Here is a 72,089-nt window from a genome sequence, read left to right as displayed (position 1 = left end):
TGATTGGAGTCCACCGGTGGTAAATTCAATTGATTGGACAATATTTGGAAAGGCATGCAATCTTGGTTTCAATAGACCAGAGAATCTTGTATCTCATAGTTTGAGAATCCTTTAGGTGCATTTTGGCAAAATCTAAGCGGGCTGTTATGTGCCTTATATTGAGGAGTGGCTTCCGTCTGGCCACTCTATCATAAAGGCCTGATTGGTGGAGTGCTGCAGAGATGGTTGTCCTTCTGGAAGGTTCTCCCATCTCCACCCTTCCCCAGATCTGTGCCGCGACACAGTCCTGTCTCGGAGCTCTACGGGCAATTCCTGTTCGACCCGCCTTTTCATGTTGTTCACGATCAGCTCTTTTGTCTTCCTCACATTGAGGGAGAGGTTGTTGTCCTGGCACCACACTGCCAGGTCTCTGACCTCCTCCCTATAGGCTGTCTCATCATTGTTGGTGACCTGTTGTGTTGTCAACAAACTTAATGATGGTGTTGGAGTCGTGTTCTGCCACACAGTCGTGGGTGAACAGGGAATACTGGAGGGGACTAAGCACACACCCCTGAGGGCCCCCAGTGTTGAGGATCAGCGTAGCAGACGTGTTGTTGCCTACCCTTACCACCTGTGGGCGGCCCGTCAGGAAGTCCAGGATCCAGTTGCAGAGGGAGGTGTTTAGTCCCAGGGTGCTGAGATTATGTAATCTGTGGATCTGTTGGGGCGGTATGCGAATTGGAGTGGGTCTAAGGTATCCGGGAGGATGCTGTTGATGTACGCCATGACCAGACTTTCAAAACACTTCATGGCTACTGATGTGTGTGCTACGGGGCGGTAATAATTTAGGCAGGTTACCTTCGCTTCCTTGGGCACAGGGACTATGATGGTCTGCTTGAAACATGTAGGTATTACAGATTTGGTCAGGGAGAGGTTGAAAATGTCAGTGAAGACACTTGCCAGTTGGTCTGTGCATTCTTTGAGTCCACGTCCTGGTAATCCGCCTGGCCCCGCGGCTTTATGAATGTTGACCTGTTTAAAGGTCTTGCTCACAACAGCTACCGAGAGCGGTATCACACAGTCGTCCATAACAGCTGATGCTCTCATGCATGCATCAGTGTTGTTTGCCTCTTAGCGAGCATAAAACAACATTTAGCTCATCTGGTAGGCTCGCGTCAATGGACTGCTCGCGGCTGGGTTTCTCTTTGTAGTCCATAATAGTTTTCAAGCCCTTCCACATCCGACGAGCGTCAGAGCCGGTGTAGTAGGATTCAATCTTAATCCTGTAGATGCTTTGCTTGTTTGATGGTTCGTCTGAGGGCATAGCGGATTTCTTATAAGCATCCGGATTAGTGTCCCGCTCCTTGAAAGCGGCAGCACTTATTGATGAAGCCGATGACCGAGGTGGTATACTCCTCAATGCCATTTGATGAATCCCGGAACATATTCCAGTCTGTGCTAGCAAAACAGTCATGTAGCGTAGCATCCGCGTCATCTGACCTCTTCCATATTGAGCGAGTCACTGGTACTTCCTGCTTTAGTTTTTAATTATAAGCAGGAATCAGGAGGATATAATTATGGTCAGATTTTCCAAATGGAGGGCGGGGGAGAGCTTTGTATGCATCTCTGTGTGTGGAGTAAAGGTGGTCTATAGTTTTATTTCTTCTGGGTTGTACATGTGACATGCTGGTAGAAATGAGGTAAAATGGATTTAAGTTTGCCTGCATTAAAGTCCCCGGCCACTAGGAGTGCCGCTTCTGGACGAGCATTTTCTTGTTTGCTTATGGCCTTATACAGCTGGTTGATTGCGGTCTTAGTGCCTGTATCGGTTTGTGGTGGTAAATAGACGGCTGCGAATAATGTAGATGAGAACCCTCTTGGTAGATAGTGTGGTCTACAGCTTATCATAAGGTACTCTACCTCAGGCAAACAATACTTTGGGACTTCTTTAATATTAGACATCGCGCACCAGCTGTTATTGACAAATAGACACACACCCCCGCCCCTCGTCTTACCAGACATAGCTTCTCTGTCCTGCCGGTGCATGGAAAATCCCGCAAGATCTATATTATCCGTGTCGTCGCCACGACTCGGTGAAACATAAGATATTACAGTTGTAATGTGTCGTTGGTAGTATAATCTTGATCGTAGGTCATCCATTTTATTTTCCAATGATTGCACGTTGGCCAATAGAACGGATGGCAGTGTGAGTTTACTCACTCGCCTACGAATTCTCAGATGGCAGCCCGACCTGCACTCCCTTTTCGTCCATCTTTTCTTCACGCAAATTTGGGCCCATTCCCAAGACAGCAGTATATCCTTCGCGTTGGGCTCTTCCAGTTTGAGTTGAGTAATCGCTGTTCTGATGTCCAGAAGTTATTTTCGGTCCTAAGAGACGGTAGCAGCAACATTATGTACAAAATAAGTTACAAACAACGGGGAAAAACTAACAAAATAGCACAGTTGGTTAGGAGGGTTAGGGTTAAAACGTCAGTCATCCCCTCCGGCGCCATTCTACACGCCATATCTTTGATATGCCATGTATGAGTGTGTTTAGAGGGTGATCTGATCCGTGTGTGTGAACTCATCGGCAGTCCTCTACCTGTGGACTCATCGGCAGCAAGGATTCCTTTGCCGGGAGCGACGATCTTCTGAGCAATATCACTGAGCTCCTTCTTCTGCTCCGTAGAGAGGAATGGGAATGAGTGAGGCATTGTGTTACTGAGAGAGAGAGTGCAAAAGCGAGAGGGGAGTTGGGATTGAGGGGGAAGTGAAGGAGAGAGGGGGATGAATGAGGGAGACATGGAGGGAGAGAAATCATTGTTATAAATCATTCTGTTGAAAGGATTATAGATGCAGTGTTTGTAGCATGGACGGTTTATTGCCACTGACTCAATCAACTGTCATAGCAGCATCATAAGGTATAGGCCTGGGCCTATGCTACTAAATTACCTATGTGTATTATGTTAAATAATAGATTAACATTGGTAATCATAACCATACTGACATTCTTGACAACCCTCGCTAGCTTAGTGTCTATTCCAAGCGGTTATCATGTAGCATGGCAGCCACTAGTGCGCTTTATAGATCTCCACTATCTTCTGAGCTTGACGTGCATAGCCGGTAATCACATGCGGAGCCAGAGGGGTGTCCGGGGTGGCACTGGACACCCCTGACATCTGATTGGCCACCCCGGGTGCCACCCCAAAATTGAATTCGCTACTGGCAGTTTGATGCTGATTGACATCTCATTTCACCTCTTGTTGAAAGAAGCATTTATTTTGACTTTTTCAAATCGAGGACGAGGAAGAGTGAATATTAACGTTGGTTGCGAGATACAGAAGAATAAGAATAAGAAGAACATACAGAAGAAGAGAGAATATATCCACAGCTCCACAAGATTTTTTCGCGATTGGCGAAAGCATCATATTTGAAGTAAGTTTTAAGGTTTAGCATCAGGTTTAGGTTTCCTGAACAACCTTTACGAACGTTGAGTCGCTGTGTAAGTTAATGTTAGACCTTTGGCTCCATTAACAGACAGTTAATCAGATAAGAGAGATCGGTTCCCAATTTAGCCAAACATTATGTTTACATCTGTGCTAGTAATACACGCATATACAGTGCAGTGTCGTAAGTTACAGTATATGAATGTTTAGCTCATGTGGGATAACTAGTAGGCTACATCTGTCAGTGTTCAGCAAGTTAACATTCAGCAAATTTGAAATCCATTATCTCAGATTTTCGTACTTGAACTCAAAATGAACAATTGTTATTATAAATCGGTTAACGTTACTTAAAAGATCACCACCATTTGCAGATAGCCTGATTGCTATCGTAAAGGTATACGAAATGATAGCTAGCTAAGTTACTTACTGCAGAGCAGGGCTAGCCCTGATCTGACTGGTAACTTATGCTGGTAGTTGATTTGTAAGGTACAGTTATGATAATGGGGATTTGTAATTAAGATTGAGATTGGACTAAAATGTGGGTAATTGGATGCTGTAGACCGTCTTATTTTTGCATTGGGTCAATTAAACATGGGAAGAAAGGGAGAGATATCAGACTTATTTTCAAAGAAGCACAAATGGGCAGATCAGGTGCAAACAGACCCCAGGCCTTGCATCACCACCGGACTCCAGAGCAGCTCCCTACCTGAGGCTAGTCAGAGTCTGTGTGGTCAGACATCACAAGGACCCAGTCTACCACCACCGGACCCCAGAGCACCTCCCTACCTGAGGCTAGCCAGAATCAGTGTGGTCAGACTTCACAAGGATCCAGTCTACCACCACCAGGTCAGAGCATCTACCAGGCAGTCAGTCAAATGCCCAGTTCAGAATTTAAGTTAAGCTTCAGCTTGTAATAGATGATTTTGTCAGATTAAGCCTCACTTTAAAATGTTGATTGATGTGTGTTCTTATTTTGATGGCTGTGGCATTTTTATTTTGATTATACACTAATGGTTCTGGTGTTATGTTAATGTATTAGATGTATCAAGTAGAGGTCGACCTCTACTTGATACAGGTCTTCCATGAGCTATTTAGACTTTGTAAGATGTGTGTTGTTACACCAGTCAGTAGTGCTTCTTGCGAGAGAAGTTTCTCAGCTTTAAAACTGATTAAAACCCACCTTAGGACAACGATGGTTGGTGACGGGTTAAGTCACCTCGGAATCCTCAGTGTTGAGTCAAGGTGAGTACGCTCCCTCAAAATGGATGAGTTTGTGAAACATTTTGCCAGTTCTCACCAGAACTGCAGTATTATGCTGTTTTAAATCTACCTAGGATAATTTGGTACTTAGGCGGTCCCTCTGGTCATGATTAAAACCTGCACCCAAATTATTTGTATTTTTCAAGTCCATTTCTGCTTGATACCTGGTACGTCAAATTGCAGTGTTTTTTTTGTCAATTAAATGTTTTGTAAATAAACTGCAATGTATGTAACACACAAATGCTATCTTATCTCTTTGGTGCTTGAGCTTTATTTTCTGAAAATATTTTGGATGTTCAGACCCAGATTGTATATTCATGAAAACAGAGTGACCCAAGTCTCTCCAGTATGTGAGTATAGTGTGTGTGCGTGTGTGTGAGACAGAGAAATAAATTGAGCTGCCAAGGTAGAGACACCGACTGACTATTCATAGTAAGTTAAAGAATTCTAGTGAAGTAACCTTTTTGGACCACACTATCTGCCACATTGAAGAACTCCGGGTCAAGTGAATTATCACTTCTACCTCTAATCAGCAATCATAGGATTCATTCATGCTCCTTGGATGCCAGGTTAGGGTTACACACACGTTTTCTGTCATGGTCTATGGACCCCCTGAAGTAGCCGTGGCCACCCCCTGTATAAAGCCACTTCCGGTGATACACACCCCTGCGACCGGTTAGTACATGGCTGAAAAGGCTTCAATTTCGTTCTTAACTAAATTTAATGGCGAGAAGGCGAAAAAAAGGTGAAATAGGCCTACTACGAACTTGTCGCCGAGGGACACGAGAGTATTACCTACCCCAGACGATAGAGTAGATATAACCCACTAGCAGCTGTCCAGGCTAGTTATCACGATGAGACTCCGATATAACCTTGGTCTGCCTATGTGCGCCATCGGAGGAGAGCGTATGATTTCTCAAACAAAAGCCTCTCAAATATGCTGGTGAGCATTTCAACCGTGAAAACCGACATGACACTCGTTTGAAATCTCATTATACATCCAAATCTTCCCTTATAGCCAGTGCGTTGCGCTCTATAGATTTTTCACATGCCGTGCGTACGTGAGCGATTCGCTTTTGGCATCCGTTGATGTAGGCGTGTACACGATGTTCTGATCGTCTTTTGGCGAGCGCTTGTGTGATATTTCTGGATTTATTTGCGCGCTATGAACAGTTTACATAATATGCGCGTTATTACATCCCCTGTGAATTCGTAGGAAGCGTTACTTCCGCGTCTGTCCTTGCCATTGCATCCGTATGACCTTGTAATACATTGGGAGTTGCCGATAGGAAGTCACACGTTATTGTAATACTTAAACAACTACAGACATAAAATACGACATCATTCATACATCATATTTATACATACATACGTAAGTACGTATGTATTACATATTCAGCTTGAGGCTTATAAATACAATAATACAGTAATGTCTGCTGAAAATGACATCATCTATCATAACTAAGGATTAGTTGATGGAAAAAAACTTACCAGTTTATCTGCGCGATAGATAATAGAGCAAAAGCTGTACGGGTATGAGGAGGAAGCGATGCGTTCTGTTGCAATATCAGGCAATGAAGGAGGATGTCTAGTATTGTTAAACGTCTAGTGACAGGGGAAGGCCAGTGACGAAAAGAGAGCCTTGCCTCAGACCACGTACAGAGACTGTCCAATCAAAATGCACTATGAAAGATTGACATATCATTCTATCCATAGTCCGGAGAAAACGCTTTTTTTCTGGGACAGTGGTTGGCTCACATAATTTTGAGTACCGGAAAAGAAAGAAGGCGTGTTTTGGGAATAACCGGGTGGAAGGGTTTGTGATAATGTACGTGACGGATCTCACGTGCATAATGCATGCTCTATACGTGCCCCTTATATACAGCAGAAAGGCATTGCAGTGGTGCCGCAGTGAGTCACGACTGCACCATAGATGCGGAATCATCCTCAATCTAGACCTGCTATGAATGAATAAACCTATTCAATTGAAACCTCAGAGACTTTATCAACATCAACTGTTGCTGCAGATTTGGCGTGAGACTGTTCATGACGATGATAGTTTACATGGCATAAGAATAAACCTTGGTCATAATAATCAATTAAATTGAATTACTAGAACCACTATATACAATAAATACAATATGATGATGACAAGATGTACAGAAGATTACTGGCAGCAAAGCTATTCAAAATGTGTCCTATTATAGATTTACTGTAGCCTGTTCTAAACTCTCTGAATGCACAATGTTGCATCATCATCTTCACCATTCATTACTCCATGGTCTCCCTCTTTCGAATTTCGTTTCTAACTCTGCTCTCCTTCGCTCCCTTCACCCATGTCACCATCCCTCCCTCCATGTTACTGGTGTGGAATATGATGTGCTGGTTTGGTTTGGCCATGTTGATGTCAGCCTAACATGCTGACCAGACCAGACGTGCGCGAGTGTCGCAAAATAAATGTAGAAATCCATGTTATTCAATTATTGCACCCACACTGCTCGCGCCCGCCAACGAGCGTCTGCGTTGCCAAGGGCTAAAATAGAAGTCATTCCTATTTCTGACACAGATCACGCTGCAAGTCCTGCCTCTCCCATCTCCTCATTGGTTTATAGAAGCAGGTACCCATGTGTCATCTCCTCATTGGTTATACCCACGTGGGTGATTAAAAGATTAATTGTTTTGCCGGTCGTCGTGGTAATACTATAAAAGTGTAGATGCCAATCACCATATAAGTTCAAAGATGAAAAGGCCTGGAAGGAGGAAAGATGACTAGAAACGATTCAGTTGGCCGTTTTATGTGTGGATTAGTTGTCGGAGTTGAGGACCTTATGCATTTCAGGTAAAATAACAACTCGATGTTTACATCCCAGAACAAATTAGCTAGCAACAGCAAGCTAACTAGCTAAATTGCCATACACGTTTAATGCTTTTTGACCTGTCCCCAAATTAACGTCATTGGTTCAGAGTTTGTTTTGATATTTTAACCTGTGTGTCGTGATCGCGTTTGGTGTAGGGGGACAAAATAAATATATGCACGTGTAACCGATGTGAAATGGCTAGCTAGTTAGCGGTGGTGCGCGCTAATAGCGTTTCAATCGGTGACATCACTCGCTCTGAGGGCTTCCGTGGCTTTTGTGGCGCGATGGCTAACAATGCTTCGTGGGTGTCAGTTGTCGATGTGTGCAGAGGGTCCCTGGTTCGAGCCCAGGTAGGGGCGAGGAGAGGGACGGAAGCTATACTGTTACATTGATGCTGTTGACCCGGATCACTGGTTGCTGCGGAAAAGGAGGAGGTCAAAAGGGGGGTGAGTGTAACCGATGTGAAATGGTTAGCGGTGGTGCGCGCTAATAGCGTTTCAATCGGTGACGTCACTCGCTCTGAGGCTTTGAAGTCGTTGTTCCCCTTTTGTGGAACGATGGGTAACGATGCTTCGTGGGTGTCAGTTGTTGATGTGTGCAGAGGGTCCCTGGTTCGAGCCTGGGTCGGGCCGAGGAAGTTATACTGTTACACACGATAGCACACGATGGTGCACGCGCGCAGCCGGTTTGGATTCCGTATTAGCCTCCATTGGTGCAACGACTTGGAACACAGCGAAGGGATCACATTCAGCACCATCATTACACATTGGAACAATGTTTCCTTAAATGTTCAGAAACTTTGGTAATATAACATTGGTAATATTGAATTCAGTCTGTGTGTGATGTGACCTTTGGCACAGTCAGACCACCATCTTACATAATACACCCTGGCTCTCTGTGCAACCCAGGGGACCACAGATGGACTGATTCTGGTTCCACAAGGGGACACATTCTTTTCAAGGCATTTCGATTAAGTTATTTTTGTAGCAGGTTAGGAGAGCATTTCCGCTAACCCTAACTCTTCACCGTACCTTATCCTCAGTCTCCTACGTTAATTCTTCTAACCCTGTTGTGTAAATTCTCCTAACCTGATACTAAAAAGTCACTTCGGAATCGAAGTGCTATGAAAATAGTATTTCCTGTTTCCACAGAGGACGAAAGGTGGAGTGTGTCAAACACCAGAGGCCAGAATATAGCAGACTTAATGGGAGCATGGGAATCCTTGAAGTATCGCTGTTCCTCATTGTACATTCTGTGTTCTACTAGTACATTCTACTGTTCCAATCGAAGGTCATGTGGTTTGTCAAATATCTGCTAGGTCTATAGGATAACACCATAAGCCTTATTAAACAACAGTACATTTTATTCCAAGCGGCGTATGAAAGTTTTCCTGTTCCACATCAGGATGACTTTGTAACAGCAGGAACTTAATCTCATATCTATTAAATGTAGTTGCCTCATATTATTTGAAGTTGACCTAAATGCTGCATAGTAACAAGGGATTTTAACCCGTTTGGGAGAAATATCTTAATTACATGTAACAGCTAAAAGTTAATTTAATGCTACCAAAGTACTTATAACATATTTAGTTAATAGTAACTACCGGTACATGTTTTTTTGCACAATTAAATGCAAAGAGTTGGTAAATATTGGAAAACAACATCCGGATAAGCAATATGGCAAATCAAATCAAATTAGTCAGATGCGCCGAACCTTACAGTGAAATGCTTTCTTACAAGCCCCTAACCAACAATGCAGTTTAAAAAATATGAATAAGAAATAAAAGTAACAAGTAGTTAAAGAACAGCAGTAAAACAAATGACGAGACTATATACAGGGGGTACCGGATACAGAGTCAATGTGCGGGGCACCAGTTAGTCAAGGTAATATGTACATATGTGTATGTGGAGTTATTAAAGTGACTCTGCATAGATAACAGAGAGTAGCAGCGGCGTAAAAGAGGGGTGGGGGGCAATGCAAATAGTCTGGGTAGCCATTTGATTCGATGGCTTGGGGGTCGAAGCTCTAAAGAAGCCACTTGCACCTAGACTTGGCGCTCCGGTCCCACTTACTGTGTGGTAGCAGAGAGAACAGTCTATGACTAGGGTGGCTGGAATATTTGACACATTTTAGGGCCTTCCTCTGACAACGCCTGGTTTAAAGGTCCTGGATTGCAGGAAGCTTGGCCCCGGTGATGTACTGGGCCGTACGCACTACCCTCTGTAGTGCCTTGCGGTCAGAGGTCGAGCAGTTGCCATACCAGGCAGTGATGCAACCATGATCTCGAGGGTGCAGCTGTAGAACCTTTTGAGGATCTGAGGATCCATGCCAAATCTTTTCAGTCTCCTGAGGGGGAATAGGTTTTGTCGCGCCCTCTTCACAACTGTCTTGGTGTGCTTGGACCATGTTAGTTTGTCGGTGATGTGGACACCAAGGAACTTGAAGCTCTCAACCTGCTCCACTACAGCCCCATCGATGAGAATGGGGGCGTGCTCGGTCCTCTTTTTCTTGTAGTTCACAATCATCTCATTTGTCTTGATCACGTGGAGGGAGAGGTTGTTGTCCTGGCACCACACGGCTAGGTCTCGGACCTCCTCACAATATGGTGTTGAACGCTGAGCTGTAGCCAATGAATAGCATTCTCACATAGCTGTTCCTTTTGTCCAGGTGGGAAAGGGCAGTGTGGAGTGCAACAGAGATGGGTCTAGGGATTCTGGTATAATGGTGTTGATGTGAGCCATATGACCAGCCTTTCAAAGCACTTTATGGCTACAGACGTGAGTGCTACGGGTCGGTAGTTGTTTAGGCAGGTTACCTTAGTGTTCTTGGGCACAGGCACTATGGTGGTCTGCTTAAAACATGTTTGTATTACAGACTCGGACAGAGAGAGGTTGAAAATGTCAGTGAAGACACTTGACAGTTGGTCAGCGCATGCTCGCAGTACACGTCCTGGTAATACGTCTGTTGACCTGTTTAAAGGTCTTACTCACATCGGCTGCGGAGAGCGTGATCACACAGTCGTCCGGAACAGCTGGTGCTCTCATGCATGTTTCAGTATTTTTTGCCTCGAAGCGAGCATTGAAGTTTAGCTCATTTTGTAGGCTCGTGTCACTGGGCCGCTCTCGGTTGTGCTTCCCATTGTAGTCTGTAATAGTTTGCAAGCCCTGCCACATCCAACGAGCATCAGAGCGAGTGTAGTATGATTCGATCTTAGTCCTGTACTGACGCTTTGCCTGTTTGATGTTTTGTCGGAGGGCATAGCAGGATTTCTTATAAGCTTTCGGGTTAGAGTCCCGCTCCTTGAAAGCAGCAGCTCTTGCCTTTAGCTCAGTGCAGATATTGCCTGTAATCCATGGCTTCTGGTTGGGGTATGTACATACGTACGGTCACTGTGGGGACGACGTCATCGATGCACTTATTGATGAAACCAATGGCTGATGTGGTGTACTCCTCAATGCCAATGATATTTTGGAGATTATTGCAATTATTTCGTTTTTAAAAAAAAAAACGAAAGTAAGTGATTGTAATCTGAATCAAGAACAAATAATATTTGTAAAGGCCAAAACATTTATTTATGTTTTTAGAGGGAGAGAAACGCTGGGCCAATTGTGTGCCGCCCTATGGGACTCCCAATCACGGTCGGATGTGATACATAATAATAATAATAATAATACATTGTCCCCTACCACATGTTAAAAGTTACAATTGATAAATGTTTTTATCAATTAGGATATTTGAGTTTAACCACAATATTTGTTGTATTATTTATTCTGTCTTTTCTGCTGGATTAAACCAAAATTGCTTACAATAGGCCATAAGTATACAGCAGATCGCCGATTGTCCTGACTTTGATTATGCTGTAACAACATACTGTAGCACCATGACCAGGATCTTTATTTATTTAAATGATCCGATTAAGGGCTTTCAGGAGGAACAGAAAATCTACTGGAGACAATTCAAAAATACTGGTAGACTTGCGGATTTTGGTCATGGACAGTGCTATTCGCAAACACTATCATCAGATGCCTGTGTTACGCTGAACGCGAAAGCCCAGGAAAATGAAGAGGTACAGTAGGCGACAATACTGTAAAGTAGGCCTAATAATGCTAAAAATAATGCTTAAGTAAATCACTGTTGCCTCCTTTTTCAGGTATTATGGCTCGAGATTTCTTTGAGGAAGAAATCATCAAGAGCTATGCTGGACCCTATGTGAGAGAGGTGTTTCTGTTTTCTTCTTTTCTTTATTTCTGTTTTTAGAGAGAGAGAAATCAAAAGCCTACCATCACCTCATGGGTCTCTCGATCAGCACAGGTATTGAACCAGCATCTCTAGCAACACAGTTTGCACTTCAATGCAGTGTTTTAGACCACTGCGCCTCTCAGGCACTGTACAACGTGATTGCCTTGAGATAACACGCAACATAGCACCACCACCTTCGAAGGGTTTCGTCAACCTCTGCTCAGACTTAAATAGTAGTGTTCCATGAACCTCCACCAGGGGTGACTGTAGTATCCTCAAACGGACAAAAAGGAGACGCAAAAGGGCACCCCACACTCATTTTAGATCCCAAGGAGTCTTTATTTTCATACTGTATGCTCTCACTCTCATCACTATCTCCTTTGCCATCTTCTCATGTCTTTTCTTGGAACTCCATCCATACACATACACAATACTGTAGCATCTTGTTTACATTTCTCACATTTTAGGTGTCCAGCTTTAGCCATGGATGGATCTTGTTGCAATGAGATGGGCACAGAGGTATGTATGTACAGTCCTTTTCAGTGTGGCGGCAAATTAGTTGAACAGGAGAAGAGGATGTGGTTGCTTGTGGAGAGAGAGCAGTGTGGGTGGTGGGTAGAACAGCTACAGTGACACTGATTGGTTGCTCTGGCTCATCACTTCTTATCAAGATATATTTAGAAATAAGTTAGACCTTGTCATAGTTCAACAGCTGAAAAGCCTTCATTAACATACTTCCAGAGATAGCAAGACATACAGTATTCTCTGAATGAAGTAGCCTACCCATCCCCATTTACAATTTCATTCATCAATTAAATCAATTATACTATAGCACATTCAATTACTTTATTATTGTAGGCTATAGGCTACTCCTGTATCTACCTTCTACAATACCATAATCATTAAATTAAGTAGCTTACCCATCCACATTTCCAATGATCAATTAGATGAATAATACAAGCACATACAGTTACATTATTGTAGAATAGGCTACTCCTGTATCCACACTATATTAGGACACCGTTATGATTTTGTTGGTCTTGTCAGGCATGATTTTAAGGTCTGTGATCGAAGTTGTATGTTGTACCTCGTTTCCCTTCTTCAGTGAAAAGTAGTTTTGCGTCCCCCATTACAATTCAGTTCGAGTGTGAATGTGTAGGCCTAGTGACAGTGGAAAAATAAACCGATAGCTCCAGCACACAATAATGGCATGTAGGGATAGTGTATTACAATGTAAAATATGTATATATCCTACGTGTGTATATTTTAATTTACAATTTAATTCACCCATCAAATAAATAATACTAGCACATCAAGTTACGTTATTATTGTACACTAGCCTACTCTCCTATCGACACAGTAAATAATATTGCCTGTGTTTTTGACCATTTCTTATCAACTCGTTATCAACAAAAAGTAATTATTTTTAAATAAATCACATTGCCTTATCAACACAGTAGGCCTAAAGATTTCCTAACAATATCACAACATAAATATAGCCTACTTACTACTCAATTGGATCAAGGACATACTGGTAATTCTTTTCATAGTCTCTACGGAAACTATCTCTCGAAAATTGCGTCTGCCGCTAGTAAAAAAACGAACAACTGAATGTCCGTGTTTCCGCCGAGCTCTCAAATACCGTGCCCGTCTCTCACTCTATGAACGGTCATTGCTATCCGGATTTCTTGGGACGTCCCTACCCTGGGACTACCTATAGTCTTTTCTAGGCAATTAGCGATAGCAGGAAATACACTATACCTCAAGGTTGCTACTTGAGAATGTCGGCTTGCATGGGAAAACTGTACATTTCTAACACGTATGGTTGAGATTTAATGAATATAAATATAAACTATGCACCTTATGACTTTCATTAACATGTAGGAGTTGGTATGATGACATGTTGGTACACGCAGGCGTCACGTAGACGTTAGTAAGGCGTTGGTATCATGTCATGTCAGTTAGACGTTCAATGGTAGGCTACAGCCACATGGTGGTACGGTTGCCTAGGCTTAATTCTGGCTCAAATCATTCCCCATAGTTTTATGCATTCTCCACACTAATCCTCACAAGAACTTACTCAAGAGAAGGATGCACTCGGAGCATGAGAGTGTGGAGCATGGTAGTATGCACATTGAGTAACACCCATGGTTTAACTACAACACCTTTCTTTTAGGATAGTATGTTCTTTTTCAGATATTTGCATGGTAGTGTTTATATTGTATCAGTGTCAGCAGTTATTTCTTTATACCCTTACAAAAAATATTGCCTTTTTGAAAATGCAGTAAAAGTGCACTAACTGCAGTTGACTGTGGAATTTTGGACGCAGTGAACTGCAGTTATACGGCACTGTAACTCCAGTTACACTGCACTGTAACTGCAGTTACACTGCAATGTTACTGCAGTAAAACAAAACGGTGCTATTTTGGACGCAGTATTTGCTGCAGCATACTCTAGTTATATTACACCCTAACTACAGTAATACTGCAGTTATACTGCACACTTACTGCAATCTTTTTTCATAAGGGTATTTAGTCAACGGAAGTAGTATGTTTTGTTTGGTTTGTTAAAGATTTGTTGTAATAGAGTACCACAGTATGAGTCATAATACCCATAAACCTAGCAGTCTAGCAGGGAAATGGTTCTGGAAGAGCACAAGGTTACAATCTAGGTGCTCTGGAAGCACACTAGGACTAGGAGGCGGAAAGGAGCGGAAGTCTATGGTGGTGCGTTTGTAGCTAAGAACAGCTGACACAAGCATAGTCAAGTTTCAATTATCTATCAAGATATAATTTTGCAGGTCTTGTCAGAGGAGAGTAGTGATGAGGGATGTTCCGTTCGCAGTGTTGTACTGAGAGAAGTGTAGTTCAAGGTGTTGGTGAAAATTAAGGAACAATGTGGAGTCACGGCGGTGAATCCGAATGCGTATTTGTAGAGTAAAGTAGGAGAGGTTGTGTCTGCTAAGATTCTTTGGGATGTAAGTTTGGTGGTGGTGTGTATCAATGCTAAACACTATGAGAAGGTGCTCAAACTCAAGCAGGAATGTAAAGGTGTGGTTGATAGTAGCCTGCCGGATCAAACTGGACTGCAGTGGGTGAAGGGAGTTATTACAGGAGTTCCAGAAATTGTTAACATAAAATAAATGAAGGACCACTTGAAATGAGGCTCTCTGATTGAGGCAAAGTGTCTCCAGATGACACGAGAAGGAAAGAAGGTGGATAGCTTGTCAGTGCTACTAAACTTTGATGATCTGGTACTGCCATAAAAGTTAGTATTGGGTATATGAGTTACTATGTGTGAGCATAAGTTCCGAAGTCATTGCGTTGCTATAACTGTCGAAGGTTTGGGCCTGTGGTGGCAGTGTGTAAAGGCAAAAGTAGATGTGCAAAGATGTGGGGGAGCACATGGGGAATGTGGAGAAGGGGTACAGTTAAAGTGTTGTAACTGTAGGGGGCGTATGGGGGTTGTTCAGTGATGAAAAGACAGGTGGAAGTGCAGCAGGTGAGGAGTGAGCGAAAAAATCTCTTCAGGGCACCTAGAAGAACAGGTATTCCAGGGCAGATCAGTATGCAGGTTGGGCATGATATAGGGAGCTTAATGGGGGAGAACACAAAGAATGGTAGTAGACATGAGGAAGGTTGTTACATTTGGAACAGCAGCAATCAAATACACAGAAAAATTACAATCAAAGACTAAGAAGATACTGATCATAGTGGATCAGGCAGTGAAGTGTATTGGGATCACAGGACTGACAGGGAAAAATGTACAGGATGACCTCAATAAGATTGAGAATCAGTCCAGCCAGGAATCATATATTGGTTCATTTTCATTATGGTGTTAATCCTTCAATGAAATGCCAGAAGTTTGATGGTTTACGGGAAACAGTTCAAACAGTTTCTTGAGGAGTTACCAGCCAAACCTGATTTGATATGTCTCCTGGAGAAATAGCTTAAACTTACTCAACATTTTGTATTACAAGGTTATGTTGCAGTCTGTAGAGATAGGGTGGGGGGGAAGGAGGAGGAGGGTGTGCTACCTCCATAATCCCATATAGGTGTGTGGGAGAGGGAGTTGAACAGGAATATGTAGTGGTAGAGGTGTGTTTTGGGGGGTATGGTAATAGGGAACTCTTGAAACCCATGTAAGAGAACAGAGTTGATGGCCCTTGGGAATGTAGAAGGTCAAGATAGGAGACAGGTAATGTTGTTGATTTTAATGCTCATAGTACGCTCTGGGAAGGGTTACAGACTGATGTAAATGGACAAGTGTTGGAGGAACTCCTGAATGAGAAAGGGCTTGTGAGTCTTAATGATGGCCAGGGAACCAGGATTGACCAGTAACTGGTAATGAATCTGCTCTGGATCTTACATTGATCTCATGTTCAATGGCAGGCACATATAGTTGGTATGTTTTGGAGGAATCACTATTCAGTAGGAAAATGGATTGAGAAGATGGATATTTGGGAAAGAGGAGTGGGGTCCGTTTCAGGAGTTGAGTGAACAGGAACTGTCTCAGGTTGATCTCAATTCAGATATAGAAACAGTGAATTAAGAATTAAGAGGAGCAATAGTAGGGGCCGCAAGGAAGGTGATTCCTATGGATACAGGGGAGAGAAAGAGTTACACAGTTCTCTGGTGGACTATAATATTTATTAAATGTCTATTTTAAGATTCATATGTAATGCTTTGGAGGGATCAATACTTATTAACTAGGTTGACATTGTCTTAGTCCCCAGTAGATGGCACGCTCCGTCCATAATAAGACTGGCACCTGACACAGCATAAACAGGGAAATAGATGCAGTCTCCATTTTGCCTACTCACAAATTGATTTAGAACGTCATAATTTGGGATGTCAACAAAAACTCCACTGGGAATACATTAAATTCTCGCCTTTTAAGCTTAGTTAACAGAAAATCATGTTCAACATTCATTAGTTCAGGGTATGAGGTTTATTTAAAAATGCATTACCAGGGTGGAGGAAATCTTCTAAGTGTTTATAGTTTTATTGGTTAGGGGTAAGTCAAGTCCTGTACAATGCTCTAACCTTAACATACCTCAAATGATCTATGAAGGAACCACTCTGAACATTTCTCAGAATACTTTTTACACCACTTACGTACGTCTACATGTGGGTGTGCAAGTTGTATATCATTATAATTTTTCTATTCTTACTTCATCAGATCATCATAATAACTCATTATACTCAATATTATGTTACTTTATCTCTAGTAACCCATTATACATCTGTGTTACATCACAAATTCCTCCTTTAGACTAGTGTTTTATTCATACAGGGGTTTAGATATTTACACTAGTTCTATTTGACAGCATATTCGGAAATAGTTCTCTTCTTTGATATATCTATACATAATAGCGTTATACATCAAACTCCACTGATGAGACATGTTATTGTCATATAATCATCCTCCCCAGAGTGACTACGTACATACCCCAAACAGAAGCCATGGATTACAGACAACATCCGCACTGAGCTAAAGGTTAGAGCTGCCGCTTTCAAGGAGCAGGACTTAAGCTTATACCCTTAACCATTAAGCTTATAAGAAATCCCGCTATGCCCTCCGACGAACCATCAAACAGGCAAAGCATCAATACACGACTAAGATTGAATCATACTACACTGGCTCAGACGCTCATCGGATGTGGCAGGGCTTGCAAACTATTAGACTGCAAAGGGAAGCACAGCCGCAAGCTGCACAGTGACACAAGCCTACCAGACAGGCTAAATTACTTCTATGCTCACTTCGAGGCAAGTAACACTGAAACATGCATGATGAGAGCATCAGCTGTTCCGGATGACCGTGTGATCACGCTCTCCGTAGCCGATGTGAGTAAAACCTTTAAACCGGTCAACATTCACAAGGCCGCAGGGCCAGACGGATTACCAGGACGTGTACTCAGAGCATGCGCTGACCAACTGGCAAGTGTCTTCACTGACATTTTCAACCTGTCCCTGACTGAGTCTGTAATACCAACATGTTTCAAGGAGACCACCATAGTCCCTGTGCCCAAGAACACTAAGATGTTCAACGATGAGACAGCCTATAAGGGAGGAGGAGACCTGGCCGTGTGGTGCCAGGACAACAACCTCTCCCTCAACGTGATCAAGACAAAGGAGATGATTGTGGACTACAGGAAAAGGCGGACAGAGTACGCCCCCATTCTCATTGTCAGAGCTGTAGTGGAGCAGGTTGAGAGCTTCAGGTTCCTTGGTGTCCACATCAACAACAAACTAACATGGTCCAAACACACCAAGACAGTCGTGAAGAGGGCACGACAAAGCCTATTCCCCCTCAGGAGACTAAAAAGATTTGGCATGGGTCCTCAGATCCTCAAAAAGTTCTACAGCTGCACCATTGAGAGCATCCTGACTGGTTGCATCACTGCCTGGTATGGCAACGGCTCGGCCTCCGAACGCAAGGCACTACAGAGGGTAGTGCGTACGGCCCAGTACATCATGGGGGCCAAGCTTCCTGCCATCCAGGACCTCTATACCAGATGGTGTCAGAGGAAGGCCCAAAAAATGGTGAAAGACTCCAGCCACCCTAGTCATAGACTGTTCTCTCTGCTAGCGCACGGAAAGAGGTACCGGAGCGCCAAGTCTAGGTCCAAAATACTTCTTAACAGCTTCTACTCCCAAGCCATAAGACTCTTGAACAACCATTCAAATGGCTACTCAGACTATTAGCATATCGCCCTGTAGCGGGAGAATCAGCATTAGCTTGGTAATGTAGATAATTAAGATGTCTTATCTGTTTAATATGCTTATATGATTAAAACTGTTGAACTCTTGTTATTAGAATATATCCCTTCGGACTGTGGTGGTGACAGTTGCACTTCCTCCCTCATATGGCCTCAGTCACCTGGGGCCCTGAGAGGGGAGAAGTCAGACTTGTCTATTACATGTCCCTGTTGCTATCCAGAATGTCAGAAAGAGAAGAGGACAGGAGGGAACATTGTCTTCATATGTGGATATGTATCTTTACCTATTACAAACCATGTAAAGTGATGGCATGATTCATAGGGAACCAATTACTTGTCTCCACAATGTCTGTGCCCAGTCACTCCCTCCTTCGGCTTTGGGGGAGATAAGTTCTGAGACAGGATGTGTGAGGTAGTGTCTGGAAACATTGTATGTCATCTCTGATGTTGTACCTATCCTGGGAAAGTGTATGACTTAGAGGCTCACTCCCCTCAGTGAGCTTGTCTAGGCGAGTGGTCAAGGACATAGGTTTTACTTGGGAAAGGGGTATCTGGAGTTGACAATTGATTTATGCCATAGAATGAGTTGGGGTTTCTATACTATGAAGTACCAGAGACGAGATTGGAGCCTTGTTTTAGGTGCCAAACTATGTACAATAAGAACAGTCTTCATAGCAAATGCTATCTGGCTGGGTGATACTCCTTTCTCATTTATCAAGTCTCACCTTGTTACCCAATCCACAGATCTGTTGTTTGTCATGTAGACTAAGGGGGTGTATCGCTATAGTGTTATAAAAGATCTTTGTACCCTTTGTGTCGAGGCTCTCAACTATTCATCTGAGGGTGGTTCGTTGACCAGCCATCGCTATTGCAGAGCTCTCACTAATAAATATTCAGTTTAAGTATAACTCTGACTTGTTTGTCTCTCCTCATGTACCTACATGTACATATTACCTCAATTACCTCGACTAACCGGTGCCCCCGTACATTGACTCTGTACCGGTACCCCCTGTTTATAGCCTCGCTATTGTTCTATTACTGCTGCTCTTTAATTATTTGTTACTTATCTATTTTTTTACTTAACACTATTTTTTTTTAACTGCACTGTTGGTTAAGGGCTTGTAAGTAATCATTTCACTGTAAGGTCTATCTGTTGTATTCGGCGCATGTGACAAATAAAATTTGATTTGACATGTTATTTCTTATAAGATTTCTGACACATGTTGTCCTCTGCTGTAGATAACGTAGATAATGTTATAGATCAGCTCACACAGAACTGGGGGAAAACACAGCTCAAATTCACTCCATATTCACACTGGAGCTAGTCCCCTGACAGCTCTCATTCACACAATACTAATAGCTTGATTTCAATCCTCTAATTATCCAAATTTCAATCAGTTTATTATCCATATTTCAATCAATCATCTTATTATCCAGATTTCAATCTTAATAGTAATAATGTAAATCCATTTATTATCCACATTTCAACTAGCTCTTGTGATCCAAATATCAATAAATCAGCTTAACATCCCATATCTCACAATTACACAACTTTTACATCCACATTCACTTAGTACTATTCCCAAATACACTCAGTAATCTCCTCATTGCCCCATGTGCATTGTCAATGATTCTCTTGACGCTACTTGCTATACATAACACACCGTATTCAAAAATACCTTGTGTTATTTTGTAGTGGCTGCAGACCACATAGATATTTATTCTAAATGCCTACAGACAGTTGTCAGTGGGGCTTTCCATGGTACCATTATGATCCCGCTCTACTCTTCTCATAAAACTAGTGAATAGTCTTCTCTCTATAAGACTATGGGTACCGTTTTATGTGTTACTCGCCTTGATTTTCTTTTTTATCCTTTTTTTTATATTTCAGTCACTTGCATGAACACAAATTGTTTTATAGAGCAACACTTTAATAAATCACCTGACCTCAACCCAATTGAGATGGTTCGGGAGGAGTTGGACCGCAGAGTGAAGGAAATGCAGCCAACAAGTGCTCAGCTTATGTGGGAACTCCTTCAAGACTGTTGGGAAAGCATTCCCGGTGACTACCTCATGAAACTGTCATCAATGTAAAGAATTCAAAGCTGGTGGAGTGACAATATTTACCAAGGAGCACCATCAGTCTGTCCCCAAACAATTTGATTTGCTGGTTTAAGCATTAAACTTTGAAATAGCGCTTTGTTGACTGTTGCTAGGTGTTATCATCCTCCATCAGCCTTAACCCTACTTGCCCTAAGCTCACTCCTAGCCCCTTACACTAAGTCTCAATTGTCCTGCTAGGTGACCTAAACTGGGACATACTTTAACCACCTGACCAAGTCCTAAAGCAATGTGACTCCCTAAATCTTTATCAGATTATTACCAATCCCGCAAGGTATGACTCCAAACACCCAGAAAAGGCTACTCTAGTTGATGTTATCCTCACAAATAATCCTGATAGGTATCAGTCTGGTGTTTTCTGTAATGACCTTAGTGATCACTGTTTTACAGCCTGTGCTCGTAATGCCTGCTCAGTGAAACGATCTGTCCTGATTTGTCATAGACACTTGCTAAAAAACTTGAATGAACTTGAATTTAATATCTTCAGTGGTATTGTTAACAAACACCCCCCATAAAGAAAATGAGAATTATAAACAGGTTCAGCCCCTGGTTCGATTGTGATCTTGCAGATTTACTTCACCTAAAGAATATAATTTGGCAAAAGGCTCCGCACCGCATACTCAGGCTTACTGGCTCTCGTTAAGGCAAATAAAAAATAAGTGCACTATCCAGAAGGCCAAAGTTAGTTACTTCAAGGAGCAGTTCTCTCTCTGTGTGTCTAACCCCAAAAAGTTATGGAAAACGGTTAAAGACCTGCAGAATAAACCCTCCTCCTCACAACTACCCATGTCCCTTAATGTTGATAATGTGGTTGTTACTGACAAGAAGCACATGGCTGAGATCTTTAATTAATCACCACTTCATTAAGTCAGGATTCCTATTTGACTCAGCCATGCCTCCTTGCCCGTCCAACATTTCCTCATCTCCCACCACTTCTAATGCGACGGACTATCCCTGATGCTTCTTTTTCCCCTGCCCCGCTACAAAGTTTCTCGCTGCAGGCAGTCACTGAATCCGAGGTGCTAAGTGTCTTCACTCCTCCCCTTTATCTATCTTTCTCCCTCACACTGAAACAAACCCACACCCTGATACACCTGTTCTCTCTCCTCCCTCTTTCCATGTCAAACACTCTAGACCCGCTGAGGAATGTCTTGGTTGCCACAAGGGCAAGGCCATTGGTTTTCCATTGCTGTAATCTGTGATAATTTCTCCGGTATATCTATAGATATATATCTACACCTATCTAATCTGTAATTTATCCTGTGTATAAGAGAGTCAAAGGCAATAAGTTGCACTGTTATGTTCAAAGGGCTGTGTGTGAGTTTAGTGTGTAGGATGAGAAGAATACTGTACAGTAACCTGTTCAATAATAGAAATGTATTTGTTTTCAAATCTATCACTTGATGGTTTCATTTCAGAGAGACAAATTAACAGGTAAAAAAAAACATTTGTAAAAAGTATTCAATACAGTAATATGAGATCTGTTTGTAAAACATTTACATCTGAAATTGTCATTTGATCAGATGCTCTTATCCAGACTGATTTACAGTGAGAGCATTCATCTTAAGATAGCTAGGTTTTGCAACAACAACAAAAAACATACATCTAAAATGTATGAATTGAAAATCTGAGAAGTAATATATTACACACAAAGTACACAGCCAATGATTTCTGATGAAAAAACACAATGTTCATTTTTTGGGAGATATAGCATTTTGGAAAAACGCACAAAGTATGTGGACAACCCTTAAAATTAGTGTGTTTGGCTATTTCAGCCACACCCATTGCTGAAAGATGTATACAATCGAAGACACAGCCATGCAAACTCCACAGACAAACATTGGCAGTAGAATGGCTTTCCTGAGGAGCTCAGTAACTTTCAACGTGGTACTGTCATAGGAGGCCACCTTTCTAACAAGTCAGTTTGTCAAATATCTGCCCTACTAGAAGTGCCCGGGTGAACTGTAAGTGCTGTTATTGTGAAGTGGAAAGTCTAAGAGCTACAACGGCTCAGCCACAAAGTGGTAGGCCACAATCTCACAGAACAGGAGTGCTGAACCACTCCTAGGTTGCAACACTCACTACCGAGTTCCAAACTACCTCCGGAAGCAACATCAGCACAAGAACTGTTAGTTGGGAGCTTCATGAAATGGGTTTCCAGGACCGAGCAGCCTCACCCAAGCCTAAGATCACCCTGTGCAATGCCAAGCATCGGATGAAGTGGTGTAAAGCTCGCCGCCATTGGACTCTGGGGCAGTGGAAATGTGTTCTCTTGAGTGATGAATCACGTATCACCATCTGGAAGTAAGACAGACGAATCTGGGTTTGGCGAGTTCCAGGAGAACGCTACCTGCCCCAATGCATAGTGCCAACAGTAAAGTTTGGTGGAGGAATAATGATGGTCTGGGGATGTTTTTCATGGTTCGGGCATTCCGGTGAATGGAAATCTTAACGCTCAGCATGTAATGACATTCTAGATTATTCTGTGCTTCCAACTTTGTTTGGGGAAGGCCTTTCCTGTTTTATCATGACAATGCCCCCATGCACAAAGCGAGGTCCATACAGAAATGGTTTGTCAAACACCTTTTGGATGAATTGGAGCGCCGACTGCAAGCCAGTGCCTGACCTCACTAATGCTCGTGGCTGAATGGAAGCAAGTCAGCGCAGCAATGTTCCAACATCTAGTCAAAAGCCTTCCTTGAAGAGTGGAGGCTGTTATAGCAACAAAGGGGGACAAACAAAACAATGACCAATCTTTCCTTGTTGGTTAACTTTGTGTGATACTTCCCATATTGGTTGCTCTTCCGACATAAATTCCCTCATCCCACGATCAAAAAACATCAGTTCCCTTTTTGGGCCCAATGATCTAAACCTTTTATATCTTGTTTTTCCCCCTCCCTTTAAGCCTGACTCTTTTAACCCACCAAATCTCAAAGAGTTTTGTCATTTACCACCAAACTTATTGAATCCTCCATGATCGCCCATTCTGATGAGGCGAGAAAGGCGACCCTCATTGAAGGCTGGTGTGGACAGAGCCAAATCTCTCTCTAGGGGGGTTTCCACCCCCTTTTAACCACATCCACCCCTTACCTTCACTTCCCTCTTACTTTGTTCACCCCCTCTCTTCTTTGGGACTACCCTAGGATTTGTCCCTTCTCCTTGACAACTGAGGAGTCGGAGGACAATTTTGATGACCTTGTCTGTTTGGTACGCTAGTCCTCAGACCTTCGCATCTTGTTTGCAAGTGGGTTTTAACCCAAAGATCAACATTGTCCAGTCACTTCTCCTTGCATTGTACAAGAGATCAACAACAGACCAACTCAGACCAAATGTTCTTGTTTCCTAGAACTGCCGTGTCATGTTGTACACTGTTTTATAAACACTTCAAGAACAGCTGTAGAATCCAAGTAAACATAAATTAAGCGACTAGAGTATTTTCTACAAAAGGAGACCATCTTGAGACTTTGACGTCGTCTTAAGAGCACACTTACTAGGTAGGTCTATGACACCATTTCTAACTGATCAGTCAGTGTGTCCATGTTGCACTTGCAACTCTTATTCTTTAACCCATGCCTATAGTCTTCTCAGTGAATTTCTCCTGCCTTATTTCTACCATTCCCCCTTTCCTCAAGAGAAAAAAACTAAATGAAAAACAGAAGCCCAACCTCGAGAGGTGGGAGCTTGGGACCAGATTCAGATATTTATTAAAGCATCATATCACACAGTAAAGGGTGGGTGGGAAAGTGGTGTTATAGAGGTGAAGAGGGTGGAGTGGGGGGGGTGGCAAGGTCATGTGGTTTGTTTGTGCGTGGACAGTGCCTGTGAGCATATAAAGGTTCGCCAGTAAGACTCTTCAACTAGTTCACCAACATAAATAAATCGTCACACGGCTGCCAATGTGTGGGGTGGCAGGTAACCTAGTGGTTAGAGCGTTGGGCCAGTAACCGAAAGGTTGCTAGATCGCAGACTAGGTAAAAATGTCGTTCTGCCCCTGAACAAGGCAGTTAACCCACTGTTCCTAGCCAGTCATTGTAACTAAGAATGTGTTCTTAACGGACTTGTCTAGTTAAATAAAACAAAAAAAATGTAGGCAGAGGATAAATCATGATGAAATAATGATAATGACTACAATGCTTTAGGCTAAGCAAAACAGGGGTGGATGAGTGCCAGAAACATGTGCTACCTTTGGAGTCTGGATCTTTCAAAGTCACTCAAGGCACCTCAGGGATTTCATTTCCGCCATGGCAAGATGAGCATAAAACAAAAAAAGCCTGCTATATGGCATAATACATTTAGTAGATGGGAAGCAAACAAACCATCCTGTGGTGGACTGCAACAGCATCGAATAGTCCCCGCGATATGAAACTTTTCAGGGAAGTCAGGAACCAATACACGCAGTCAGTCAGGGAAGCAAAGGCTAGCTTTTTCAAGCAGAAATTCACATCCTGTAGCTCTAACTCCAAAAAGTTTTGGGACACTGTAAAGCCCATGGAGAACAAGAGCACCTCCTCCCAGCTGCCCACTGCACTGACGCTAGGTAACACGGTCACCGCTGATAAATCCATGATAATCGAACATTTCAATAAGCATTTCTCAACGGCTGGCCATGCCTTACTCCTGGCTACTCCAACCCCGGCCAACACCCAAATACAGACAGCAGATGTTCTGAAAGAGCTGCAAAACCTGGACCTGTACAAATCAGCTGGGCTAGACAATCTGGACCCTCTCTTTCTAAAACCATCCGCCGCAATTGTTGCAAACCCCTATTACCAGCCTGTTCAACCTCTCCTATCGTCGAGACCCCTAAAGATTGGAAAGCTGCCGTGGTCATCCCCCTCTTCAAAGGGGGTGTCACCTTTAGACCCAAACTGTTACAGACCTATATCCATCCTGCCCTGCCTATCTAAAGTCTTCGAAAGCCAAGTCAATACACAGATCACTGACCATTTCGAATCCCACCGTACCTTCTCCGCTGTGCAATCCGGCTTCTGAGTCGGTCACGGGTGCACCTCAGCCACGCTCAAGGTACTAAACGATATCATAACCGCCGTTATTGACTTGTTAATTGTTTACTCCATGTGTAACTCTGTGTTGTTGTCTGTTCACACTGCTATGCGTTATCTTGGCCAGGTCACAGTTGTAAATGAGAACTTGTTCTCAACTAGCCTACCTGATTAAATAAAGGTGAAAAAAACAAAACAAATCAATAACATTTTTTTTTTTAAATCGATAAAAGACAGTACTGTGCAGCAGTCTTCATCGACCTGGCCAAGGCTTTCGACTCTTGGTCAATCACCGTATTCTTATCGGCAGACTCAATAGCCTTGGTTTTTCTAATGACTGCCTCGCCTGGTTGACCAAGTACTTTGCAGATGGAGTTCAGTGTGTCCAATCGGACACACTGGCAGTAGAATAACAAAATGGTAACATCCATTTTGTTACAAAATCACCTTATACCACCCACCACTGCGACCTGTATGCTCTAGTCAGCTGGCCCTCGCTACATATTCGTCGCCAGACCCACTGGCTCCAGGTCATCTATAAGTCTATGCTAGGTAAAGCTCCGCCTTATCTCAGTTCTCTGGTCACGATAACAACACCCACCCGTAGCACATGTTCCAGCAGGTATATCTCACTGATCATCCCCAAAGCCAACACCTTATTTGGCCGCCTTTCCTTCCAGTTCTCTGCTGCCAGTGACTGGAACAAATTTCAAAAATCACTGAAGTTGGAGATTTTTATTTCCCTCACCAACTATCTGAGCAGCTAACTGATCGCTGCAGCTGTACATAGTCCATCTGTAAATAGCCCACCCAATCGACCTACCTCATCCCCATACTGTTTTTATTTTATTTACTTTTCTGCTCTTTTGCACACCATAGCTCTACGTGCACATCATCATCTGCTCATTTATCACTTGTGTTAATCTGCTAAATTGTAATTATTCGCTCTATGGCCTATTTATCTCCTCATGCCTTTTGCACACACTGTATAGACTCTTTTTTCTACTGTGTCATTGACTTGTTTTATTTTTTACTCCATGTGTAACTCTGTGTTGTTGTCTGTGTCACACTGCTTTGCTTTATCTTGGCCAGGTCACAGTTGCAAATGAGAACTTGTTCTCAACTAGCCTACCTGGTTAAATAAAGGTGAAATAAAAATAAAAAGTTCAAGGCTACCAGGTCTGATTAGTGAGCGATAGACAAGGCAGTTTGAATAGACACAACAGAGACCTGTAAGGATTTGGTTTCACATCGTCACAACCACTCTAATCTGAATCTCTTGCTTATTGGTAAAATTTCAGCAACGTAGCATGTTTAAAAGTTAAGATGGATGACGTTTAGCTTTTAAAGAACCACACAACTGTTACTAGGAGTCAGTTGCACAGCTAGGTAGTCAATGCTAGGATTCGGCTCATCACAGTTGCTTTGGTGATACTGTATTTGCACACAAGCAACCACAAACACAAATGTGCACTTTACATAGAATTTGTCCTATAGCCATGGGTTGCGTTAACTTGGTGTGAGTGAGCATGGGCAGTTTTGTCAGTGTGAACATGCACAGCGCTAATATGACACTTAATTCAGGTCACATAGATAAGGCAGTGAGATGAACATGGAGACTGAAGTAATTATTTAACAACTAAATAATTGGGAGAACCTAAGGCTAATGTCTTTATCAGATTCACAAACAACCCCTATAACCAGCCAGAACGCTGTTACTTTGTCATGTCTCAAAAGGTTTTAGAACACCTACTCATTCAAGGGTTTTTCTTTATTTTTACTATTTGCTACATTGTAGAATAATAGTGAAGACATCAACACTGTGAAATAACACATATGAAATCATGTAACCAAAAAAAGTGTTAAACAAATCAAAATATATTTTATATTTGAGGTTCTTCAAATAGCCACCCTTTGCCTTGATGACAGCTTTGCACACTCTTGGTATTTTGATTTCAATCAATTCTTCGCATTAACTAGTACAGTCAAGATCAAATTAAAACCAAATATAACTACACTATAATATATACACACACACACAAAAGTATGTAGACACCCCTTCGAAATAGTGGATTCGGCTTACTAAAGTAAAGCTGCAAAAAAATGAGGCAAAGAAATTAACTTCATGTTCTGAATACAAAGCGCTGTTTGGGGCAAATCCAACACAACACCACTTGGTACCACTCTTCATATTTTCAAGGATGGTGGCGGTTGCATCATGTGGTTTGCTGGTCATCAGCGAGGACTACAGAGGTTTTTTTAGGGATAAAAAGAAACGGAAGAGCTAAGCGCAGGCAAAATCCTAGAGGAAAACCTAGTGTAGTCTGCTTTCCAATAGACACTGGGAGACAAATTCACCTTTCAGCAAGACAATAACCTAAAACACGAAGCCAAAAATACCCTGGAGATGCTAACCAAGATGACATTGAATGTTCGAGTGGTCTAGTTACAGTTCGACTTAAATCAGCGTGAATATATGGCAAGACTTGAAAATAGCTGTCTAGCAATGATCAACAGCCAACATGACAGAGCTTGAAGAATAAAACATCATAATAAAATGTGCAAATATTGTACGGTCCTGAAACAGTGCAGCTCAGCTGACGAGTAAGTGTTGAACTGACGACTCAACCGGACTTTAATTCTGATGCCCTATAGATCGCTACATACATTGTCAATCTGAAACGGACTTCGAAATGGAGGGGCGGTGTAGAAGATATCCCTCTAGTGGTGTGGGGGCTGTGCTTTGGCAAAGTGGGTGGGGTTATATCCTTCCTGTTTGGCCCTGTCTGGGGGTATCATCGGATGGGGCCACAGTGTCTCCTGACCCCTCCTGTCTCAGCCTCCAGTATTTATGCTGCAGTAGTTTGTGTGTTGGGGGGCTAGGGTCAGTTTGTTATATCTGGAGTACTTCTCCGGTGTCCTGTGTGAATTGAATCTCTCTCTCAGGACTCCTTGCTGTCCCCAGTCCACCTGGCCGTGCTGCTGCTCAAGTTTCAACTGTTCTGCCTGCGGCTACCTGTCCCAGACCTGCTGTTTTCAACTCTGTAGAGACAGCAGGAGTGGTAGAGATACTCTTAATGATCGGCTATGAAAAGCCAACTGATATTTACTCCTGAGGTGCTGACTTGCTGCACCCTCGACAACTACTGTGATTATTATTATTTGACCATGCTGGTCATTGCTGAACATCTTGGCCATGTTCTGTTATAATCTCCACCCAGCACAGCCTGATGAGGACTGGCCACCCCTCATAGCCTTGTTCCTCGCTAGGTTTTGGCCTTTCTAGGGGTTTTTCCTAGCCACCGTGCTTCTACACCTGCATTGCTTGCTGTTTGGGGTTTTAGGCTGCGTTTCTGTACAGCACTTTGAGATATCACCTGATGTACGAAGGGCTATATAAATACATTTGATTTTAACAAAACAAATTCATCAGCTATTGGATCGTCTAACAAATCTAACCAATAAGAGTATCAAAGTTAAAAACATCATCGCGTAGGCCGGCTTTGGCCAAACCCATCGGTTTCTGGGACAGAATGGGAATCAGAATCAGAATGTGTTCGCATTGTAGAAATCGTCGAGGAGGTAAATCCAGACTCATCATGGAGAAGAAGTGTCAGTTGGCCGGAGCGATGTGGATGAGTAGCCAGACAAAGTAAGTCTACCGGTATTCTGGAAGGTTTGCAGGCTTTTGCTCTAACACAACACTCCAGGAGGAGTACACCCCTGCCTTCCCATTCAATTCCTTTAAAACGTCTTATTATCACCATGACAATATAGACAAAGTCGTCAAGGCAAGAGCCTTATGGAAATTTGTTGAGAAAATACCTAAAGCCGCATGTGAAATCTAATACCAACTGCCTTCTCTCACTTCATGTCATATCACTTTACACAATTGAGTAACAACTGTGCGCCACATAATACCATTGTCATTTAAAAAAGAAATCAATAACAATACTAACCTTTTTTTTTATTGCATCGCTGATTGTTATTACCAGTATTTTCAAAGCATATTAGAGTAGTATTCACTCAGTCTTCATAGTAGTTGCTTCAGGTGCCTTTGCACCCCACCAAGGGAAAAATATATATAGGAGAAACACTGCTATTGAGTCAAGTAGAAATTATTAGTACAAATCACAAAGTTAAAGGAAAGAAAAAAGACCACCCAAGTGAATATCACTATTCTTGTTTATTTAAAAAACAGAAAAAAAAGACACTAGTAATGTACATATTGGTTCCTCTTCACAACAAATAGTTTAAACTGGGGACAAAGAACAAGTGGAGGGAAGAAGGGAATTGGAGAACAAATACCATGCGTGGGTGGGTTGGTTGGGTGGTCTGGCATGATGTCACGAGCACCTTCCCTCACTTCTTGGAAAACTTGGCTTGCTTATGTTTGGGTGGGGCCCACTTCAGACACACAGTGTCAACTGAGGAGATAGAAACATTCTGGTGAGGGTCTCTCACTCACACACACAAAAGAAAACATACATGTGACGCACATGGACGAGCCCCTCATACACACACATATTAGTAACACTATTACATCCTCAAGAGACAACTGTATACTAGTGCTGAGCGATTACTGCTTTGAGGTCGGTTTGGTTTCAGTACTAGTACAACAAAAAAATACCATTATTTTTTTAAAACTTTAAATGCATTATGTGGGTGGACAGAATGCTGTAACAGAATAAAACAATTAATAAAAAGTCCCATGATGGTAGTGATGGCCCATTACTGCTTATCAAACACATCATTTATTCACATTACTTCACTTCAATAAAATATTTCAGCTGTGTATATTACATTTGTTTTACGACTTTATCATTTGATTCCAAGTCAACCTATATCTAAAGAGCTGCTGCCTATGTGGTCTGACAAAAAAACAACAAAAAAAACTATTTTAGCTGTTCTTCAAAGTACAGCGCATTCAGAAAATGTTCAGACCCCTTGACTTTTTCCCCATTTTGTTACGTTACATTCTTCTCTGCAGATCCTCTCAAGCTCTGTCAGGTTGGATGGGGAGTGTCGCTGCACAACTATTTTCAGGTTTCTCCAGAGATGTTCGATCGGGTTCAAGTTCAGGCTCTGGCTGGGCCATTCAATATTCAGAGACTTGCCCCAAAGCCAGTCCTGTGTTGTCTTGGCTGTGTGCTTAGTGTTGTTATCCTGTTGGAAGGTGAACTTTCACCCCCAGTCTGAGGTTCTGAGGTCCTGAGCAGGTTTTCATCAAGTATCTGTCTGTACTTTTCTCCGTTCATCTTTACTTCGATCCTACTAGTCTCCCAGTCCCTGCTGCTGAAAATGCTGCCACAACCATGCTTCACCATAGGGATGGTGCCAGGCTCCTCCAGGCGTGACGCTTGGCATTCAGGCCAGAGTTCAATCTTGGTTCCGTCAGACCAGAGAATCTTGTTTCTCATGGTCAGAGTCTTTAGGTGCATTTTTAGCAAAACCCAAGCGGGATGTCGTTCCTTTTACTGAGGAGTGGCTTCCGTCTGGCCACTCTACCATAAAGTTCTGATTGTCAGAGTGCTGCAGAGATAGAACCTTCCAGAAGGACAACCATCTCCATTAAGGAACTTTGGAGCTCTGTCAGAGTGACCATTGGGTTCTTTGTCACCTGCCTGACCAAGGCCCTTCTCCCCTGACTGCTCAGTTTGGCCAGGCGGTCAGCTCTAGGAGGAGTCTTGGTGGTTCCAAACTTCTTCCATTTATAGCAAAGGGTCCAAATACTTTTGTAAATAAGGTATCAGTTTTTATTTTGAATACATTTGCAAACATTTATTTTTGCTTTATCATTATGGGGTATTGTGTGTAGATTGCTAAGGATTTTTATTTATTTAATTCACTTTACAACGAGGCTATAACTTAACAGAATGTGGAAAAAGTCAAGGGGTCTGAATACTTTCCGAAGGCATTGTATAACCATGGTCGCATGATTTATGGTCAAGGGATATAGGAGATCAACTTTATTCAGTCAGTTCGACACTCTTTAAAGACTAGTCAACACTTCCTCTTCAATTGTCAATCAATGCAAAGTCAATAACCTACTATGCACCACGATGTTGATTGACCCATCATCAAATTCACGAGCATCACGCCTTCTCCCTTCTCTGTGTAAAGAAATTTGACTGCAATGACAGATCTGTAAATAATGACGAGATGCTCATGTCTCCGCCCTAACAATGGGAGTCATTGTCCCAAAGGCGGGAAGGCATGTAACAAGCTTAGCCCCAAAATAAGCCCATAGAAACGCATTGATCATATTTTGGAGAGTGAACTCTCACTTCCCCTCTTCCGCGTTTCCCTGTCATTGCTCGATTTGTTCCTGGTCAGGCACCTATCCTATCAACAGATCACTAGAATATGCATATTGTTCATTCTAGCGGGAGAAGGCTCGATGGACTAGCGACTTGAAACTAAATGAAAAGTAGTTTAGCTAATATGAAGTGGAAAATACAGTCTCTCTTCTCTCCCTCTCAGTGTCTGCCCCACATAGACCGGACAAGTAGGCACGCAATGGATCATGGTCATTGTAATTAATTACCACATTTTCTGAGCTCAACTATGTAGAATATTGGCCTGTTGAAAACTATAACCCCCTACTACATCACACAGTTCAGGTTTGATCTGATATATCTAGACAAACTGCGCATTCAGCACACATACAAAAACCCAACTAAATGGAATTCAAATAATTGAACCGACATCTGTCAATTAGCTCCGCACTGTGCCAAGTCAAAGAGAACAGTGAGAAACAGGAGTGTGTTCTTTTGCCCATCTTAATCTTTTATTTTTATTGGCCAGTATGGGATATGGATTTTTCTTTGCAACTCTACCTAGAAGACCAGAATCCCAGAGTCGCCTCTTCACTGTTGACATTGAGACTGGTGTTTTGTGGGTACTATTTAATGAAGCTTCCAGTTGAGGACTTGGAAGGCATCTGTTTCACAAACTAGACAGTCTAATGTACTTGTCCTCTTGCTCAGTTGTGCACCGGGGCCTCCCACTCTTTCTATTCTAGTTAGTGCCAGTTTGCCCTGTTCTGTGAAGGGAGTAGTACACAGCATGGTATGAGATCTTCAGTTTCATGGCAATTTCTCCCATGGAATAGCCTTCATTTCTCAGAACATGAAGAGACTGATGAGTTTCAGAAGAAAGTTCTTCGTTTCTGGCCATTTTGAGCCTGTAATCGAACCCACAAATGCTGATGCTCCAGATACTCAACTAGTCTAAAGAAGGACAGTTTATTACTTCTTTAATCAGCACAACAGTTTTCAGCTGTGCTAACATAATTGCAAAAGGGTTTTCTAATGATCAATTAGCCTTTTAAAATGATAAACTTGGATTAGCTAACACAACGTGCCATTGGAACACAGGAGTGATGGTTGCTGATAATGAGCCTCTGTACGCCTATTTATATATTCCATTAAAAATCAAGCGTTTCCAGCTACAATAGTCATTTACAACATTAACAATGTCTACACTGTATTTCTGATAAATGTGATGTTATTTTAATGGACACATTTTTTTGCTTTTCTTTCAGAAACAAGGACATTTCTAAGTGACTGCAAACTTTTGAACAGTAGTGTAGGTGTCATTTGGGATGGAGCCTATGAGACGTCAAAAGGAAACATGTCTACCTGTGATTGGCGGCTTCTTGTACTGGGCACTCTTGAGGTGTTCCTCAACCAGTTTGGGCGTGACACAGATGACGTGCTGGCCTTTCCAGTATTTCACCATGTTGAGGGACTGCAGCGTACTGATGATGTCACCCTGGGTAATACTGGTCATCTGACTGTGGAGGGGGGAGAGCAATGAGAATCTGGGGCTGAGTGTGTGTGAGGTCATATGTGTACAGTTATGATGTAGGAGTACCTGACATATGTACAAGTGAATGCAGGTGTACCTATGTTGTGGATGTGCAAGTAGATGGATTTTCACATACAGTACCAGTCAAAAGTTTGGACACCTACTCATTGAAGTTTTTTTAAAAACATTATTTTTCTACATTGCAGAATAATAGTGAAGACATCAAAACTAATGAAATAACACATGAAATCAGGTAGTAACCAAAAAAAAGAGTGTTAAAGAAATCGAAATATATTTTATACTTGAGCCACCCTTTTCCTTGACGGCTTTGCACACTGTGGCATTCTCTCAACCAGCTTCATGAGGTAGTCTCCTGGAATACTTTTCCAACAGTCTTGAAGGAATTCCCACAGAGTTGTTTGTCCTTTAAAAGTTGCAGCGTACTGCAGCACAGCATGTTATTTAACCTGTTGCGACGAGCAATCCCGTATCCGGGAGCGTAATTATAGCCTCAAGCTCATTACCATAACGCAACGTTAACTATTCATGAAAATCGCAAATGAAATGAAATAAATATATTGGCTCACAAGCTTAGCCTTTTGTTAACAACACTGTCGTCTCAGATATTCAAAAAATGCTTTTCAACCATAGCTACACAAGCATTTGTGTAAGAGTATTGATAGCTAGCATAGCATTAAGCCTAGCATTCAGCAGGCAACATTTTCACAAAAACAAGAAAAGCATTCAAATAAAATAATTTACCTTTGAAGAACTTCGGTTGTTTTCAATGAGGACTCTCACAGTTAGATAGCAAATGTTCAGTTTTTCCAAAAAGATTATTTGTGTAGGAGAAATCGCTCCGTTTTGTTCATCACGTTTGGCTAAGAAAAAAACCAGAAAATTCAGTCATTACAACGGCGAACCTTTTTCCAAATTAACTCCATAATATCGACAGAAACATGGCAAACGTTGTTTAGAATCAATCCTCAATGTGTTTTTCACATATCTATTCGATGATAAGTAATTCCTGGCAGTTTGGTTTCTCCTCTGTTCAAAATGGAAAAATGCACGCACCTGGAGATTACGCAATAGTTTCGACGGAGGACACCGAGCGGACACCTGGTAAATGTAGTCTCTTATGGTCAATTTTCCAATGATATGCCTACAAATACGTCACAATGCTGCAAACACCTTGGGGAAACGACAGAAAGTGTAGGCTCATTCCTTGCGCATTCACAGCCATATAAGGAGACATTGGAACACAGCGCATTCAAAATCTGTCTCACTTCCTGTATGAAATTTCATCTTGGTTTCGCCTGTAGCATTAGTTCTGTGGCACTCACAGACAATATCTTTGCAGTTTTGAGTGTATTCTTTCCAAAGCTGTCAATTATATGCATAGTCAAGCATCTTTTCGTGACAAAATATCTTGTTTAAAACGGGAACGTTTTTCATCCAAAAATGAAATACTGCCCCCAGAGGTTCAAGAGGTTAAGTGCCAACCACGGGTACCGTTAATGCTAGCTTGTCCACCAGAGGGCATCTTTGACAAGCATTTGATTGCCTTCAGTAGTGGCTGCACTAGAGAATTTCAAACCTTTTTTTATAAGAACATAGCATTAGCAGCATCTAACGTCAAACTAGCATTAATGGTACCAGTGGTTGGCACTTAAATAACAGGACTGATTTTAAGAAATGTTGCTTAATATTATGGTGTTTTTATTCCAAGAAAAACCCTCTGGGTTTCCATTTGGATGGAACGGAAAATATGGCGATGTACATGGTGTTTTTATTCCAAGAAAAAAGTCAAAATAAAAATTGCCCTGGGTTTCCATTTGGATGGAACGGAAAATATGGCGATGTACAACGTGACGGTCGGGAGTAGACTACAGTACTTGGCTATTTGGCTTCCGTGTCATGCAGGCACGTGGAAGACTGGGATTCAATTCCCAGACGGGGAGGAAGGAGTAGGCTGTTCTTGTAAATAAGAATTTGTTCTTAACTGACTTGCCTAGTTAAATAAAGGTTACACTAAGAACATAACATTTCTACACCATAATTGTATAATTGTAGTCTAACCAATACCCAAACGGAGAAAACAATCTAATTCATTTATCAAGACCAGTCCCCATGCTTGTCTCAGAGCAGCGCGAAACAGTGAAAAAATTGTTGGAGGCTTTTGCTTCAAATCCTATTGGTTCTAATCCTATTGCTTCTAGCTTCAATATGCTCTTTAAATAAATAAGACCTACACCACTTTAAACAGCACATTACTCAACACTAGTGAGACTCATGTCAGTAAATTGAAAAATATGACCAGACTCTCCACCAATAATTACATATAGAGGATTCTAAATTAAAACCAAAAGCCGCCGCATTGGTCTCCCAGTGACGGCCGGCACGGGTATCGAACCTGCATCAGAGAGGTGTTGGTGAAGGTATGTTGTCCTGATAATAGCACATAATGGGCTATTATAATACTGTACGTGGTGTCCAGGTCAGGATAACCAAACATTTCTTTATTAAAGACTATCAGAAAGAATGTTGGTACTTATTTATTTTGATCCAAAGCCATGGATGAGTGAGTCACTCAGCTATATGTAGGTGCCCGGCTATATGACTGTGCCATCAACTTGATAGGATATAACGATATTTTGGAGGTTATTTCATTTTCAAAAAACAAAAGTGAGTGATTGTAATCTGAATAAAGGCCAAAATAATATTTATAAAGGCCAAAACATGTATTTCTGTTTTTAGAGGGAGAGAAACGCTGGGCCAGTTGTGCTCCGCCCTGTGGGACTCCCAATCACAGTCAGATGTGATACATAATAATACTTTTTGCTGTATTATTTGTTTGGTCTTTTCTGGTGGATTAAACTGAAATTGCAGCCAATCACAGCAGGTTGTGATACAGCCAACCTAACTAAGAAATACATTTGATGATAGATTTCTCCCCCTACCCACCTTCTAGGCAAGTCTATTGTCCAGCTACCTGCTAATAACCATAATGGCGCAGTACACCGTGACCGTGTGTGTTTGAAAGAGTATTTTCCAGTAAGCAACAATTTGTTTACCTTCATTAGACATCTTTGTTCCAATATTTCTGTAATTCAGTGATATTTATTCCCATAGTAATTCGTTATGGATCCATAACTAAATAAACATTGGCATTTTGAAAGAGTATTTTTATTTTATTAACGAAAGCATAAAGATGTCATTATTAGTTACATTGTTTTCGTTTGAACGTGCAGACTGGCACTAAGAACAGCGGGAACGTTTCCCATCAACACCATTATTAGTGCAATGCCCCTTAGTGTTCCTCTGTGCTACCCAGTGTGGCGGAGTGGGGGTCCACCCCCCTCTCTCCTCCTCCTTTCCCCATGGGCTAGGTCTGTGTGCGTGGCTCTGCGGCCCATCCCGTGCCCCCTGCCCTCGTGCCTTGAACGCTTTCAGTGGAGAACTGAAATACAGCTGGAGAACTGCAGGGCAATCCCATTTGTGCACCACTCAGGAGCTATGACCAATATATATTGTCCTACTAATAACAGGGTTAATAATATATCTGTGAGAATATCCAAGGGGCTTTAAAAGAATTATAAAATATATATTTCGGAGATGATTTAGTTTTCAAATACTGTAAAATGAGTGAGAAAAAGGCCATTCTTGAACATGGGATGAGACAATGTTACTAATTTGGAAATAAAGCCAGTTTGTTATTTATAATAATTTATTTCTGTTTTTAAAGGGAGAGAAACCAAAACCTGTGAAATGACTCTAGGTTCTCCCAGTCGAGGCCGGCACGGGCATTGAACCAACATCTGTAGCAACACAGCTTGACCTACTATGCAGTGTCTTAGTCCGTTGCGCCACTCAGACGCTGTACAACGTGACCGGTCAGGAGTGGGCTACACTACTACAGTAAGAGCAAAATAATCCTAACAAAATAAAAACCTTAGTGTGAAGTTGAGCACAATTAACAGTTTCTATTTAGGTTTATGTCACCCATTCACTGTCAGAGACACAGTGCTCTAACTCCCCCTTGCGCTGGTCTGGAGCATTGATGATGAATTGATGATGTAGGGTACCATACTAAACCACAAACGACCTCTAAGTACCACAGCATAATCGCAAAACTTTTAGTGGAGCAACCACTGTATGCTGAGCACTTGTTGGCTGCTTTTCCTTCACTATGTGGTCCTACTCATCCCAAACCATCTCAATTGAGTTGAGGTTGAGTGATTGTGGAGGCCAGGTCATCTGATGCCAGCACTCCATTGGTCAAATAGCCCTTACCCAGCCTGGAGGTGTGATTTCGGTCAATGTCCTGTTGAAAAACAAATGATAGCGGAACTAAGTGCAAACCAGATGGGATGGCGTATCACTGCAGAATGCTGTTGTAGCCATGCTGGTTCAGTGTGCCTTAAATTCAAAATAAATCACTGACAGTGTCACCAGCAAAGCACCCCCACACATCCTCCAAGCTTCACGGTGGGAACCACATGCTGAGATCATCGGTTCACCTACTCTGCGTCTCACAAAGACACGGTGGTTGGAACCAAAAATCTCAAATTTGGACTCATCAGACCAAAGGATAGATTTCTACCGGTCATATGTCCATTGCTCGTGTTTATTGGCCCAAGCAAGTCTCTTCTTTCTATTGGTCTCCTTTAGTAGTGGTTTCTTTGCAAAAATTTGACCATGAAGGCCTGATTCACACAGTCTCCTTTGAACAGTTGATGTTGAGATGTGTCTCTTACTTGATCTCTGTGAAGCATTTATTTGGGCTGCAATTTATGAGGCTGATAACTCTCATGAAGTTATCCTCTGCAGCAGAGGTAACTCTGGATCTTCCTTTCCTGTGGCAGTCATCGTGAGAGCCAATTTCATCAAAGAGCTTGATGGCTTTTGAGACTGCACTTGAAGAAACTTTCAAAGTTCTTGACATTTTCCGAATTGACTGACCTTCATGTCTTAAAGTAATGATGGACTGTCATTTCTCTTTGCTTATTTTAGTATACCATCTCTATCTTGTCACAACACAAGTGATTGGCTCAAACGCATTAAGAATGAAAAGAATTCCACAAAATAACTTAACAAGGCACATGATTCCATATGTGTTATTTCATAGTTGATGTCTTCACTGCTATTCTACAATTTAGAAAGTAGTAAAAACAAAAAAACCCTTGAATGAGTAGGTGTGTCCAAACTTTTGACTGGTACTGTACATGAAAATGTATTTATGGTGAGGTGAAAATAGTTGCTTGTTTGTGTGTACCTGAGGTCCTTGATGGAGAGCGTGCCCCTGAAGTCCCTGAGGATCTCCAGCAGCACCCAGGACCAGTAGCTCCTGTAGCTCAGCTTGCCCAGGTCTGACAGGGGCTTCTCCGGAGAACCCACCGTACTCTCCAATTTAGACAGCTCATAGCCTGGGGGGAGAGAAAGAGAGAGAGCACGTGTGATAGTGTGTGTTAGAGCTGGGACGATAAACCAAAAATTATCGTCACCAACCAAACCGGCCATTTATAAACAACATTTTACTGATATTGACAATAATGATAAGTAGCCTTTACTAGAAATGTGAAGTTTGAAATGGAATAGGCCTAAGCCGGCTAATATGAGCTATTGCTAACGGGAAAATTGTTAACATTCAAAGTCGTAGTTTAAGGGGTATAATAAAATAAATGGTGCTTAATAATTGTATTAACTTAACACACAATTTATTGTTAACCTGATAACTGTCAATTTAGCATAATATTATGTCCATATTGCCCAGCTCTAGTGTGTGTGTATGTGTGTGTATCCCACTCACTGAAGGCTATGAGGAACTTTCCGTATCCTCTGCGCTGGTAGGGTGGGAGGGTGAGGATACACGCCACGTTATTCCCATCTGGAGACTCTTTCTCCTGTGGAACACACAACAAGTTCAGCTTTTATAGGCCTACACTATACCAGTCATCCGTTCATATCAAACAATGAACAATTTCCTTCGGATTTGGGACTTTCCTCAAGACATGAGACATCTTTAGGTCCAAAAGGATTCATAACAGCTTCTACCCTCAAGCCATAAGACTTCTGAACAGATAACCAAATGCCTACCTGGACTATTTGAATTACACGTACACATTACCTCAATTACCTCGACTAAACTGTGCCCCAGCACATTGACTCTGTACCGGTAACCCCTGGATATAGTTTCGTTACTGTTATTTTATTGTTGCTTTTTAAATTGTTATTTTCAAATGTTTAAAAAATGTTTTTGTTTACTTCAGTTTATTTAATAAATATTTTCTTTACATGCATGTTTTTCTTAAAACTGCATTGTTTTAAGGGCTTGTAAGTAAGCATTTCACTGTAAGGTCTACACCGGTTGTATTCAGTGCATGTGACAAATAACATTTGATTTGAATTACAACCATTTATGAAATCTGTTTCCAAAAAATGTTTTTACAGCTACAGTACAGATAAACTCAGCAAAAAAAGAAACGTCCTCTCACTGTAAATAAACTGTGTTCATTTTCAGCAAACTTAACATGTGTAAATATTTGTATGAACATAACAAGATTCAACAACTGAGACATAAACTGAACAAGTTCCACAGACATGTGACTAACAGAAATGGAATAATCTGTCCCTGAACAAAGAGGGGTCAAAATAAAAAATAACAGTAAGTATCTGGTGTGGCCACCAGCTGCATTAAGTAGTACAGTGTATCTCCATCTCATGGACTGCACCAGATTTGCCAGTTACCCCCACTCTTCCACCAAGGCACCTGCAAGTTCCCGGACATTTGTGGGGAATGGCCCTAGCCCTCACCCTCCGATCCAACAAGTCCCAGACGTGCTCAATGGAATTGAGATCCGGGCTCTTCGCTGGCCATGGCAGATAACTGATATTCCTGTCTTGCACGAAATCACACACAGTATGGCTGGTGGCATTATCATGCTGGAGGGTCATGTCAGGATGAGCCTGGAAGGGTACCACGAGGGAGGGGGATGTCTTCCCTGTAACGCACAGTGTTGATTGAGATGGCCTGCAATGACAACAAGCTCAGTCCGTTGATGCAGTGACACACTGCCCCAGACCATGACGGACCCTCCACCTCGATCCTGCTCCAGAGTACAGGCCCCGGTGTAACGCTCATTCCTTTGACGATAAACGCAAATCAGTCCATCACCACTCGTGAGACAACAAAACCGCAATTTGTCAGTGAAGAGCACTTTTTGCCAGTCCTGTCTTGTCCAGCGACGGTGGGTTTGTGCCCGTTGTTGCCGGTGATGTCTGGTGAGGACCTGCCTTACAACAGGCCTACAAGCCCTCAGTCCAGCATCTCTCAGCCTATTGCGGACAGTCTGAGCACTGATGGAGGGATTGTGCGTTCCTGGTGTTGTTGCCATCCTGTACCTGTCCCGCAGGTGTGATGCTCGGATGTACCGATCCTGTGCAGGTGTTTTTACACGTGGTCTGCCACTGCTGTCCGTCCTGTCTCCCTGTAGCGCTGTCTTAGGTGTCTCACAGTACGGACATTGCAATGTATTGCCCTGGCCACATCTGCAGTCCTCATGCCTCCTTGCAGCATGCCTAAGGCACATTCACGCAGATGAGCAGGGACCCTGAGCATCTTTCTTTTGGTGTTTTTCAGAGTCAGTAGAAAGGCCTCTTCAGTGTTCTAAGTTTTCATAACTGTGACCTTAATTGTCTAATGTCTGTAAGCTGTTAGTGTCTTAACGACGATTCCACAGGTGCATGTTCATTAATTGTTTATGGTTCATTGAACAAGCATGGTAAACAGTGTTTAAACCCTTTACAATAAAGATCTGTGAAGTTATTTGCATTTTTACAAATTATCTTTGAAAGACAGGGTCCTGAAAACAGGATGTTTATTTTTTTGCTGAGTTTATACATTTTTACTTTGGACAAGCAGCCACAGATATCCCCATCCCTGTACTGGGACCAGTACTTACTTTGGAGAAGTATCCCACTATGTGTGCTCCCTGCCTGTTCACTTCAGTCAGAATGTAAAAGACAAAAGGCTCCACATCAAAGTACAGCGTCTTGTGGTCCAGGAAGAGCTTGGCCAGTAGACACAGGTTCTGGCAGTAGATCTACAGAAAGAGACAAGGGTCAGTATTACCTTCAGTGGGTTTGTTCATTTTAATACACCTTGCAGATGCTCAATGAAGAGGAGTCAGTTATGTTAGTGCTGGGCTCGAACAAACATATGCAAATTAGGGGTACTGCCAAGACTTAAGTTGAAGGGTCTATGTTGTACTTGTTCCCATTTAACTAAGACCTGTTTAAATTGCTTTCAGGGCAGTTTGAGGTAATTCTCTGTGGTTTTGGTCCTGCCTCCTGTGTTCTTACCTTATGGTCGCGTCCGTCCACTTCGTACACAGAGATGTTGCTCCGCCTGTAGATTTCTTTCCCAAGAGGCTGCCTCCACTGACATTGGGACTGGAGGAACAGATAGTGAGGAGGAAAGGAAAGGTAGAGAGGAAATAGAGGTGGAGAAGGATGAAACATAAGTATATGGTTCAAAGCTTTTCAACTGTATATTGGTAAAATAGAAGTGCTAGTCCCCAATGGTAGATGGTAATGAAAGACAACAGCAATGCTGAAGCGAACAGTGCTTTTAAAATGTTGAAGCTGACAGTCACTGACCAGGTGGTATCTGAAGGTCTTCTCGTACTTCATGTACTTGAGGCAGTACTCGCAGATCCACAGCTTGGGCTGCTTGCCGTAGTCCTCTGGGAATGGGGAGAAGTACCAGGCGTCAATCTCAAAGTTTCCAATCTGGATCTTGTCCACGTACTTCACTTTAGTGATCTGGAAGAGAGAGGCAAGGACACATTTTTACTTTCACCCCCCTTCTCTAGGAATTGTATTGTCTTACAACTACATACAGTACGAGTCAAAACGGCACACCTACTTATTCAAGGGTTTTTCTTTATTTGTACTATTTCCTACATTGTAGAATAATAGTAAAGACATCACTATTATTTTCAATTATCCTGTTGAAAAACAAATGATCCCACTAAATGTCCCACTAAAAACAAACCAGATGGGATGGCATATTGACTGACCTTCATGTCTTAAGGTAATGATGGACTGTTTGTTTCTGTTTGCTTATTTTAGCTGTTCTTGACATAATATGGACTTGGTCTTTTACCAAATAGGGCTAGATTCTGTATACCATCCCTACCTTGTTACAACACAACTGATTGGCTCAAATGCATTAAGGAGGAAAGAAATTACACAAAATTAACTTAACAAGGCACAACTGTTCATTGAAATGGATTCTAGGTGACTACCTCATGAAGATGGTTGAGAGAATGCCAAGAGGGAGCAAAGCGGTCATCAAGGCATAGGGTGGCTACTTTGAAGAATCTCAAATACATTTTCATTTGTTTAAAACTCTTTTTTGGTTACTACATGATTCCATGTGTGTCATTTCATAGATTTGATGTCTTCACTATTATTGTATAATGTAGAAAATAATACAAATAAAGAAAAACCCTGGAATGAATGTGTGTCCAAACTTTTGACCGGTGCTGTATATCAAAAAGTGTAAAACAGTATAGCGACACACGCTTACCGCCTCATGCTCCTTCTCCAGGGCAGCTGTGGTGGGGTCCATCTCTGCGTATGTCTGGCGGGAAAGAGGAGTTCCATTAGAAAACAGAACAGAGGGAGCCCATTTAATATCGGAATCTAACAAATCTGACTGACAGAAGAACAGTTTAGAAAATGACAATGGGGATCTGATCCACCACTGTTGGGGTATGTCGTCTAGAACCTCCGGCACTAGCCTACCTTCTGCACGTGGTTGATCTCATCATGTTTGCGTTTCTGGTTGCGGGTGATCTTCCTCTCGGGCTGCTCCCCCAGCTCGCCCCCTCCACCACCCTCGGCGATTTTTGTCACTGCGTCCTTCGCCGTCTTGGTCAGTGCCAGGCGAGCCTTGCCCACCCACTCATCCAGACGTCTGTTAACTACAGGCCCAGGGGAGAGTTAAAGAGAGGGTTGGCGGCGAAGGAAGAAATGATAAAGGGAGGTGGAGGAAAGTAGAAGGAGAGGTGCATGAAAAGATAGAGGAGAATGGAAGTGCTGTGTGTGTGTCCCACCCACATCCAACATAGTGTACGTAGAACTCCTCTCTGCCCTCCTGTTCGTTCAGCCTGGACTGGATAACCTCAGCAGAATCTGAAAGAAGAAGAAAAAAATAAAGTTGAGTTTTACTGATTTAACTGTAGCCATCTCTGTAAAAAGCACATCTAGCTAGCTATAGTAGGGCAGGACACATTACATTTTTAACAACGCTTTTCTTCTGATAAAAACAAGTACATTGCATCTGCCGCAGAGCCCAGTTTTGAAGTAATCACAAAAAAAGATGCCTTATTTTAGGGTATTTTTCACCGTGCCAGCTCCTATTAGTTCTATTGAGCACCGTGACACCAACTCGCTTTCCGAACGTTCTACTCCCCGCTTATTGTGCTTTGCTATTGTTGGCAATGAGACCTGCCCACGTTGCTGGTAGATAAAATGTAAACAATAAAAAAATGAATAACCTCAACCAAATTCCAAAGACTGGTGACATCCAGTGGAAGCGGTAGGAACTGAAAACAGATTCCTAAGAAATATAATTTGCCAATGAGAACTCAGTGAACAGAGACCAAAAAAATAAAAAATTCTGAACGGTTAATCCTCTGGGTTTTGCCTGCTACATAAATTCTGTTATACTCACAGACATGATTCAAACAGTTTTAGAAACTTCAGAGTGTTTTCTATCCAAATCTACTAATAATATGCATATCCTATATTCCTGGCATGAGTAGCAGGAAGTTGAAATTGGGCACACTATTTATCCAAAAGTGAAAATGCTGCCCCCTATACCTTAAGAAGTTAACAGGAAAACTCACGCATGCACGTTCTGTCCCTTTCCACACTGCTAACGCAAGAGGAAGGGCTAAAAAGGCATTTAACAGATTGCTGTGAAGAAATATAATGATGATTCATGTTTATTATTACTTATTTATGTGTTCATGTTTTGAAATTATACTTCATTACCATAACAATTATCAATAAGCCTGAACATTAATTCAATCACAACTGGTCGACAAAAACGTATTTTCCTAGTACATTCATTGTCAAATTCGTCAACCATCATAGACCCGCTCTGCCTTCTCGCAAAACTAGCCAACTCAACAAGCTCCACCAAAAACTTGTGCTGCCAGCGAGCACTCTGCCTTCTCGCGCAAGCGAGAGGATGTTGGAAGTAAGTTTGCTAACCGGGAGGGTGCATGATGTAATTTGTTGGCGGGCTGGAAGAAGCACTCATCTTTTCTATTCGAGGCTGTGTTATCATAATATGATACGTTAACAGAGATGATTTATTATGCATGTCTACTAGGGTTGAGGTTAGCGCACCTGACTAGTGATTATTTGGCCGGGGTTCAATACCTGCTATAGTCACTATTTTTTTGCTCTCCCAAAAGCAACACAGGCCTAATACGAGATAAATAGTTACCTGTAAATGAGTCATGAGTGACCATTTTAGAAAATCATGGGACATATAGTCTTTGGTTGCATGCTATTTTATGTCAAGCTTATTACTGCAATAGCCTATAATTGATTCTTTGTGGTTTTATGCTGCCATCTATTAGAAATATTTAGCAATTAAAAGTTATTAATTCACATAAAGTCACTGGTGAGGAGGAGGCAGCAGAAATAAAGTGTATTTTTCTTATTAATTCCTGAGATCAGTCTCAAACCTGCCCCACCTATCCCATCCAATTGTTGGACTTTCACATATTAGGTCACACACAGTTCAAACCACATTTGAAAAATAAAATGTCAAATCAAATCAAATTTTATTTGTCACATACACATGGTTAGCAGATGTTAATGCGAGTGTAGCGAAATGCTTGTGCTTCTAGTTCCGACAATGCAGTAATAACGAGCAAGTAATCTAACTAACAATTCCAAAAAAAAACTACTGTCATACACAGTGTAAGGGGATAAAGAATATGTACATAAGGATATATGAATGAGTGATGGTACAGAGCAGCATAGGCAAGATACAGTAGATGATATCGAGTACAGTATATACATATGAGATAAGTATGTAAACCAAGTGGCATAGTTAAAGTGGCTAGTGATACATGTATTACATAAGGATGCAGTCGATGATATAGAGTACAGTATCAACGTATGCATATGAGATGAACAATGTAGGGTAAGTAACATTATATAAGGTAGCATTGTTTAAAGTGGCTAGTGATATATTTACATCATTTCCCATCAATTCCCATGATTAAAGGGGCTGGAGTAGAGTCAGTGTCATTGACAGTGTGTTGGCAATAGCCACTCAATGTTAGTGGTGGCTGTTTAACAGTCTGATGGCCTTGAGATAGAAGCTGTTTTTCAGTCTCTCGGTCCCAGCTTTGATGCACCTGTACTGACCTCGCCTTCTGGATGACAGCGGGGTGAACAGGCAGTGGCTCGGGTGGTTGATGTCCTTGATGATCTTTATGGCCTTCCTGTAGCATCGGGTGGTGTAGGTGTCCTGGAGGGCAGGTAGTTTGCCCCCGTGATGCGTTGTGCAGACCTCACTACCCTCTGGAGAGCCTTACGGTTGAGGGCGGTGCAGTTGCCATACCAGGCGGTGATACAGCCCGCCAGGATGCTCTCGATTGTGCATCTGTAGAAGTTTGTGAGTGCTTTTGGTGACAAGCCAAATTTCTTCAGCCTCCTGAGGTTGAAGAGGCGCTGCTGCGCCTTCCTCACGATGCTGTCTGTGTGAGTGGACCAATTCAGTTTGTCTGTGATGTGTATGCCGAGGAACTTAAAACTTGCTACCCTCTCCACTACTGTTCCATCGATGTGGATGGGGGTGTTCCCTCTGCTGTTTCCTGAAGTCAACAATCATCTCCTTAGTTTTGTTGACGTTGAGTGTGAGGTTATTTTCCTGACACCACACTCCGAGGGCCCTCACCTCCTCCCTGTAGGCCGTCTCGTCGTTGTTGGTAATCAAGCCTACCACTGTTGTGTCGTCCGCAAACTTGATGATTGAGTTGGAGGCGTGCATGGCCACGCAGTCGTGGGTGAACAGGGAGTACAGGAGGGGCTCAGAACGCACCCTTGTGGGGCCCCAGTGTTGAGGATCAGCGGGGAGGAGATGTTGTTGCCTACCCTCACCACCTGGGGGCGGCCCGTCAGGAAGTCCAGTACCCAGTTGCACAGGGCGGGGTCGAGACCCAGGGTCTCGAGCTTGATGACGAGCTTGGAGGGTACTATGGTGTTGAATGCCGAGCTGTAGTCGATGAACAGCATTCTCACATAGGTATTCCTCTTGTCCAGATGGGTTAGGGCAGTGTGCAGTGTGGTTGAGATTGCATCGTCTGTGGACCTATTTGGGCGGTAAGCAAATTGGAGTGGGTCAAGGGTGTCAGGTAGGGTGGAGGTGATATGGTCCTTGACTAGTCTCTCAAAGCACTTCATGATGACGGATGTGAGTGCTACGGGCGGTAGTCGTTTAGCTCAGTTACCTTAGCTTTCTTGGGAACAGGAACAATGGTGGCCCTCTTGAAGCATGTGGGAACAGCAGACTGGTATAGGGATTGATTGAATATGTCCGTAAACACACCGGCCAGCTGGTCTGCGCATGCTCTGAGGGCGCGGCTGGGGATGCCGTCTGGGCCTGCAGCCTTGCGAGGGTTAACACGTTTAAATGTCTTACTCACTTCGGCTGCAGTGAAGGAGAGACCGCATGATTCCGTTGCAGGCTGTGTCAGTGGCACTGTATTGTCCTCAAAGCGGGCAAAAAGTTATTTAGTCTGCCTGGGAGCAAGACATCCTGGTCCGTGACTGGGCTGGGTTTCTTCCTGTAGTCCGTGATTGACTGTAGACCCTGCCACATACCTCTTGTGTCTGAGCCGTTGAATTGAGATTCTACTTTGTCTCTGTACTGGCGCTTAGCTTGTTTGATAGCCTTGCGGAGGGAATAGCTGCACTGTTTGTATTCAGTCATGTTACCAGACACCTTGCCCTGATTAAAAGCAGTGGTTCGTGCCTTCAGTTTCACACGAATGCTGCCATCAATCCACGGTTTCTGGTTAGGGAATGTTTTAATCGTTGCTATGGGAACGACATCTTCAACGCACGTTCTAATGAACTCGCACACCGTATCAGCGTATTCGTCAATGTTGTTGTCTGACGCAATACGAAACATCTCCCAGTCCACGTGATGGAAGCAGTCTTGGAGTGTGGAGTCAGCTTGGTCGGACCAGCGTTGGACAGACCTCAGCGTGGGAGCTTCTTGTTTTAGTTTCTGTCTGTAGGCAGGGATCAACAAAATGGGGTCGTGGTCAGCTTTTCCGAAAGGGGGGCGGGGCAGGGCCTTATATGCGTCGCGGAAGTTAGAGTAACAATGATCCAGGGTCTTTCCACCCCTGGTTGCGCAATCGATATGCTGATAAAATTTAGGGAGTCTTGTTTTCAGATTAGCCTTGTTAAAATCCCCAGCTACAATGAATGCAGCCTCCGGATAAATCATTTCCAGTTTGCAGAGAGTTAAATAAAGTTCGTTCAGAGCCATCGATGTGTCTGCTTGGGGGGATATATACGGCTGTGATTATAATCGAAGAGAATTCTCTTGGTAGATAATGCGGTCTACATTTGATTGTGAGGAATTCTAAATCAGGTGAACAGAAGGATTTGAGTTCCTGTATGTTTCTTTCATCACACCATGTCTCGTTAGCCATAAGACATACGCCCCCCCGTCTTCTTACCAGAAAGATGTTTGTTTCTGTCGGCGCGATGCGTGGAGAAACCCGCTGGCTGCACCGCTTCGGATTGCGTCTCTCCAGTTAGCCATGTTTCCGTGAAGCAAAGTACGTTACAGTCTCTGATGTCCCTCTGGAATGCTACCCTTGCTCGGATTTCATCAACCTTGTTGTCAAGAGACTGGACATTGGCAAGAAGAATGCTAGGGAGTGGTGCACGATGTGCCCGTCTCCGGAGTCTGACCAGAAGACCGCTTCGTTTCCCTCTTTTTCTGAGTCGTTTTTTTTTTTTTGGTCGCTGCATGTGATCCACTTGGTTACACTGGTTGTAAGGCAGAACACAGGATCCGCATCGCGAAAAACATATTCTTGGTCGTACTGATGGTGAGTTGACGCTGATCTTATATTCAGTAGTTCTTCTCGGCTGTATGTAAAGAAACCTAAGATGACCTGGGGTACTAATGTAAGAAATAACACGTAAAAAAACAAAAAACTGCATAGTTTCCTAGGAACGCGAAGCGAGGCGGCCATCTCTGTCGGCGCCGGAAGTACTATGTGGCTTGTTTATCAAGTGTTATAATAATAAATATCAAAAAAGAACCAAAAAAAACAGCTAAATACTTGCATAGGTTTTGATTTTTTTCTTAAGAACAATCAAAATGCTATTTAGTACTATAATGGTATTTACTAACAATATTATAACACAAATAGTTTTAAAACTATTCTAGGCTACCCTACCCAAGGTATAGGTATAGGCTTAAGAGCTAAAATAGGTTATACCTAGGGTTAGAGTTTAAGGTAAAACAGTATGGGTTCATTAACGTTTAATGGCTATGTGCCAGCCATAGTTAGCTCTGCGTGTCACAACAACGTGTGCCCAGGCGAACAGCGAGTTTGCTCACCAAGTAGCCCCAACCTTGTTAATTATAATACATTACTCAGGTAAGCCTACGAATGTAATATGGGCAGGTCTCATTGCCAACAATAGCCTGGCAGGAATTGTGACCTAGAATAATAAGGCTGGGAATAGAACGTTCGGAAGCGAATTGGTGCCACTGTGCTTAATAGAACTAATAGGAGCTGGTAGGGTGAAAAATGCTCTAAAATGTTTTTTCCGCGATTAATTCAACACTACGCCAAGCAGTTTGGACAGATGTTAATATTTAAAAAAACTGGGCTCCACGGCGGATGCAATGAACGAGTCTTAGTTTTGAAAAAAAGCGTTGTTATAAATGTCACGTGTCCAGCCTACTATCAGTCTGAAGATATAGGCATAAACAAATACTTACGCCATGTCTTGTCGGCTCGCTGACATAAATACGTCTCTCCGATTTCGACTGACACCTCTTGCTCCCTGCCCAACAACACTCCTTCCCCGTTGCGCTGAGGAATCGAGCCCCCGGCTTCTCTTTCCCGATCAATGGACTCCGACTCATCCTCCTCCCCGCCACTGCCGTTAGATGAACAAGTGGCTTGTATTCCAGTGTCCAAGTCTTCCCGGTCCGTTACGTTGTGTCCTGTGTCAAGTTCAACGTCCATTCGGTCCTCTGGAAGATTGTTGTTGTAGTTATTGTCTCGAATATGACGCTCGTTCGTCGTTAGCGCTGTTCCGGCAGACATCTTGTGTTATTTCAAAACACTGCCTGCCCCCGGACGATGTGAGTTTGCGCAGTGCAGAGGGCGGCGTTCTCGACTCTTCGAAACAAGTTGTTCTTCTAACAGATCTAGGATCAGATTATATACCCCCTGGGTTGGGTAGGTTACTTTTGTTATCCGTTACAGTTACTACTTACCTGTCCGAAATTGTAATCAGTAACGTAACTCAGTAACGTAATCAGATTACATTCCGTTACTAATGCCTCTTACTTTCCCCATAAGAGGCATTAGAAGACAAACATGTATGTTACCAATTGAAGGACATCTATTGCAGGATAAATCAATGTTAAAGTTTACACAGCTGGCCATTTATGGATGTTAAATTTTACTTTGAGTTGGTTATGTAGGCTTCTTCCAACCCATCGCTTTCTACTGCATATAATACGATTAAATTATATCTTTACCTTTAAAAATAAAGTCTATCAGAATTCCAGTCATTTCATTAAAAGTTATACCCCTTGATCTTTAAGAATAGGACTTGGAAATATGGAAGTATTGATTTGCCATATTGTTTTACCTGAGCATGACCCCAAAACTAAGGACTTATTAGCCACCCCTCCTTGTAATTTATGCTTTTGTTGTCATAGAGGACTGATTGGGCTAATTGATTCCAGTTGAAAAATAAATGCTGCGCTCATGGAATGGAATTCTTTGAGCACTACTGAAAAGTGCTATTTACATGTGGGGGAAAAAAGACCACCTTCAGTGACATCACTAATCCACACAGCATCAAGTTCCTCACCAACAATGGACACACGTAATCTTGTGGTGAATCTCCTTGGTCCTGTCCTTATAGTGTGGCTGTAGGACATGTGTTACCTGGTCTTCTTTAAATTAATCTCAGTAGCTCAAGGACATAGGTATCATTTTCTCGTTAACAGTTGTTAGTGAATACACAACACCATATTAACTTATACTGCGGTAATACCACAACTTATGTTCATCCTCCCAGTGAGCTCTGTGTTAGAGGAGGGCCTGATGGAGGTCAGAGGAGGGGGGCTCTCTCATGGTTACACGGCCATCATGATACATTTCCACTGGGGAGGCGACTCACTGTGCCACCAAGGGTCTGAACACACAGTGGATTCAGTCAGATACCCCATGGAGGTGAGATACTGTACTAGGAGAGAGTGAGTGTGTGTGCAGTAGCGGTGCGTGGGTAAAATCCTAGATGTTCAACTCTACGTCACAACAGTTCGACATTGATGATGACAATACTATGACAGAGTTATGATTCTTGACTTAGTAATAGGAGTTACAGCAGAATACCTTGTTATCAGAGGAGGCTGGTGGGGGGCGCTATAGGAGGACGGGGTCATTGTAATGGCTGGAATGGAATCAATGGAACGGAGTCAAACACGTTGTTACCATGTGTTTGATGTGTTCCAGCCATTAAAATGAACCCATCCTCCTATAGCTCCTCCCACCAGCCTTCACTACTTATTATCCATGCTATCATCAACACATTCCATGGATTCCAGGTGACAGGTGAGCAATGGCATGTGGAATCCTGGAGGACTTTGACATATCTGCTGAATATAACAGAGAAGGGTGAGGAGCAGTGGTGCCAGCTAGCTTTAAAGTACTTATATTCTGTATTTTTATGCCAATGTAGCTCATTTGGATTTGCAGAGATAGATACAGAGAGAGAAAGAGCAAAGTGAAAACTCCACTGCTTTTAGGGCACTAACAAGGGGAGAGCCTTCTCCCCTTGATAGTGGTGTTACTAGTATTTTTCATACTACTCTCCTGTCTCAGGTTCATCAGTTGACATAGTGCAGCCACTATCCATCAGTGATCTGCTAGGAAGTGTGGACCTCACCAAGTTCTACCGCTACCAGGGTTCTCTGACCACCCCCACCTGCGATGAAATGGACCATGTTCTTAGAACCAATCAAGATGCGGAGAGATCTAGTGAGTGGTAACCTGACATAGCAGGCATAAAAGAAAAGCCTGAGCGGAGCTGGAAGAAACAGGAAGCATCCGGTTTGATTCTTCACCTCTGCTTCCTGAAAAACGTATGCAACCCCGCTGAGGGTGAGTGAATGGTGGTGGGCTGACTTGTCGATTGGTTGAGTGGGATTGCCACAATGATGCATTAGGTTGGCTTACACTCCAACAAGTGTTCTCCTTAGTCAAATGAAAGATGTGTGCAGCTTTATTATATTTTCCTGAGCCATTGAAGAAGCCTAAGGGAGTGGTCAAAATTTGCACAATTGTTACCCAGAGGGAAATGGGGGTGGTTCGGGCTTTTTCAATTTCAGTCAGGGGGACTGTTTAGTATTTTTTATTTTTTTAGTCCAGGGGAGGTCTTGTAATTTGTAATAGATTAAATGTCATATTGCTCAGTGTTTGAGAATGAGTTGCTTATTATATCTCAATGTGTGCCCAATTCTGCCCCTCATCCCTGAATCTCTGCTGGGCACGCAATATCAAGTGCGCCTAGTGGGGTCTCAATCAAGTGATCCATAGCCTATACTATATGCCTAGGCCAGCGTTTCCCAAACTCAGTCCTGGGGGAAATGCACTGGGAGTGTGTTTATAAAACTAGGCTACCACAATCATGAGCTTTGGCCTGCCCTGCTCTTGCTGATGTAAATCCCTTTGTTCTGGCTAACCAATGGCTGTGCTGTATACGGTGGCACTTCAGGAAGCAAGTGAAAGGCTTCTTCGGCAAAAAAACTATTTGTCCCAAAAATTCAATAGAGAAAGAGCGTGAAGATGAGGACCGGAGGTACGCTTGCTACTGCTCTATTTAATAATACAAATAATATTTCATTGCCCATAATGAAGCTATTTGTCAGAGTTATTAACCTCACAATAAGTCATATTCAAAGTAATTTACATAACTATGAAGCAGCAGCCATGGAGATGGACAGCATGTCAGTGCTGAAAGTAGGCCTAATTATTTTAAGCAGTCTTCATTTTAATTTGCCTTGGCTACTAGCAGGAAGAGGGCTTTGTGTTGGAGCCAGTTTCTTTCTATTCAAGAAAGAGGTATGCCTACCTGTTTGACAAATTAAATTATAGTCTACCATCTATAGATTTTGTCAGCCAATTCCTTCAGTTACCATACACTCCTTAAATAGCTCAGTGTCAGTGAAGGGCTCGGTGTGTTAAGTTAAAACCATGGCTCGGTTTGAGGGGGTATTTATTTGAAGATAAATGGGTAAAATTGTAGGCCCTACCCCTTGTTAGGTTAAGATGTTTTTAATTCAAATGGACCGGATTCTTTAACAACGCTTTAGTCCACGATGCTTTATGCTAGAAACAAGCTGTACAATGCAGGGGAAAGACGTGGCTCTACATACAGGATAGCTTTGGTTTGTGTCCATGATGTTCAGAGGCTTCGCTACAAACTTCTATAGTAGAGGATACTTTTTTTTATTTTGCTTGGGAAGTACACTATTGTGTGATTGTGGTGATCATTTCAACAGTCTATTAAACACCATCGTTCAGGAGCAAGTCAGAAGGAAATTCATTATTATTTCTATATGTTGCCATTTAAGAAATCAATTGTGAAGCGTTTGTGACAACTACAGGCTGGCATGAGCATTCAAAATTTCAACCACATGGCAATAAATTTCACAGTTACTGTATAAAATTTACATTTATAGTTACTACTTAGAATTAAGTGAAACAAATTCCTTAGGCTATACAGTTGTCGTGGAAATTCACCACTAAGGACTCAAATACAAAGCAAATGAAGCAATTGTTATTATCACGGCCAGAGAGGTTTACAAACTCAATACAAGCCTGATGAAACTTCATACTGCTACACAAACAAGTCATTAAAGCATGGTTGGTTCCTGCATGAGCCTGACTGATACCACACCAGGCTTCTTACCTTGAAACTGAGCTATTGTATCATCACTCCTAGTTCCCAGAGCAATGTTCTGGGCATAGTGCCAAATTGATTCAGTGATTGATTGTACAAAGTAGGAATCCTCACAATCAGTCACTCGCATGAACCCAACCAAGTTGGTTATTAGAAAAGCACCATTGTGCTAAACATACATTCATACACACAATAACATTTTCATCACACAGTCAATGTCACATCTACTCCCCTCTGGGATTCGCCGTCACTGGTATACTAGCCATTGGTCCTGGCATCAATCATTACGCGCACCTGCACGTCATCATCAGACACACCTGGACTCCATTACCTCACTTATTACCTCCCCTATATCTGGCACTCCCTTAGGTTCTTTCCCCAGTCAGTATTGTTTATGTGTTTCATGTCTCTATGCTACTCGTATTTGTTATATTGGTTGATGTGCCGTTTATTATTAAACTCACCACCTGCACTTGCTTTCCGACTCCCAGCGTATATGTTGCAGGCATTCACTTTTAGAAACACGAGTTTGGCAATTATCTGGTATGAGGATCATGAGTGTACCTGGCTCCCTCAGTTTTAGTTTTATGTTCCTATATAAAAATAGCAAGAAAGTTCAAATGATTGCATGTGTTCTGGAATTATTCCAATCAAAGGAGAGACTTGTAGATTTCTTCAAAACAATTCACTTAATTAGTAATTACTGCAGTAATGGAATGTTAAGTCACCCAATGGTGTAGAGTTAAAGCCCAAATAAACAGGATTTGGTTACAACTCTTTATAGTCTTCCTGAGTCCTTGTGACAAAGAACAGATATGTTGAAATTATACAGAAGGCACATTGTGCTCTCATGCAACAGACATCAATATTTACATGGTGCCAAATACCTGTCTCTAGTTCATTTACTGCTTGCTTATACAAACAATACTAATGCAACCTAGAATACTAAATCTTTTCCTTAAAAAAACTGGTGATTGGTTTTCCCTGTTACCGACAGACAGGCACACAGACAATCATGGATTGGAATGCAATGCAGTCTTTAGGTTATCACCAGGCCATCGTAAATCTACTTGTCAGCGTTAAATCTCAGGCTTCTCTCTCTTCACACAGACACATGAAAGTTTTAACAATCCTATTCTGTTGCCTCTAAGAAAAACAGACAGTGTGAGTACTAATATAGGTTTACATTCTAATATAAAAGTCATGTGATTAACATAATGTTGTGATTCTACGACATTCCCCCCCATCTTGAAACCTAGTCTCAATTTAAAATAGGATTACAACTTTAAAAAAACATTAGTACAAATAAAACAAACCACTTCCAACTCAAACTTCCAGTAACAAAAACTTCCTTGCACTAGTATATTACCATTGTAAATAACCATTCGTTGGTTCATTGAGGTTTTACTTCCACATAGTGGTGCATACATTCTTCATAAAACAAGAAACATAAAAACAATAATTAATTGCATTGGTTGCTGCATGTGACAGCTCTATCACAGACTCAACATCCTCCCAAAAACCTTAGCACTGTCTCCCATTTCAACCGCCAACACATTCTACCAATTTGTCTTTGTCTATGATACAGTCACCGGCATGAGCCATGAAGAAAAACAGAAGATACATACAGTTTATACGATTTAAGCCTATATCTTCATAGAGAGTGAAAAGCAAATATTCAATGCATAATGCAGTATATGCAACAATGGAGTTTAATAAAAAATAACTTCAGTTATAAAAACACGTTTACTATTATTCGAAACAGGTGGGCATTCTTCATCATCACCTTCATCATAAGATAAATAGTTTGGCAACTCATTCAAATTAGGGTCCTCATCCTCTGTTCTATCATCCTTTGTTAGCAGAGGCATCATTCAGGATTTGTCAGGGCCCAGAGCAACCCCACCCCATTTCAGCAATAAAGCCCTCATACATGTTATCAAAATAGAACAGGCACAAAACATAAGGCATAGCACAATCGCTACTTGGAGGAGAACTTGTAACATCAGAGTACCCCGTGGGCCTAACATATCATAGAACCACGACGATGCTGAACTACAGCCTTCCACAAGCTTCCCACAATAAGTTGGGTGAATTTTGGCCCATTCCTCCTGACAGAGCTGGTGTAAGTAACTTAGTCAGGTTTGTAGGCCTCCTTGCTTGCACACACTTTTTCAGTTCTGCCCACAAATTTTCTATAGGATTGAGGGCTTTGTGATGGCCAATCCAATACCTTGACTTTGTCATCCTTAAGCCATTTTGCCACAACTTTGGAAGTATGCTTGGGGTCATTGTCCATTTGGAAGACCCATTTGCGACCAAGCTTTAACTGATGTCTTGAGATGTTGCTTCAATATATCCACATCATTTTCATTCCTCATTCCTCGTTCTATTTTTGTTTCATCAGACCAGAGGACATTTCTCCAAAAAGTACGATCTTTGTCCCCATGTGCAGTTGCAAACCTTAGTCAGGCTTTTTTATGGCGGTTTTGGAACAGTGGCTTCTTCCTTGCTGAGCGGCCTTTCAGGTTATGTCAGTATAGGACTCGTTTTACTGTGGATATAAATACTTTTGTACCTGTTTCCTCCAGCATCTTCACAAGGTCCTTTGCTGTTGTTCTGGGATTGATTTGCACTTTTCAGACCAAAGTACGTTCATCTCTAGGAGAGAGAACGCTTCTCCTTCCTGAGTGGTATGACGGCTGCGTGGTCCCATGGTGTTTGTACAGATGAACACAGTATGTCATTAGTAGCACAACACATTTAGTACTCACTACACTTTATAGGTTATTATACAGAGTGAACATAGAAATTGAACTAGTAGGGGTGGGAAGGCATGCTATACAAGTCCCATTTTTCCGTTGTCTGACGTGAATCGTCAGCATATCATACCATACATTGTCTTTCCATGGTGTTGAAATGTTCAGCGTCTCTTGGTGATACCACCAAGTTGCTGAACGTTTATTTCTGTTTGAGCGGCTGTTATTTAAGTCCCGCCGTGGGACTGCACTGGAATTGGTCAGACTGTTAGCATTCCTGTCATCACCTCCTCTGGTCTGCTCTGATCCCTTCAGAGTCCATACAGCAGCTGCAATAAAGAGGCTAGCCAGAAAAGCTACAAACAGGATACACAGAATCTGTCCCTGATCCTCCCATGGCCAGCTAGGTCCTCTGCAGCGATTCATCCTCTGGTACAGCTTGGACTGGGTCGTATGGCATCTTCCTGCAGTGGCTGGAGTGAACCCACATAGATTTCTCAACAACCTTCACAGACTCTCAGAAATAGTTTGAATAACACTATTTACAAAATGTGTGCCATTGTCCGACCTTAATTTGGATGCCAGACCCAACCTAGGAATAATTTCCATCTGTAAGTTCTTGGCTACAGCCATAGCTGTAGCATGTTTGCAAGAACAGCTCAAATAATCAAAGATAACCATTACTTTAAGACAAAGGACAGTCAATGAGGAGAATTTCAAGTACTTTGAAAGTTTCTTGAAGTGCAGTCGCAAAAACTATCAAGCATTATGATGAAAGTGTCTCTCATGAGGAATGTCACAGGAAAAGAAGACCCAGAGTTACCTCTGCTGCAGAGGATAAGTTCATTAGTTACCAGCCTCAGAAATCGGCAATTACCTGCACCTCAGATTGCAGCCCAAATAAATGCTTCACAGAGATCAAGTAACAGACACATCTCAACATCAACTGTTCAGAGGAGACTGTGTGAGGCCTTCATGGTTGAATTGCTGCCTATTAAACCACTACTAAAGGACACCAATAAGAAGAAGACTTGCTTGGGCCAAGAAATTTGAGCAATGGACATTAGACTGGTGGAAATCTGTCATTTGGTCTGATGAGTCCAAATTTGAGAAAAAAAAATGGTTTCAACCGCTCTGTGAAATGCAGAGTAGGTGAACGGATGATCTCAGCATGTGTGGTTCCCACCGTGAAGCACAGAGGAGGATGTGTGATGGTGTGGGGTTGATTTGCTGGTGACATAGTCTAGGATTTATTTAGAATTCAAGGCACACTGAACCAGCATGGCTACAACAGCATTCTGCAGCGATACGAAATATATTTTATTTTTGGTTACTACATGATTCCGTATGTGTTATTTCCTAGTTTTGATGTATTCACCATTATTCTACAATGTAGAAAATAGTAAAAATAAACTCTTGAATGAGTAGGTGTGTCCAAACTTTTGACTTGTACTGTATGTAGGGGGGTATGGAAAGTTTCTGGGGCTTCCATAAAAAGCGGGGGGGAATGCTGTGGTAGACTAAGTGAATAATGTGAAACGCCTCCGCCTGTAATAGTTGATAGTTTGATTTATAGTTTGATTTATAAGGGCGGGGTCAGTTACCAGTCGGCCCCTGGTGAGGACGCCATTTTGGAGGCCAAACTGTCTCCTTCCTGCTCTTATGCTCTTCCTATGTGGGGGTTGCGGTTGCTCTGCAGGAGTGTCTGCCCTATGATGAGTGTGTGAGGTTTTCATCTTGACATTGACTGACACTGAATTTATTATGACCTATCTGGAGCCTGAAGAGGAGAGGGTGTGCTCTGAGAAAATGAGTGCTTCTCAAAATGTTCCTGGGTATGGCACAGAAGTCACTGGTGGGGGGGGGGGACAACCTCAGTGTCCACTGTGCATAGTTTGGGAGAGAATACTCCCTTACCTGGTTCAACAAAGGCCTATGCAGGGAAGTTTGTGCCACCTCATCGCCAAAAGGTTAGTGAACAGAGTTGAGGGCCTGGGCAAAGAGTTCATCTGCCTCGGGGCAACTGCTATGATGTTCCTTTACTTCCTCCACCAATCTACATTCGCCAAATGGACATACCCATATTGGTCAATATGTATCAAGTACCCAGTGCTCGTTTGGAATATGCCATGCTGACTTGCTGTAACATGTCCATTAGTTTGGGTAGTGTGTGTTTAAGGGGGGTGTTTAGAAATACTGAACGGTAAGGATTTCAGTTGAAGGGAAAATGAACACTTACGTCCTGAAAATGTTTGAGGTTACTGCTTATTTGTGAGGATCATGTCTCAAGCATAATTTAAAATGTCGAGACCAGAATAAGGGGATGGGTGTGTGGTGACGACGTACTATAGGCACGACTCCCGCCAATTCGTGCACACTATTTATTTAATTGTGTCGATGTTTATCAATGTCGATGTTTATCCATTTTTTATCAGACCGCAAATAAAGAGATGTACTGTATTCGTGTAGTGCTTTTATTATAATGGAGTTATTTTCAACCTTGTCTGCAGTCTGCGAATCCACAATCTTCTGGCTACTTTGCCATGTAATGTTTACAAAACTCAGAACAGTTTCTAAAATTGTATATCTAAGGCTCTGGTTTGTCCTAGGAGTGAGGGTAAATGGTAGGCATGTTCTCTGCTATCCACTTTGTTTTAATGCTGCAATATGTAACTTTTTGGGCAACTGACCAAATTCACATAGAAATGTGAGTTATAGATCTGTCATTCTCAGTGAAAGCAAGAATAAGAAGTGGTAGATCTGTTCTGTTTGCTATTTCTATGCTTTGTGTTCTTAAGTTTCATTTTTGTGGTCTTTAACATTAGGTTTTGTGCACCAGCTTCAAACAGCTGAAAATACAATACTTTTGGTTATGGAAAATATATATATACACACAAAAGTATGTGGACACCCATTCAGATGAGTGAATTCGGCTATATCAGCATCACCCATTGCTGACAGGTGTATAAAATCAAGCACACAGCCATACAATCTCCATAGACAAACATTGGCAGTAGAATGGCCTTACTGAAGAGCTTAGTGACTTTCAACGTGGCACCATCATAGGATGCCACCTTTCCAACAAGTCAGTCCGTCAAATTTGTGCACTGCTAGAAGTGCCCGGGTCAACTGTAAGTGCTGTTATTGTGAAGTAGAAAGTCTAAGAGCCACAACGGCTCAGCTGCTAAGTGGTAGGCCACACAAGCTCACAGAACGGGAGTGCTGAAGCGCGTAGCACATAAAAATCACCTGTCTTCAGTTGCAACACTCACTACCTAGTTCCAAACTGCCTCTGAACTGTTCATCGGAGCTTCATGAAAGGGGTTTCCATGGCCGAGCAGCCACACACATGCCTAAGATCACCATGCGTAATGCCAAGCGTCAGCTGGATTGGTGTAAAGCTCTCCACAATTGGAGCAGTGGAAACGCGTTCTCTGGAGTGATGAATCACACCATTTGGCAGTCCGATGGACAAATCTGGGTTTGGCGGATGCCAGGAGAACACTACCTGCCCGAATGTGTAGTGCCAACTGTAATGACAATGCCCCCATGCACAAAGCGAAGTCCATACAGAAATGGTTTGTCGAGATCGGTGTGGCAGAATTTGACTGACCTGCAGAGCCCTGACCTCAACCACATCGAACACCTTTGGGATGAATTGGAATGCTGACTGCAAAGCCAGGCCTAATCTCCCCAACCATCAGTCATCAGTGCCTGACCTCACTAATGCACGTGGCTGAATGAAAGCAGCAATGTTCCAACATCGATCTAGTGGAAAGCCTTCCTAGAAGAGTGGAGGTTGTTACAGCAGCAAAGGGGGGGATCAACTCCATATTAATGCCCATGATTTTGGAATGAGATGTTCGACAAGCAGGTGTCCACTTACTTTTGGTCATGCAGTGTATATTTCACAGGGGTTTAGACAGTATTCATTCTCTACATTGCTTGTTTCGTTACTGAAATCAGGTGACTATTAGCATTTTTGCAACCAGGAAACCGCGGAGTGATTTCTGCATAATGCACCTTTTTAATTATTATTTGGGGTATAGGGGAGGGTCACTTTTTTTTTCAAGCGTTCAGGGAGGGTCAGGTAAAAATATATTTTACTGAAGGGAGGGCCATACATTTTTATTACAGAGGTCCGATTTTCTCCAGGTATCCCTCATAAATAATGTGCAGTGCCTAAGCTTATCCTTTCATACTCCTGTCCCACTCTCAGGTGGAGCTGTTTTCCTAAAACCCTGAAGTACAGAAACATCTCCAGGCCAGTGCAACGCTTCCCCGGGTTGTCAGTGTCCCCACTGGGCCGCGTTTGCAGCGGCCAGACTTCCAGCAGGAGGGCTCTTGTCCGGCCTACAACTACTACTACTGGGCTGGGGGTGAGGCTGGACGCCCAGGGGGAGGGGTTGGTATGCAGAAATAAGGGGTGGGAAAAGGAAGAGGGTGGGGGAAAATAAGTTGAAGTGTGTGATGTTCAAGGCAGGTCAATTTCAGCTGATTTCTGTCAATAATAAATATGCTGTATGTTCCCTCAGACAAATGTGGCCCGTCATTTCTTTATCTTATGCAGTAAAAAGAATGCTTCAGCATAAACTAAACTGCCCATGGACAACAATTCAAACAGCAATAGGAAAGAAGGCAGGACACACCGGTTAATCTAGGTACCAGACAGTGCAAAGCTTTATTTTAGGTGTGTCGAGAATGTAAATTGAGGTATAGACATAGTTGTTCTTAGTTCCTCTTTTGTCCCTTTGTCATAGAGCAGCAGCATCTCTCCCCACATCTCCCTCTACCACACTCTGATGGAAGCCCCTCCCACCAGCCATGTGAGCTCTGCCTTTTCTGCTACGGGATAGTTGGCAGCTCCCCTGCTTCGCTGACGGCACCCATCCCAGTGGCAATGGTACCCGCTCCTCCGGGCATCCCATTGGTCTGTTCCTCTGAATTGCCTATCTTGCCATTGGTCAGGCTGTTGCACTGAACCGCGAGGGCCCCTCCTCCTTCCGCTCTCTCTATGGCCTCGGCCAGGCTCCATTTCCATGCCGTTGTTGGATGGGATGTCTATTTTAGAAGTGTCCAGGCTTGATTTGCTTGATTTGCTGACCGTCTTTAGGAGCCTCTTGTAGGCCTAGCTCTGTACGTCCCTCCCCTTCTTCCTTCTCCAATTGGCTTAACTGTGCTTGTCCCAGGTCTGGGTGGCTAGAGTTCTCCTGAAGTCTGGCCTTGATTGGTGCGTTGTGAAAGTTGGCAGGAGGAGCACTGTAGAGGTTGTCATGTTTCTCTGAGGACAGAGAGAGTTTGTCCAGATGGTCGGTGGGGGGGACCGGTGTCCCTGGGTGGGTGTGGGGTCTGCCTCTCCCTGCCTCTGGCCTGCCTCTCCCTCCCTTGGGTTGTGCAATGGCGGAGATCTTTGTGGGCTATACTCAGCCTTGTCTCAGGATGGTAAGTTGGTGGTTGAAGATATCCCTCTAGTGGTGTGGGGGCTGTGCTTGGGCAAAGTGGGTGGGGTTATATCCTTCCTGTTTGGCCCTGTCCGGGGCTGTCCTCGGATATTCATCTCTATTTATACATTTCTAAATTAAATAAAATCAGGTCAAAGGGCATCCTCGAGCCACAGTTCTAATTTTAATATCACAAATACAGTACTTAAATTACTGTGGTCTCCAACTAAGAACAGAGGGAGTGAGAGAAAGAGAAAATTAGGGAAACGGAGCGAGAGAGGGGGAAATAAAGCGAGAAAGAAAACTGGCCTCAATGAGCTGGTACAACACAGCAGAACCCAGGCAGGACACCGCCTCTTTCTGCAGACATTTCTGCACACTTAGAGAGAGAAATCTGGGAGCAATACAAGCAACAGGGGACACAACATTTTTTTAACAACGCTTCATCAGAGCAGTGGATAAGACTACAATGAACCTAAGAGGACAACAGATTTCCTCTAGTTACCTGCACAGCTTGTCATCAGAAAGACCCCCGAGGGTTGTGGATGAAAATGGAGGGAGGAGAGGAGGGATACTTAGGAAGAGAGAGAGATCAGTGTATAACATTGGAAGTGGCATGCCCTGAGAACGAAAGGGACAGAGCAGGATTCTGAAAGCTGAAACTTTCACATGATTCAGAAACAATATTACAGGAAGTGTTGTTGCTACATGGAGGGTTGTCTCAAAACTCACATAGGGACCCTTCAACTCCGGTGCTACTGGGTAAGCAGACTTCTGTTACATACCTGCACCAATACACAAAAGTGTACACACCCTGTAGGTAGCTCTCCAGGAGCAGGGAAGGCCAGTATATTTAGGTGGGCACACAAATCTTTTTTTTTTTTACACAAGTAACCTAAATACATGCCCTAAAACCAGGGGATGGGGAATATATTTGGGGGATTGCAAAGGACAAGGACGCAGGGAATATGAGCATAACTGCAAGTTGAGAGTCAAAGTCAGGGTGAGTCGCACAAACTGAGAGAGGGAATCTTCACCCGTGGAGGGATATAGAACCAGACTCACCTCCCATCCCCTATAAGAGAGAGCAACAGAGAATTTCAATTAAACACACGCACATACTTCAAAGTCTGAAGTCTATCAGCTATTCATCTAGTCTTATCTATTGTCCGGGGGAGGCTAATCAGTCATGTGCTATAGTAAAACACCCAGGGATAGAAAAGAGAGCAGAAAGAGATGTCTGTTTAAGTGTGAAGGCTGATAGTTCTCTTCAAAGAGCAGTTGGCAGGACAGGATGTTGAATACAGAGGGAACGCAACAATCAGCTGAGTATGATGCAACAGACCTGCAATATTCCTCTATTTGGCCCATCCTCGTGATGCGACATACCTAACTAGCACACTGCACCTCTGATACAATGGTGTGTGTGGTGTTTGTGTGCCTATAGTATTATAGTCTGGTCACCGATCTGTACTGTATGTGCTTAAGGTGAACCAAGTTGTTTTGTCATTTGTTGCTATGTCACACCAGCACAAACAGATCTGCAATCAGGCTACAGCTGGTTATTATACAGATTCATGAGTCAGCAAAATCCTGCTACCATCGAAGTGAGGTCAAGGCACCAGAACACCACTATCATCAAATAGAGTGGCTCACCCATCATCTCTTCTGTTAATCTGCAGCTCATCCAGATAGATGTACTGGAGAACCTCAATCTCAGACAGCACACCATAGAGAGGAGATGTAGCCAATGTCAATGAATGATGCACCAATCTGGATGTTACAGCAGAAATGGCTTGAACTGTAACTTCTTAACTTACTGCAGAGCAGGATCATTAGCTAGCTAAACCAGGTGTAAAATGTAGAGCCTACATAGCTCAGTTAATCATGTGTGGCAAATTATCAAGCCAGCTATGACAGCGGGGTCGTTCAACCTCAAAAAGCACGAGAAAGGATTGACACCCACCATCTTAGATTATTCTTTATCTCTGTGAAACTAAACTAATTGATTGCACCCAAATTGTTATATTATTATATAATATTCAATAAATATAGTACCGAGCACCTGATTTGGACCCAACTTTTTTTCCAACAGTGAGTTAGACATGAGGAATACAAAGAAGTGGTCAAAAGCCACCCCCCCCCCATGCCAATCCCACCCCAACAACGAGCATATAGTATTAGTTCTCTATGTCTGAAAAGCTGCGGTTCTTCATCCTGTGTAATGTATTCCCAGTGAATTTGGTGATGGTTTTCAAACCCCTGTTCAGAGAAATTAGTAATTAAAGTTGTTTGGCTTTTGTCCTGTCCTACATCCTGATATTACCAGGTTCTGACCACTAGATGGTGCGGTTCCAGGGTTGTTTTTTTTAAGAACCCCCCCATGCTTTGGTTTTGTCCACTAACTTTTTTTTGCATCCAATGTAAGTCAATGGTACCTTTATTTGCATTTTCATGCTTCATGTCCAAGTCATCCTTAAGTATCTGTAACGGTTTTCTTTAGGTGAAGTAGAGGCGGACCAAAATGCAGCGTGGTTGCTATTCATTGTACTTTAATAAAGAAACTGTACACGAATAAACTAACAAAACAACAAACGTGCGAAAACCTAAAACAGCCCTATCTGGTGCAAAACACAGAGACAGGAACAATCACACAGTGAAACCCAGGCTACCTAAATATGGTTCCCAATCAGAGACAATGACTAACACCTGCCTCTGATTGAGAACCATATCAGGCCAGACATAGAAATAGACAAACAAGACATCCAACATAGAATGCCCACTCAGATCACACCCTGACCAACCAAAACATAGAAACATGCAAAGCAAACTATGGTCAGGGTGTGACAGTACCCCCCCCCCCAAGGTGTGGACTCCGGCCGCAAAACCTGAACCTATTGGGGAGGGTCTGGGTGGGCATCTGTCCGCGGTGGCGGCTCTGGTGCTGGACGTGGCCCCCACTTCACCGTAGTCTTAGTCCCCCACCTTGTCCGCTTCCGTGGCCTCCTAGCCACGGCGACCCTACTTAATGACCCCACTGGACTGAGGGGCGGCAGCTCGGGACAGAGGGGCGGCAGCTCGGGACAGAGGGGCGGCAGCTCGGGACAGAGGGGCGGCAGCTCGGGGCAGAGGGGCGGCAGCTCGGGGCAGAGGGGCGGCAGCTCGGGGCAGAGGGGCGGCAGCTCGGGGCTGAGGGGCTCTGGCGCCTCTGGGCAGAGGGGCGGCAGCTCGGGGCTGAGGGGCTCTGGCGCCTCTGGGCTGAGCTCTGGCGCCTCTGGGCTGAGGGGCTCTGGCGCCTCTGGGCTGAGGGGCTCTGGCGCCTCTGGGCTGAGGGGCTCTGGCGCCTCTGGGCTGAGGGGCTCTCGCCTGGGCTGAGGGGCTCTGGCGCCTCTGGGCTGCGGGGCTCTGGCGCCTCTGGGCTGCGGGGCTCTGGCGCCTCTGGGCTGAGGGCTCTGGCGCCTCTGGGCTGAGGGGCTCTGGCGCCTCTGGGCTGAGGGGCTCTGGCGCCTCTGGGCTGAGGGGCTCTGGCGCCTCTGGGCTGAGGGGCTCTGGCGCCTCTGGGCTGAGGGGCTCTGGCGCCTCTGGGCTGAGGGGCTCTGGCGCCTCAGACTCCGGCAGCAGCGCCGGACAGGAGGGAGATTCCGGCAGCAGCGCCGGACAGGCGGGAGACTCCGGCAGTGCTGGAGAGTAGGAAGGCTCCGGCAGCGCTGGACAGGCGGGAGCCCCTGTAAGGATGAGCCGGAGAGACAGCCTGGTGCGGGGGGCTGCCACCGGAGGGCTGGTGCGTGGAGGTGGTGACGGATAGACCGGACCGTGCAGGCGCACTGGGGCTCTTGAGCACCGAGCCTGCCCAACCTTACCCGGTTGAATGGTCTCGGTCGCCCTGCCAGTGAAGCGAGGTGGAATAGCCCGCACTGGGCTATGCAGGCGAACCGGGGACACCGTGCGCAAGGCTGGTGCCATGTAAGCCAGCCCAAGGAGACGCACTGGAGACCAGATGCGTAGAGCTGGCTTCATGGCACTTGGCTCGATGCCCACTCTAGCCTGGCTGATACGCGGAGCTGGAATGTACCGCACCGGGCTATGCACCTTGCGTGTCCTGCGTTGCATATAATCGATGCAGTGTGCATTCGCGAAAAAGGACTGTCGTTGCTCCAACGTGTACCTAACCATAAACACCAATGCCTTTCTTAAAATCAATACACAGAAGTATATATTTTTAAACCTGCATGTTTAGCTAAAAGAAATCCAGGTTAGCAGGCAATTATTAACCAGGTGAAATTGTGTCACTTCTCTTGCGTTCATTGCACGCAGAGTCAGGGTATATACAACAGTTTGTGCCGCCTGGCTCATTGCGAACTAATTTGCCAGAATTTTACGTAATTATGACATAACTTTGAAGGTTGTGCAATGTAACAGGAATATTTAGACTGATGGATGCCACCCGTTAGATAAAATACGGAACGGTTCCGTATTTCACTGAAAGAAAAAAACATCTTGTTTTCGAGATGATCGTTTTCGGATTCGACCATATTAATGACCTAAGGCTTGCATTTCTGTGTGTTATTATGTTATAATTAATAATTTAGTGTGTTTTGCCAGCAGCTCTGCTGTTTATGACTTCAAGCCTATCAACTCCCGAGATTAGGCTGGTGTAACGATGTGATGTGAAATGGCTAGCTAGTTAGCGGGGTGCGCGCAAATAGCGTTTCAAACGTCACTCGCTCTGAGACTTGGGAGTAGTTGTTCCCCTTGCTCTGCATGGGTAACGCTGCTTCGAGGGTGGCTGTTGTCGTTGTGTTCCTGGTTCGAGCCCAGGTAGGAGCGAGGAGAGGTACGGAAGCTATACAGTTACACTGGCAATACTAAAGTGCCTATAAGAACATCCAATAGCCAAAGATATATGCAATACAAATGGTATAGAGAGAAATAGTCCTATAATTCCTATAATAACTACAATCTAAAACTTCTTACCTGGGAATATTGAAGACTCATGTTAAAAGGAACCACCAGCTTTCATATGTTCTCATGTTCTGAGCAAGGAACTTAAACGTTAGCTTTCTTACATGGCACATATTGCACTTTTACTTTCTTCTCCAACACTTTGTTTTTGCATTATTGAAACCAAATTGAACATGTTTCATTATTTATTTGAGGCTAAATTGATTTTATTGATGTATTATATTAAGTTAAAATAAGTGTTCATTCAGTATTGTTGTAATTGTCATTATTACAAATAAATTGTTGTGGATGATGTATTAAACCACCCAGACACAAAGATGCAGTCGTACTTCTGAACTGAGCTGCAGGTCAGGAAGGAAACTGCTTAGGGATGTCACCATGAAGCCATTGGTGATTTTAAAACAGCTAACAGAGTTCAATGGTCGTGATGGGAGAAAACTGAAAATGGATCAACAACATTGTAGTGACTCCACTAGGGCTGTCCCCGACAAAAACAAATATTGGTCGATCAAGAGTCACCTGTTCTTTCGACCAATTGATTGGTCAAAATGTTTAAAATTTGTATTTTTCCATATATAGACACATCCTATGTGTTTTAGTCAAATCAACTATATTCACTGAGCTTGTCTGATGCTTTAAGCGAACCTTTTGATTAAATAATTAAGACACACAAATGACTAGAGGGAGTCCGACCGCAATTGATTGTGTTAAAAAGAAAGACAGCGAGTGACTGTGCCTAGCATCTGTTATCTCCCCCTCCTCCCTGCTGCAGCGACCACCACACTGTCCGTGTTGCCGAAGCTGCAACATAATTACAGCCATTTCTGACTGAAAAGTTGTTACCAAAATCCCTCATCTGTTTAGGAAAAACATTCCATATTCCCTCAAACCTTGCTCTCTTTACGTGACATGTAAGTGTCGCATACAGGTGACAATAGGGCCTGATCTATAGCATGTCATAATCACATCAATAAATTGGTTATAACAAACTCTGAACACCGTAACACGTGACAGCAAAATTGGAAAGAGCGCATGACAAATAAATAAAATAAATGATTGGTTGCACAGGCGGTAAAGAGGAAGTCAGATGTGCGGAATAAATTTGACTAGTTATGGAAAATACTGGAGATGAAGATAAATCATGTATGGAGCAAGCACTGCGTGCATTTTAGACCTACAGTTGAAGTCGGAAGTATACATACACCTTAGCCAAATGCATTTAAACTCGTTTTTTCACAATTCCTGACATTTAATCCTTGTAAAAATTCCCTGTTTTAGGTCAGTTAGGATCACCACTTTACTGTAAGAAGGTGAAATGTCAGAATAATAGTATAGAGTGATTTAGTTCAGCTTTTATTTCTTTCATCACATTCCCAGTGGGTCAGAAGTTTAAGGACTTTTTTTAAATACACTCAATTAGTATTTGGTAGCATTGCCTTTTAAATTGTTTACCTTGGGTCAAATGTTTCGGGTAGCCTTCCACAAGCTTCCAACAGTAAGTTAATTTTGGCCCATTCCTCCTGACAGAGCTGGTGTAACTGAGTCAGGTTTGTAGGCCTCCTTGCTCGTACATGCTTTTTCAGTTCTACCCACAAATGTTCTATAGGATTGAGGTCAGGGCTTTGTGATGGCCACTCCAATAACTTGACTCTGTTGTCCTTAAGCCATTTTGCCACAACTTTGGAAGTATGCTCGGGGTCAATGTCCATTTGGAAGACCCATTTGCAACCCAGCTTTAACTTCCTGACTGATGTCTTGAGATGTTGCTTCAATATATCCACATAATTTATTCCTCATGATGCCATCTATTTTGTGAAGTGCACTAGTACCTCCTGCAGCAAAGCACCGCCACAACATGATGCTACCACCCACGTGCTTCACAGGTGTGATGGTGTTCTTCGGCTTGCAAGCCTCCGCCTTTTTCCCCAAACATAACGATGGTCATTATGGCCAAACAGTTCTATTTTTGTTTCATCAGACCAGAGGACATTTCTCCAAAAAGTACCATCTTTGTCAGTTGCAAACTGTAGTCTGGCTTTTTTATGGCGGTTTTGGAGCAGTGGCTTTTTCCTTGCTGAGTGGCCTTTCAGGTTATGTCGATATAGGACTCGTTTTACTGAGGATCTAAATACTTTTGTATCTGTTTCCTCCAGCATACTCACAAGGTCCTTTGCTGTTGTTCTGGGATTGATTTGCACTTTTCGCACTTAAGTACGTTCATCTCTAGGAGACAGAACGCGTCTCCTTCCTGAGTGATATGACGGCTACGTGGTCTCATGGTGTTTATACTTGTGTGCTATTGTTTGTACAGATTAATGTGGTACCTTCAGGCATTTGGAAATTGCTCCAAAGGATGAACCAGACTTGTGGAGGTCTACAAATTTTATCTGAGGTCTTGGCTGATTTCTTTTGATTTTCCCATGATGTCAAGCAAAGAGGCACTGAGTTTGAAGCTAGTCCTTGAAGTAGATCCACAGATACACCTCTAATTGACTCAAATGATGTCAATTAGCCTAGCTTCTAAAGTCATGACATAATTTTCTGGAATTTTCCAAGCTTTTTAAAGGCACAGTCAACTTAGTGTACGTAAAACTTCTGACCCCCTGGAATTGTGATACAGTGAATTATAAGTGAAATAATCTCTCTGTAAACAATTCTTGGAAAAATGACTTGTGTCATGCACAAAGTAGATGTCCTAAACGACTTGCCAAAACTAGAGTTAGTTAACAAGAAATTTGTGGAGTGGTTGAAAAACAAGTTTTAATGACTCCAACCTAAGTGTATGTAAACTTCTGACCAAACAGGTGCTGTTAGATTACAATATACAAAATACTAAGACCAGGGCGTAACAGAACCCGAGAGGAAGCCCAGTACTGAGAGGAAGCCCAGTACTGAGAGGAAGCTCAGGCAGGTAGTTGGCTCTGGCAGATCCTGGCTAGCTGGTGGTTCTGGCAGATCCTGGCTGACTGGTGGTTCTGGAAGATCATGGCTGACTGGCGGATCTGGAAGATCCTGGCTGACTGGCGGATCCTGGCTGATTGGCGGATCTGGAAGATCCTGGCTGACTGGCGGATCCTGGCTGATTGGCGGATCTGGAAGATCATGGCTGACTGGCAGATCTGGAAGATCATGGCTGACTGGCGGATCCTGGCTGACTGAAGGCTCTAGCTGCTCTGGCTGCTCCATGCAGACTGACAGCTCTGGCTGCTCCATGCAGACTGACAGCTCTGGCTGCTCCATGCAGACTGACAGCTCTGGCTGATCCATGCAGACTGGCAGCTCTGGCAGCTCCATGCAGACTGGCAGCTCTGGCTGCTCCATGCAGACTGGCAGCTCTGGCTGCTCCATGCAGACTGGCAGCTCCGGCTGCTCCATGCAGACTGGCAGCTCCGGCTGCTCCATGCAGACTGGCTGCTCCGGCTGCTCCATGCAGACTGGCTGCTCCGGCTGCTCCATGCAGACTGGCTGCTCCGGCTGCTCCATGCAGACTGGCAGCTCTGGCTGCTCCATGGAGACTGGCAGCTCTGGCTGCGCTGAACAGGCAGGAGACTCCGGCAGCACTGGAGAGGAGGAAGGCTCTGGCAGCGCTAAACAGGCGGGAGACTCCGGCAGCGCTGGAGAGGAGGAAGGCTCTGGCAGCGCTGAACAGGCAGGGCGCACTGAAGGCCTGGTGCGTGGTGCTGGCACTGGTGATACTGGGCCGAGAACACGCACAGGAAGCCTGGTGCGGGGAGCTGCCACCGGAGGACTGGTGTGTGAAGGTGGTACAGGATGGACCGGACCGTGAAGGCGTACTGGAGAGCCTGAGCGCAGGACTGGCACAGGACGTGCAAGGCTAGGGAGGTGCACAGGAGGCCTGGTGCGTGAGGCTGGCACAATTTTCACCAGCCGACTAACACGCACCTCAGGACGAGTATGGAGCGCTGACCCAGGTGCCATCAAATCCCCGACACGCTCCGTCGGGCAAATATCGTACCTAAAGCACCAACCTAGCAACTCCCTCATAACTCATAATAACCCCCAATACATTTTTGGGGCTGACTCTCGGGCTTCCATCCACGTCGCCATGCTGCCTCCTCATACCAGCGCCTCTCCGCTTTCGCCGCCTCCAGTTCTTCTTTGGGGCGTCGATATTCTCCAGGCTGTGTCCAGGGTCCTTTTCCATCCAATATCTCCTCCCACGTCCAGAAGTCCTGTGATCGCTGCTCCTCACGATAAACAGGGGGAGTTGGCTCAGGTCTGAACCCTGACTCTGCCACACTCTCCCTGAGCCCCCCCCAAGACATTTTTGGGGCTGACTCTCGGGCTTCCTTCTGCGCCGCCATGCTTGTCTCTTCGACTCCATTCTCCTATAGCCCTCTTCGCACTGCTCCAGCAAATCCCAGGCGGGCTCTGGCACTCTCTCTGGGTCGACCACCCACCTGTCTATTTCCTCCCAAGTCGTATATTCCAAACTTCGTAGCTCCTGCTGCCGCTGCCTGTCACCACGCCGCTTGGTCCTGGTGTGGTGGGTGACTCTGTTACGGTTTTCTTCCGTCGAAGGAGAGTCGGACCAAAATGCAGCGTGGTTGATAATATACATCTTTAATGAAGATGAATACGAACAATACAAAACAACAAACGGAACGTGAAAACCGACAGCCTATCTGGTGAATACAAAACACTGAGACAGGAACAATCACCCACGAAACACTCAAAGAATATGGCTGCCTAAATATGGTTCCCAATCAGAGACAACGAGAAGTGGAACGACATTTATTGGATATTTCAAACTTTTTTAACAAATCAAAAACTGAAAAATTGGGCGTGCAAAATTATTCAGCCCCCTTAAGTTAATACTTTGTAGCGTCACCTTTTGCTGCGATTACAGCTGTAAGTCGCTTGGGGTATGTCTCTATCAGTTTTGCACATCGAGAGACTGAAATGTTTTCCCATTCCTCCTTGCAAAACAGCTCGAGTTCAGTGAGGTTGGATGGAGAGCATTTGTGAACAGCAGTTTTCAGTTCTTTCCACAGATTCTCAATTGGATTCAGGTCTGGACTTTGACTTGGCCATTCTAACACCTGGATATGTTTATTTTTGAACCATTCCATTGTAGATTTTGCTTTATGTTTTGGATCATTGTCTTGTTGGAAGACAAATCTCCGTCCCAGTCTCAGGTCTTTTGCAGACTCCATCAGGTTTTCTTCCAGAATGGTCCTGTATTTGGCTCCA

The 72,089-nt window shown here is 43.3% G+C and overlaps 2 protein-coding genes and 1 long non-coding RNA gene across 5 annotated transcripts in view; 1 reads left to right on the top strand and 2 right to left on the bottom strand.

Moving 5' to 3' along the window:
- The window catches only part of LOC112252008 (fructose-bisphosphate aldolase A), an 11,386-nt gene extending 5,056 nt beyond the window's left edge, over positions 1–6,330 (bottom strand). The window contains exons 1-2 of the mRNA XM_024422879.2: positions 6,177–6,330; positions 2,582–2,700 (exon numbers count right to left, since the gene is read on the bottom strand). Of these exons, the coding sequence (XP_024278647.1) occupies positions 2,582–2,693 (112 nt within the window). The 5' untranslated portion in view covers positions 2,694–2,700; positions 6,177–6,330. The remainder of the gene's footprint in view (positions 1–2,581; positions 2,701–6,176) is intronic.
- A 23,464-nt stretch (positions 6,331–29,794) lies between these two features.
- On the bottom strand, positions 29,795–49,906 carry LOC112251805 (histone acetyltransferase KAT8). 3 transcript variants are annotated; one of them, XM_024422747.2, is made up of 11 exons: positions 49,509–49,904; positions 43,565–43,639; positions 43,250–43,428; positions 43,032–43,085; positions 42,098–42,262; positions 41,801–41,890; positions 41,401–41,541; positions 39,249–39,342; positions 38,715–38,865; positions 33,271–33,425; positions 29,795–30,054 (listed from the first exon to the last, which is right to left on the bottom strand). In XM_024422747.2, exons 1-11 carry the CDS (start codon positions 49,837–49,839, stop codon positions 29,990–29,992), a joined length of 1,500 nt encoding a protein of 499 aa, XP_024278515.1. In that variant the 5' UTR covers positions 49,840–49,904; the 3' UTR covers positions 29,795–29,989. The 3 variants fall into 3 exon arrangements, with proteins under 3 accessions (XP_024278515.1, XP_042177992.1, XP_042177991.1); XM_042322058.1 differs by lacking the exons at positions 29,795–30,054; positions 33,271–33,425 and adding an exon at positions 34,282–34,320 and having other exon boundaries at positions 49,509–49,906; XM_042322057.1 differs by lacking the exons at positions 29,795–30,054; positions 33,271–33,425 and adding an exon at positions 37,704–37,763 and having other exon boundaries at positions 49,509–49,906.
- Positions 49,907–51,337: 1,431 nt separating this feature from the next.
- LOC112261738 lies at positions 51,338–60,885 on the top strand. Its single transcript, XR_002955196.1, has 3 exons — positions 51,338–51,426; positions 51,634–51,912; positions 60,692–60,885. It is a non-coding gene; the product is annotated as an uncharacterized LOC112261738 (long non-coding RNA).
- Positions 60,886–72,089: the final 11,204 nt, after the last annotated feature.

Source organism: Oncorhynchus tshawytscha, linkage group LG01 (genome assembly GCF_018296145.1).
Source record: "Oncorhynchus tshawytscha isolate Ot180627B linkage group LG01, Otsh_v2.0, whole genome shotgun sequence".
Lineage (NCBI taxonomy): Eukaryota > Metazoa > Chordata > Actinopteri > Salmoniformes > Salmonidae > Oncorhynchus > Oncorhynchus tshawytscha.
This window is presented reverse-complemented; position numbering and strand designations above follow the sequence as displayed.

Bases quoted from the DNA above. Each gene is read 5' to 3' on its own strand.
- LOC112251805 (XM_024422747.2), bottom strand. From the start codon at position 49,839: ATGTCTGCCGGAACAGCGCTAACGACGAACGAGCGTCATATTCGAGAC. The intron at 42,263-43,031 runs GTAAGCGTGTGT...TCTCTCTTCCAG, and splicing joins TGGAGAAGGAGCATGAGGCG to ATCACTAAAGTGAAGTACGT. The intron at 41,542-41,800 runs GTAAGAACACAG...CTCTTTCTGTAG, and splicing joins TGGACGGACGCGACCATAAG to ATCTACTGCCAGAACCTGTG.